Raw genomic sequence first — 72,089 nt, forward strand, 5'->3', positions numbered from 1 at the left:
CTCCTTTAGGCAATGATTTACACCTTGCATACTAATAACTTGCTTACAATTTACAGTGTTGATATACAATATGTTCTTTCCTTATCCTTGGCATAAGATGATGTGCTGAAATGTGACATGCAGGCTCTAAAAGTTAGCTGGAAGCTATTATTCCCATCAAGCAGGGAGGTTACAGGAGGAAAGCAGATGGAAATTCTGCAGGTTACAGATGTAACTGAGCTAAGACCCACAGCAACAGTGATGGTCCATTTTGCTTCTGTGCTTTTGAGAAAATAGGCAGGACAAGAGTAAGACAGCTGCTGTGCTCATGTTACAGCACTTTAATACCACTTCTATTTGGATTTATATGGCACTTATAATGGGTCGGTCATTTTTCAACCATGTAACACAGATGGGAACCCTGCCTGAAGGAGCTCAGTAATGTATTAGTATGGTTTCTCAACACAGGAGGGAGAGAGAAGAGCCCTGCGTTGCTGGTCTGTAGAGGTTGGGGCAGTTTCACTTCCTGTTGCAAACCGAACCTCAAGATCATCTCACACGAGCTCTCATGTTTCAAGCATTTAATGGGTGAGCTATACTTACCACCCTTGAGTATTACTAAACAAACCCAGTATGGTTTCATGATTTGCTCAAATTACTGTACGGTCTGATCCTGGCTTTCTACTCATGCATTTACATGTATGCCTGTGTTTGCGCTGTTCAGCAGCCTCAGTACCGCAATGCCACAGATCTAAGTTTAAAATTAAAATAGAGAAAGTATCCTTCCAGAAACTGTAATTACTGAGGTGCAAGGGTGGACTCTGACTAACATTGTAAGTGTAAATAAGACTTTAAGAAATTCAACATGCACAAGAGCGAGGAGCTGTTCTGTAAGCGCATAGTGAAAAGCAGACAATATTTCTATAGCTGCTGACTTGAAAAGAGACTGGAGAAAGAAAGAAAGAAAGAAAGCCCTTGTGGCATTCTGGCGGGCACTGTGAATCTGATGCCAATGGACATACAGGGTACACATTTGAAACTGTCCCCTGCAATTCGCTTGGGAGAACCCTGGGCTCCCTCAAAACATACATTCTTGTCCCTTTAGCAACTGTTTCTATACCTCATTCCTCTCTGGAGTCCCTTTGGCTTCAGAAACCACATTGACTTAACAGAAGGTATGAAAAGAAAGTGAGAAAATGACCCTAATGTAGTGATATCATCACTTACAAGATAAATTAGAGCACAGTCCACAGTGTTGTTTAGGTGGGCTTTCCCAAACTCTAATGCTTGTCTGAATCATTGCAGTCACATCTACAGCATTTGGGGAAGGTGATGGTTTTGGAAAGTCTCTGAGTCCTTTTTTGCTGGATTCCTGCAGGCTACAAAAGTACTTGGTACTACAGACAGGGACACATATTCAAAAATGTTCAGCACTGAATAGCTTATGGTGACTCATTTGACACAATTTTCAGGTGGCTGAATTGCCCTCTGGAGGCCTCTCTCTCTTCATTGATTACAGAGGTGACTAGGCTCCTAACTGACCTAAATGATAGAGATGAAGCTTGAAGCTCTTCTGAAAGCTGCGGAGCTGTTGCTGAGCTCTCTTAAATATTAATATGTGATTTCCATAGACAGTCAGCTCTGTCCTCTCAGTTTCTTAGATAGGTTCCTTCTGTAATATTTCCTTTGCAATATGCTTCCTTAAAAGGCTGCCAGCCCTAAGAGAAATCCACTCACCATCCTTTTACTTTGCTAATAGAGTTTGATGTTTTCTCTAGGAAGCAGAGCATATTAGCTATCAGTAAGTATTGAATTTCTTACAGATTTTTGTTGTTGTTCTACAGTGCAAGTCTGATTTAATTGATTTCTTTATGATGTTCCAGTGGGTCTCCATTTAGTTTAACTGTCACACAAGATGGATTAACAATTAGATTTGCAGTTAAGAGCTTCTGAGTGGTTTCTTTTTTAGTCATCTTTTCTTTCATAAAATAAACTTTAGAGACTTTAAAGCAATGATCTCTTGAAGGGCTTGGTAGCACAACATCCTGATTCTGATCCTGTGCAAACTAAGTAGGCATTTCACTTACTACTTGTGAAGAGTAGTCCCCAACAAGGTCCTGTTGATTTAATCTCCTCATTCGATTCCAGCCCCTGAAGAATTAAATCCCAAATAGTTGGACTGTAGGTGACAGAGTCTGTGTAGATTATGGTCATGATCAAAGGGCTGGGTTTTACACAACAGAAGTGCCATAAAATACTGATGTTCTTTAAGTCACAGAATGTCACAACTGTGTCTGTCCCAGCTCCATCACTAACTGAATAGCTCTATTACTAACTGAAATATTTTGACCAAGAAATTTTACCCCTTAAAAAAAATTGTCAAAACCAATATTTTTCATTTGGGAATGTTGCTTAGTTTTTTAAAGGAAAAATTTAAGATCACAATATATCTTTAGATTATCAAATAACTGTTTCCAGTCAGCTTAGCTTTTGGAAAGACAAAAGCAATTTTCAATTGGAAAAGAAAAAAAAAAAGAAAAAGAAATATTAATTTAATTTCAAATTTTCCATCTGGAAGTTCAAAGCATTTTAAACAATTGCATTCTGGGGTGCAGAAAAGAAGGGGGCAGCCAGTTTCTCAGATGGCTCTTTTATGTATTTTATGGGACTGCAGAGCCAAATGAGGTTGGGGAAATTTTGATCCTGTGGAGCTTCAGAGCTGAAGCAATTGGGATTGGAGGCAGTGCTAAACCACAGAGTTTGAATCAGGCTCCCTGATCCTGTAGGGCACAAAAGGAAGATCGATGTTAGGAGTATCTTCTGGGCCCTTCGTGAATCCTTCCCTTAGTGATGGCTGGAGAAGAATATTTTGAACAAAAAATTTCAACCCGTTCTTGTATTACAGTTATCTTGTCTCACAGATGGGAATTAACAGCAATGCAATAGCAAAGAAACAGATGTTTGCATCAGAAAACAGCCATTCAGATTTAATTTTGTTTGGAACAGACTTATGACCAATTTTACAAACTGAGTGTTTTTAGATGATTGCACAGTGAACATACAAATGTTTTTATCATGCAGTACTGCAAAAGGACTTAAAGAAGCAAGAGGAATACACAGTCTCAAAAGATCAGAAGGGTACTGCTGCTGCATATCCATCTTTCTGGTTTTAGTATCATGGCTCAATGCAGAAGTGAAAGAGAACCTGACAGAAATATAACAGCCCTGACCACAAAGCAGTTATTCTGTAGCAGTTGTTTAACCAAACAGGGCTCAGACTAGTGAGGTCCATGCAAGAGACCAGCAAGTCAGCTAGAACATATGCTTCAAATGGATAAAGAGCAGAAATAGAATGCTTCCAACAGGTTTAACTTAGACCAAAATCCAGGAGAAAAGCACCCCCAAACAAAAGAATAGTGGCACTGTTTTTGCTCAGTGGCACAGTGCAGTATTTTGCAGTTCAGAAATGATATATGCTTTTACTCAACTGCTTGTGCCTTAAAGGTACTGTACTGGCTAGTGAAGCTTTGCACTGATTTAGAAAAAAAATCTGTGCCTTTGCTATGTCAGGACCTGAATTTGGTGACGTGAAAGAAGAGAGAAAAACCAGCATGCTTTCCAAAACTTTCTATTGATAGGGAGTGGATAAATTTGCAGGACAAGGTCAGGGCAGCCTGCTGCTGGAGGTGGGAAGAGATGGATGGATGAATCTGATAAGTTGTATAATTTTCATATTTTTAAAGCATATTTTTAAGCACTTTATAAATATATATTAAGGAATCAAATTAAGGGCAGGGCCTGGCTCACATTTTGAACAGTGCAGACTTCAATATATAGGGATGCTACTTCTCCACACAGAGAGGATCTGCAGCAGGATACCGTGCACTCCTAAAAGCCAGTCCAGGCCCCAAAAGAAGGTAATGCCTGTTGAAAGCATAACCTGGAACTGACATCCTCAGCACTGAGAGAGCCCTTTATTTTGTCCTAACAGGTTCTTTGTACTTTCTCTGGATTTTTGTGACATCTGATTCACAGGGTCTAAGGAGCAGAGGAGAAGGTGCACATACTGCCTGGAGTCCCAGGTCAAAGGAGTTCTGGTGAGAAGCATGTTTCTAGCTGTAACTTACTACTGCTGTGCCTTCCTGTTCCCACAGCCCGGTGCCCCGGAATTCATCTTCCACTATAAGCTACAACATGGCAGTATCTCGTGTCAGAGATGGAGGTCCATGGAAGGCCTGTGATCCTGCAGAGCACTTTTGACGTATTGGCCTGAAGGAAAACCTCATGCTGTGGTATCTTCCACAGTGATGCAACAGGCTTGCTTCTCTTTTGCTCCGCCAAATAACACGCATTCACTAGCTGCATGTTTTTAGGTGAGACCCATAGTTTGATGCCACAGTATCCCCTTTGAAGGATACATGACACGGGCTGTGTATACAAGCAGCTGGGTTTGTAGAGCATGGTGTGCACATGAGAGATGTGAAAGGAATCTAGTGGATTTGGCCTGGGTTGACACCAGTCCATTTCATTAAACCACTGCAACATGAAGACATTTCCAGTGTAGGAGAGGTGGGAATCAGAAAAATGGGAGGGTTGGAGATAAGTAACATGAAGAACTGAATTGAAAAACTGAAGGCTAGTCTGTGTTATCACTAATTTTAACTGGTGCTGCCAATTTCTCACTTTCATGGGAACTCAGAAGTGCCCTGGACTTAAAAAGAAAACGGAATTGTTGCTCAGTGAGTCAGCACTCTTTTCTGCTTTTCCTGACCACCACCTATGTGGGTTAGACCACACAGCTTATGAACGACCCTGAATAGAAACAGTATATGTGCTCCCACCCATCAGTGAGCTGATAAATAACTGTAAGTCCAGGAAGAACACACTTAAGTGGTTGTTGTTTTGTTTCATTTAGTTTATATGCTGTTAGCTAAATTGTATTTTTCACAGTTTTTTAAAAAATGCTCCYTAATGAGATATTCATATGCATATGTATGTGTATATGTGTGTATTGCTATGCAGAACATGATAAGACAAAGCTATACATACAGGCAGGAAGATATATTCACAAAGAGTTCCCTTTGACTGAAAACTTAAGAACTTCAGAACTTTTTTTGTTGGATTTGACTGCTCAGTCCAATGCTTTGGTTCAGCAAAAGACAGAAGTGAGAGTCCAAATATTCATTGAACTAGTTCCCAGCAGAAACTAAAATGGTGTCGTCATCTTTGGGTTTGGTCTACATAATTTAACGTAGCACCCATGACCTCCGCCATTGCATGATGTGACTCTGTCCCTGATCCTTTCCTGGTCTGTGTAGCCTCACACAAGGTTATAACTCTCATTACATGACCAACACCCTAGAAAAACCTCTCTTATCCCTGAAAAAATTAATTTGGTCATCTCAAACATGCAGACTGTGCCATGAACATACCTCAGCCAATATATGAAGCAAAAACATTTGATAAATCATTCTCCAGGCCGTTTCAAGACTCTCAAAGATGACCCCTTGTGTCAGCTATGGTGCTGAATGATACAGATGAGATCTGCTCTACATCTGTCAAGATTATCTGAGATGCTTGGCCAAAAAACTATGGATGATAACAGCTACCACAAACCTGAGCTCGCTGTGGCTTGTGCTTCACTAAACTCCATTTCTGATTTGAGGCATCCTGTGCTGTTCTTGTCAGTTACTGCTGTTGAGTCCCGCTTGCACTACTATTCTTGCTAATCATGTACTACACTGCTTTTTCTAACCATTGCCTATTGCAGGCATCTTCTGATTCAAACTCCTAAACTCTGCATAACTAACCACTGTAGATTGCTGAATGAGTAAAAGATGGTGAATTTGCCTATATCTATGAGATAACAAATCCTCAAAATAGTGTAAAATAGCAGCTCACTGGTTGTTTATGAGATGCATAAATTACCACTCATATGGTTCATTCTGCTGATTAGTGCATTCTGTTTGTTATTCCTCTTAGTTTTTTGTAAGAAGTTCTGCAAGAATTTGGAGCTTTAAAAGCACAATGAATATTTTTACTGCATCACTAATCCAATGGTTTATGTTTTCAAACCCTCCCCACAGTGCAAGGGCCAAATTTGGAGGAAGTACTGTCTGTGCTGAAACTGAAGCAGTGAGCGCCTGACTTTCAGTACTCTAAAGTGTGATAAGTCAAAACTGTACAATCCAAAGACCAGACACCAGTAGGTACTGAGCGTTTAACATGAGTCTTTCTGGGTGAGCACTATGAATAGGTTGCCCAGGTAGGTAATCAGCTGGGGGATGAGGTTTTCTAGAGCAGCTAAGACTGAATGGCCAAGGATGATCTCTCTGGGAGCATCACAGCAAGCAGGCAGGAAGCTGATAACTGTAGACATAAGCCAGCAGTCTTGTTCATCACTTCTTGTGTAATTTGCAAGAAAGTGAAATCTGTTCTATTAAGGGATCCATCTTGTCTCCAATGTTAATGTCTGGACTGGGAATCACCTAAAAAAGCTCTAACCTGCCAGTTCCTTTCCTACAGTTTTTGCAAAATAAGATTAGCAATTAACAAAACTGAGAGCTCTCTGCAAATGGCTTGTTCCTCATCTCGCAGACAGAAAAGTTTCAGGGAGTGATGAAAGTTTTGCTTATAATGGTGAAGGCTCAATTCTGTTCCCTTAAAAGGTATCTCAGCTGACTTGAGAGGCCCCAAGGCATCCGAGACAACCGGATGGGACTTTCAGATAAGACAGAGGATCTGCAGAAAACTTGTGCCCTTCTGGAGCACAGCCTGGAGGATGGGTGAGATAACACAGTGCGTCTATGGTCCTATAGAACTATATTTAGGCAACACGGATGCCTAGTGTTGAACTTGGACCCTCTGTTACCTGAGCTATAGGGTATATCTAGCTGTCTAATGTCAAGACTGCATAGGGTACTCATTTACACATTCAAACTGGTTGTAATGACCCAAGACCTGTGTTTAACATTGAACAACCTCTGTTTCTACTGCAGGATACTGAGCATCCCTGAAAAAATGGGAATAGATGACTGAAGGTGCACCAAATTAGTGAATTCTCTAAATGCCTAGTTTTTGAAAACCTTAAATATAAAAGGGAAATTTGGACACTATTGTATTCTGAAAATCATATCCTAATTGCTAAAAGTCAATAGGCGGAATGTTAATCCTGAATCTTTGGTCCCATTTCTGTGTTCAGACTGAACTGTACTTCTTTTATACCATTAATACTTCCTCAGAACTGCTTCTCTGAAGTATGCCTAAATCACATGCTGAAACAGGAATTGTTGTACTCAGTGGTAATATATTTTTCCTATTACTACATGAGCAGTGATTTCCTTTTCTAAGTTTTCAACCACTCTGTTCTGTGAGATCTAATTGATAGGTAATAACTATTTTCTTCTCCATAGACCTGATAGCTTGTAAGTGATTTTGATATTTAGAAACATTCTTACCTGTTCCAGCCCATGAAGTCTGCAAGCCTCTAAATTCCAGCTGTTTTTGTCTACATTATGCTAACAACAAGAAGTAAAAAAAAAAAGAAAAAAGAATTTTGATGATAATGTATTGACTTGTCTCATTGCCTCTTTCATCTGGAATGAGATCAAGAAAAAAAACGCAGGGAGAAGATAGTGGGACATAAATGATGATACTTTTACAGCTTTGTTGGACTTAAGCCAGATTTTCAAAGGGCTCGTCTTACTCCAATTGGGCGATTTCACTTGCAATAGCACATGTAAGTTCCTGTCTGTGTGTGTTGAAGATTTTCAATCACTGTTGCACATAAAAGGTACAGCCATTTGAAGCTTTATCAGTAATGGGAGCTCTCTTGAAGACATGGGCCAGAAAACTGTATCAGCAGAATTTAAACAACAATGTATTAGGCTCTGCTGGGAGCTGTGGCCCCATGTTCCAGGCAAATGCAGCACAAGGAATGTCTGTAACCGGTGCATACTGTACTGTGCCCCTGCAGCCTTGCTGTGCTGTGCTCTCTGCAGCAGCCAGGGCAGGCAGGCTGCCCTGGGCTTCCCCCGGCCCCATCTCAGCCCAGCCTGGGGCCGACAGTCGCTGCCCCGTGATGCCACAGGGGTGCCGGCTCCAGCCCCACCACGGCCCTGCCTCTGCCTGGCCATGGGACCCCTGCCCCCCACCCTGGTGCCTGATGCCCAGGGCTGGAGCTGCCCTGGCTGTCCCTGGTGCCCTGCTCCCTCGCAGGTCTCTTCTGTAAGACAGATGGGCTCTTTCTACTCTACTTCCCTAAGTTTCTATATCCTAATCAAATGTTCCTAACTTATCCATGCCAAGGCTTTTTGCTTCTGTGTTTTTTGTTTTTTCTTTCCAAAAATCTGGTTTTTTTGAAGATGATCTGTGTTTTTGTACCACATTCATGGGCAATACGAAATTACATAGAGTCATGTTTGAATTCACTCTGTGCTCTGTGTAGCCAGTATGAGAAAAAAAATATTGCACTGCAATCTAGTATTGAGTGTGTTGTGCCTCTGAGCCTTCAGCTCAAGGAATGTACTTGCAATCTTCCTTTAAAAGTCATAGGAGGGCTGCTCTTCTCTTTGAAATGTGAGAAAAGCAGAATGGTATTCTCCAGTTTCCATACATGTATCAGTTTGAAAGGCAGTCATTAAAATTGTGTGAGGCCCATGAAGCACTCTCTCTTTGCTCTTTGGGACAATTCAAAACAGGAGCCTGCCCTAATCACTAGGATTTTGTCTGGGAATTGAAACTGGGAGAGTGGAAAGGCTCTACACTTCTATGTATTGTTCATGATCCTTTAGTGTTCCCTCCTCTTCGTCTCCCCTGCCAGGGGTTTGAAAGAGAGATGGGGACTCTGTAGCTTGGAGATCAGGGCATTCATCTAGGTGCAAGAATCCTGGATGCCATGGCCTTGGTTAAAGGCTGCACATGCATCTTTTTCATCACTGAGTATTATTAATAAACTGCATAACCCCTCCTTGGAGCAAACTTTGGGAAGCAAGACAGATCCTTACTGGCTAATAGGTTATGGGGCCTTGCTCTCTCTTTGATGCACATTGAAAATGGTTGAGCATTACAACCCTTTTCAGAGAGGTGAAAGATGCTTCTGCATTTCCACTATTTTGAAAAATGTAATTTTATCAGAACCTGTCTAGGATTAATGGCTTAGCTGCAGACATTTTAATTTGCAAAACAAATAACATCTCATCAATGAAAATGAGCAAAACCCAGAAAAGACCAGATAAAAAATCCCAGACAAACAGAACTCTAGAAGCTGATATTAATAGGAACAAAGAGAGAGAGAGATAATGAATAATTCATGTAATTGTTTTGGAAAACATTTTTCAAAAAGAACTTAATATGTGAGGAAAAGGTTTGTTCCTCAGACTCTCACTTTCTGGCTGCTTGGAGGCAGAAGAATAAGGAGAAGAAGTGAGGAAATGAAAAAAATCATAAATGTGTATGTATATGTATGGGGGGAATCCTTTAAAAAAAAATACCATAACATCTGTCTAGCCAAACTGTGATACAGCTTTCATCTTTGTCATGTTTGAATACCTAACATTTATTACAGTCTTTCTGAGTCAGAAAACAGTTGGGAGATGGAAATGCTAAAATTTAGGATCCAAGCTCTTTAACGCAGGCCTAACCTTTCTCACATGAGAAAAAAATACAGGAAGAAAGTACCCTTGCAAACAGCAGGCAAACTCCTAACCCCATAGACCTCCCTTGAGCAGTGCCTGGCTCAAGCTGGGGTTGTGACACTGCATGTCTCATTTTGGAAATGTGCTTTCAGTGACCAAACCTTTTTTTTTTTTTTTTTCCCCTTCAAAAATGCCATCCTGTTATACCTGATTTGTGTGATATACCTGACCAATGAGGAAAGACGAAAGACAGGGGAAGGGTACTCATCTAACAAATGTTATCTATCCAGGAGTTGTGCACTGCATCTAAGCAACCTGTATGGTTATTGTAGAGAGAAGACTTCTTCCAGAGGGATATTCATCCCATGCCTTTTAGGGCTGATTAGCAGATGGACTGATTTCTTTCCTTTTTCTCTACTAACTACACAATAAACTTAGATGACTTTCTTACACTAGATGTGTAAAGCTGAATGAGATGAATCCAGGGCTTTGTTAATACCAGACCGGAAACTTGAAACTAAAGACTGTTGCTCTTCGTGAGAATGTTACTTAGTGTCATTTAAGATCTACTTGATTTTCAGTTGAATTACAATACCTAGAGAAATTTGTTCTGTCCTTGCAGAATCCCCATTAATTAATTGTTCCAAAAAAGGAGTTTGCTGCTTTATGACTTATAATTTGGGACTGCTCARGTTCATATTTCTGAAAGGATTTCCCCACATTTTGTGGCCAGCAGGTTAGTTGTTAATGTTTTCTGCATCCTTAATGTGTGCTCAGGTTTTTTAGTCAAATACTGCAAGATCAGAAATTGTCTTTGTGTCCTAATGGAGTGTGGGGAACAGGGGTTGTTGTTAATTGCTATTCTGGAGGTGAGACAAAACCACAGGATACAAATTGCTTTAGCTCTGACATAAATATTGGTCAGCCTTTTTTAAATTTTCTAGTATTTCATTGGATATGATTTGTCTTATTAAATCATACTGTGAATCTATCAGGTCCTGTATTCTGAATCTTTCAATGGTTGGATGATCCAAAGAAAGCTTCAAGACAAAGGAAAGTACTTCCAGACAACATGGGAGTTGGAGGGAAGAGCTCAGGACGCAAGAAGAAAGAAGCAAGGAGGTGTCGGGAAGCCTGTCACACACGGCTGGGTGCTTCAAAGCTCGCTGTAATTGAGAGCCACTGAACTTCTGAAACACCGAGTTCTTTCATATTACTAGTCAGCACATAATAAACGAAGCAGTCCATAATCCATGGAACCAGGTAGGCCCAAGGGGTTGAAAGAATCCTTCATTAAAATTGGTCTTCAAAGCCATGCAGCCAATAAAGTTAACCACAGCACTAAAAGCCATGCTTTAGAGCCAACAACTAGTCTCACTTTAGAAAACATGTCTGCAAGGTAATCTGAAAGTAAGATGGCTTCAAGTTCCCAGTAGTGTGTGCAGCTATGTAAATAGTGATCTTATGTAAAATTTCTACAGGCAGCTGACATTTAGGGGAGTAACCACAACATCTGAGTTGTGAAGTCTAACTCAGCTAGATATGTCAGCTACCTAATCTCCATAGGCTTTCTACATAGTCAACAGAGAGAGATATGTTCTCCCAAGAGCAACTGAGAATACTGAAGTATTCTATGTTCAGCCACCCTCTGAAGAGTCTCCTCCTCCATTGACTAGAGAAAAGCTGGAGAAATTAGCCATAACATAGCCGACTACTTTTAGTGCTTAAAGCTTGAATCTATGCATGTGCTTTTAATATTCATTTCAGACAAAACCTTCATATTGTGATCCCTCATTCACATAATTTCTTCTGTTCCCTTTGTTTTGTTTCATTGCCTGAGCTAGAACTAAAAGCTACTTAGGCTGAGAATGTTTGATTACTCCATTATGGCTGGCTTTATGTTCCTTTTTCAGACTATCTTTATGATATCCATTTACATACCTGATTTGTTATTATTTAATAAGTTTACTGTACTTTACAGTATGCTATATAATCATTTGAACTGATGTATTAATCAGGCATGTGCTTACTTTTAATGATCCCTACATTACCATATTCTTTATAACAGCTAGCTGTGGCATTGCTTGTTAACAATTCACTACTAACGTATTTTGTAAAATATGTTCTAAAATAAGTTATTAATGAATTTAGCTGCACATAGTAATTATTTCATAAATATTAATAAAGCACATGCACACACACACTTCATATCAAATCATATTGAATAGCTAATGGTCCATATCAAGCTATCATCAGTTAAATTTATGGTTATTATGTTTTCATGTTTGGTGAGAATACGAAACAAAAACTATTTTAGAAAATTGTCATTCACTGAAAGTGGCATAGAAATCAATCCAATTTTTCACATAAACCAAGACAAATAGTCTTGATTTACAGAAAAAAATCTCTCTAATCTACTTTACAGAATGAAAAGGACAAATAACAAATAACGCGTGCTCCAGACAAATTAAAAATGGCATTAATATTGCTTTACTTATCAGGAACACTCTTTCATTGCTTGGCAATCCAGCTTGGTCTCTGCTTTTGTGCCTTCTTTGTACAAGTTATAGAATTCAAATCAGAAACGCCACTAGCTAACGAGGCTCCTATTTGTTAACTGCGCTACAGTACAAGCAGGGTCTGAGACAGCAATCCCTTGGCAGTCTAAACTGTGGGCAGAGGTGGTCTGCAGCGTGTCCCACCACCTTGGGCTGCCAGCCATCACCATGAGGCTCCACCACACCTATGGGAGCAGGCGGCAGCCTCATGCCTGCCCTTCGGCCAGTTTTCTTCCAGTGAGAACCATGGCCAAGTGGGGGCTGAGAGCAAGAGAGGGAAGGTGCAAACCCAGGTCTTACCCAGGTTTAGATGTAAACTTTGTCATGTAAATAGACTGTGCAGATAAAATTAAGAGAGGAAACAGCTGCAGAACTACCATGGTTGTACTAGTATCTACAATAGGACAAATCTTAATCCCATAAGGGTATATAGGCAAGGGCTGAATGTTAAGTGAAGCATGGGAAAAAGTATTTTCTGCCAAACTGAAAAGCAGCTAGGCTGCCAATTTCTGGAATGACCTCTGTAGCACTTTCCAGATACCCGTACCATCCAGAAAGGGAAAGAGTAGGCAACAGTAGAAGATGAAAGTATAAAGTAACAGTCCATGCATTAATTCCTCATATGGGGTGCCAATCCCCAAATCCTGCTCATCCAGAAAGCCATGCAAATTGTAGTTCCATAGGATGGGGAAGGGACAAGAGGCAGGAGCAGAAGTTGTTCTGTATTGTGTATGATGGGAAGTGAGGTCCGATCTACGTACAATAACTTTGAGCTGTTTTGTTGTTGCTGTTTTTTAATGTGATAACACTTTAACACTCTGGTCACACAGAGTCATTTTAATCATTTAATAAATTATAATTTTTGACAATCAACCATTCTACTACATTTCATACAACCCATATTGCATATATTGATAATACTGTGAAAGAGCAAAAACCAAGCAAAGAGAATTAAAAATGTCACAGAAATTATTAATGGCATTATTAATAGCCAGGTCCTTGTCACAACACATTATAACATTTCCTTTGGAGACATTACAATGTATCATGAGGAACGGACAAGATGACCTAATAGATCTTTTCTATCTCTTTTCTCACATAATCATGTCAATCAGCACTATGGAGTCATAGTAATTTATACTTCCCATCGCTTCCAGACTAAATTATTGTAATTCAGTCTTGTAACATAGATMAAAAAAACTGCAACTGCAGCATCACCGTGTTTGTTTTGCCTGGAGGCACTGTCTGCAGAGTTACAATAAAGGTGGGGACCTGTTTTACCTAACATTAATGGAAGAAATGCTTGGACCTGATCGTGCCCTTATTCAGGGTCAGACTCTCCTTGACACAGACACTTATTTTTGGCTGACTTTCCCTCATTTGCAAAGCTGTGCAGGACACAGAAGAGCTCCCCCCTCCCCCCCATGAGATGTGTTCCATGTGTAAAGGATTTTATTATTCAATTTACCTAGGCTGATCATCTTTCTTGGGTAGAAGTAAGGTACAAACACATGAAAATCAAGGGCAACATTTTATCTTAATGGTTATCATTTGAAAATATTATTTTTCTTAGCAGATATTGTATTTTCAAGTATATATTTCTGCTGCTTCTGGTATACAAATTGGTCATTGTAAGCCCTAAATTATGTTTAAATGTTGCCTATCATCAGTTTTATTATGTTTCAATTCATCTTTATTTAAAAAAACAATTCATAAAACTCTTTACTCATACAATTGAAATTAATTTGAAGGTCAGTTTTAGCAGAATCTAAATTATTTAGATTCCCCTAATCTTTCCAAGTTTCTTTAAATATGGAATCTATTCTTTCATTTCTGCATTTGAATTAAGAACAGACATAAAAATTCTGTGAGTTTAAGAAGGGGTTGAGAAAACCAGGACTAGGAAACAGAAGACTGGGACTTCTTCTAACACAAGAGATCTTAATCTTTTTCAGTGCACCCACTGGATCTTTTGGTACACACCAATTTTTATACAAATAATCTATATCCAGCTTTCTGCAAAGTTTCAATGCTTCAGTAATTCTTATGATTTCCTGAAATGCCAAATTTTGCAGAGAAAGTAGCTAAATCAGACCAGAGTAATTTTATTAGCTAAAATATGTAAATGAGCTGTGTTTTTTTACTAAGGAAGGTATTATTAAATTCTTTGTCATAATATATCATTCATTTCATACATGATGTCATAAATTTAATCTGTATCATAATTTTTTAGTCCATCAGTTACTGCATGTCTCTCCCTTATCCACATTGTCAGCAGTCTTAAGAAAAAATCACAGCTGGGCAATTTTCTCTTAATGTACCTTCTAATAACTACAAAACACAGCAAGATTTCTTAAACTGCAGGATACAGAGCTATCTTTGTGTGTACAGAGACTCCAATATTCCCACAAATCCAACACTGATGAAACAAATCTCTCTCATAATTTCAAAACTTTCTTTACAAGTGACAGTGTCTGAAAATCTATTATGCAAACTGAAAGAGTTAATGATGATTTATCTATAGAGTATTTTCCCCTAGTAAGCAGTTTTTGTCCCGAAGCATTAGCTGGAGGCAAATATTCTAATTTTCAATTAAACTGTGGACAGAATTATGCCTCCAATGTTAGCATTATCATCTGCAAATGATGATAAACTGTTAAAATTCAAACCTTTTAATTGTGGCATACATTCAAATATTCCTAATACAGCCTCATTGTGCAGGCAATGGTTTTGTCATCTTATGACTTTGTAGTAACAAAAATCTGTTGGAAAATTTTCCTATTTCCATGGTTTGAGGCATCCGTGATCACAGAGAAAACTGTGCCCTTTTTCAACAAATTACATGCTTTCTCAGTTAAAATACAAGGGAATATCTTGTTTGCAATAAACAAAGCTTTTCTTCTACAAAAACTAGATCATTTTAGTCATGGGCGAGTCCTGAAAAACATATTCAATTTCCTGTCAGAATTAAGTGATGAATATGGTGGAATATGGATTGTATTATGATACTGTTTTGTTAGTTCTAGCACAATCACCTTGTGGTTTTCCCTATTTTCACACTTTTTAGCAACAAAAAGTAAAGTTTTGTTCCTGGAAGTAACACTAGAATGATTTGGATGGCCTGCTCTGTTTGCATGCTGTTGTACAACCAGCAGTCCACCCAAAACACTATGAAATATCTTGTGTATAAACTACAGTGGCTATTATAGTAAAGACTTTCATGGTTTGTGTAGGAGTGAGCCTTGAATGATTGAAAATACAGACATCATCGGCTGAACCTTGGTTCATGGTCACTCTGTCTGTTCTGAACTGATGGGTACTGACCTGATGGAACTACAGAAGTCAAAGAATAATGGTGGCATGAGGACACACAGCCCTATGGAGATTTAAGCCAGAAATCGGGAGATTTCTAACTAACATAGCATAACTAACACTGATGCATTAGAGCCAGACCCTATACTCTGGGGCCTGAAATAGGATTTCACTGAAAATTAGGTGCCTAAGTAGACAAGTCTGATTGCAGTAGTCCACATTCCTGCAGCTGCCCCACATGGAGATATGCGGATTCACTCAGCACCACAAGGCTTCTCCATGTCTAAATCTGCATACTTATGCATGTACAGGAGAGCTCCTCTAAGGAGAGAAGCACCTAAGTCCTGCTTGTACTCTGCTGCTATTCAGGGAGAAGGCAGAAGGACATCTAAACTCTAAGTTCTGGGGAGGTCTCTTGGAGTTAAAAATGCTGTGAACATGTACAGGGCAGGGATGAGTTGAGAGCAAAGCACAGCAGCTAGAGGAAGAAGAGGAGCCTGGCAGTACTCACAGGAAGATGTGAGAAGTCAGATGCTTGAGCTTTGGGTCTTCCCCCAGTCAGGAGTGATTCAAATCTGTATCTCCTTCCCTCCTTGATCTAGTGATCCCATGACTAGCTTGCAGAGTCAGGGATTGGTCACCTTCCAGTGCTCAACGTGTAGCAAAGTGGACAATGCAGAAGGTGCACAGTTCTGTGGTGACTGGAACATGTTGCTGAAAGGAGAGAGAGATGGTTTCCAGTCCCTCTTCCCTGGACTGCTAGGATGGTTTATATTGGTTAAAAACTAAATTTCATGAAACAGAAATCAAAATCAAGTTTATAATCTCACTGTTACAGTCCCTAAACCCATAAACTGTGTCTAGCACCTAGAAGTACTCAGGACCTTTTTTGGCACCAAGGACAACTGACACAGAGAGGTTCATGTCCATGCTATTTACCTTCTACAACAGGGTGGCTGTGTGTAAAATGCCTATTGGGAATAGTCGTGGACTGTGATCAAACCAGCACCCAGAAATTGTGTGGGAAAGCAGTCCCATAGCATGCCTGGGACTGGTCTAGCAACTGAGCAGTATAGATGACTAAATTTCAGCACCCAGAGTGCTTCCCTTCCACTGTTTAACTTCCTCATATGCATATAGTCATGGAGCCAACTTCATTAGCTGCATGAATCTACCAAGTTGCACCCTTCCATGGGCAAAGCAAAAAACCAAGTGAAAAGGAGTGAGTTCCACCTGTAATCAGCAAAAAAGCTTATCTTTTTATTAAGTAACAAACCTGAATATTTCTAGGATTGTTCTAATTTCTGATTTGTTTCTTTGGAGATATGTGTGCAATATATAGATTATTATATATACAATGGCCTGTATTGATTTCTCAGTTTCTGAAGTTTTCCAAACTAGGAGCTAAGCTTCATTTAAAAAAAAAAAAAAAAAAAAAAAAAAAAAAAAATTCTTTCACTGAAAGTCAGTAGGACTCTAGCCTTGTTGGGTCAGATTTTAAAGGTCTTTAGCTGACATAAACCAGATAGGAGCCAATGAGATTTTCAGAGGGTCCTTGGTACTCAGCTCTTTTTTATTTCACAGTTGAGAAAAATCCCATGAGGCACCATTTTGATGCTTAGAGCTAAATACTTTTACAAATCTCATCCCCTGGCACTTCTGAATGTATTATTCAGCATCTATTAAAACTTACAGAGCACCAATATCTTTTGCTTTCAGGCCTTACCTAACATCATTTATTCTGCAAAAAAACAACCTCTGAAATATGATGTTAAAATGAAACCTCTGATTCATTTAATGTCATTATCTGTTTACTGAAAATATGGTCATCATTCATCAGTACTAAATTTCTCTTCAGATTCTTATTTCCTGTGTTTTTCCATAGAATGTTTCATGTAGTCTCTATTTACTTTCATCCCTGAGAAAAGTCTAATCCTTTCTGTATTAAATTAGCTATATTAATGCTTGGATAATTATAATCTTTAAAAAAACATTTAAAGATGTGTTTTAATCATCTACATGAAATTAATTTTAACTAACACTGACACTCCTAAGTCAAATTTCTGTACTGCTTTCTTGCTTTTAGGCAATTCCTCACTTGCCTGGTTTGGTATCAGGCATAGAAGGCTGTATTGAGTCACTGCTCGTTTGAGTGTTAAAATTCAATTTACAGTTGCACAGATGTTCTGGGATCCTTTGAATTTAATGAGGATGACTCACACAGATGAGTAAAGAGGATGGACTTTGAGTCCTCTAATGCTTTCTGAGATCAGTGCATCCCAGATGAAAATCATTCAGCTCAATCCATGCTATCATCCTGCACTGCCCATTATCTTGTCATCTTTGCTTGTCTTGATGCTTAAAATAGGTGTAGTTTGAAATGAGCAGGTTTTAGTGACCATTACCTGACTTGCAATAATGAGATGACAATTCCTGCCTTATTTCTACATTCTATTGTTAATGGCCTGGATCAGTCCTTGAAAAGTTTTCTTATATTAAGTTATTCTTTAAGTAGAGAAGGCAGCATATTATGCATATAATCTACTTTTTTAGTAAAATTAGATTATTTTCATGTTTTGGATTCATCATTTTATTTTTTTTAGATGAACAATTAAAAGTTGCTTTAAATATATCCTGTCTGTGCATATGAATCTGCAAACATTGCAGAATATTAGGGGGAAAAAAAAAATCTTATGCATCAGTGGCATTGTCTCATATGGAGCTGTGTGTGAAGTATCACCACATGATCAGAAATATACTACTAAGTTAGTCAGAGTTATGGAAAGGAGATGAGAAATTGCATGAAAATTGTCTATATGGACAGAGATTGAAAAACTTGGAATTATCTGGAAAGCAGAATAATAAGAGAAGACAAACTAAAGTCTATCAAATTATATGAAATGAATTTTGAAAGAAGTTGGATCAGGACTTTTTGTTTCTCCGCCTAATAATGGAGAAACAAAGTAGGAATTCAATGAAATCTGAAGAACAGTTAAAATAGAAAGGGATGCATTTAGGACACAATGTTACCATACTGCCTGGAACTCATTGTCTCAGGATTTTTTCAGAAGCAGTGAAGACTAAAAGCAGTGAAAACTAAGTATCTAACAAGAATCTTTAGAGTTGTAAAAGTTAGTGCTACAAGGTTTTGGAAGATAAAGTTATGTTTCAGGGTTTAATCCAATTTTTAGCTATGATAATTAAGAGGAGATATACACAGGATTAGAAGCTATGGAGGTGCCTGGGCAGCAAAGCCATATTGTCCTGCTGCCAGGAGAAGCAGATACGCCTAAAGAAATGTACAGCAACCCCCAAGGCAAGCTTCAACATAAAAGTAAGGAAGGGAAGAGCCAGAAGAGCAGGGCCAAGTGGATTTCTTTTCCTGTCTCTTCTCTTCTTTTAAGGGACCTCCTTATTTCAAACATAAATAAGATGGGGTGGGGCTGGTACTTTTTTACTGGATATAACTTTGGGAAACTGTTTATTACATTCAAGCTCTGAAAAAGCAGCTTATATTCCATTCTCATTTTGGCAGGGGGTGTCCTTACAAGTATTTGTTGTCTGGCATATTCAGCATAATAAATAATGAGTTGAAATCAATCCAGACTAAGACTAAACAAGGCAATACCAGTAACCAGAATGAGGATGAATCCATTCATTAGATCTTCTCAGAAAGGATCTACTAAGAAACACCTTCATAGCACATGAATTAAGTTCCCCTTTTCCTATCTACACCTTTGCATTACCAAACATTTGTTGCAGCCTCTTATTCTTGACTGTCTCATTCTGGCTGGTGTCCAAGGTAGTCTAAAAATAATTTCTAGCTGGCTGTATTTCAGCCTCAGGTTGATGAAGGATTTATTGATATTCCAGTTTGTGCCACGACTTATTGTCACTGTGATGTGATGCCTATATGTAAGTGAGAGAGAGAGAGAGTGACAGAGAAAAAGAGAGATTTTTCACCATCTTATACATGCTGAGGAACCCTCACTTCTTTTTGTTCTATCTCAGAGTCCCTTGTGACCTGGCTTTCTCATTACGGCTTCATTGAAAGAAAGTATGTTAGAGAGTCATTTCTGCCAGACAGCTTAATTTCTGCTCAGATTTTGAGAGTCTTTGTCAAAAGAGTGTGTAAGACCCCTCAAAGAGGGCAGAAATGCCCAGAATGCACAAATCCAGAGTATGGTGAGTTTCGGTCATTTTATGGCATGTTACAGTTGCACCCCAGAATCTGAACTGAGGAAGAAGGTGGCTGTTGTGAAAGATATTTATGCTGATAGGCAGCTCTTTGGGAGAGTCTGCTGGTTGTCCAGCAGCCCAGAATCCTTGTTGCTCGCGGAAGTGTGGGAACATGCACTTCACAGCAGTGCTTCTCCTGTTCCTCCCGATGCCAGGAAGTAAAGTCCTGCCATTTCAACAGGCCCTTCACTGCTCCTGTGGCAGGCAATGTCTCCTGTTACTTTCCATGAGATTTTTGCTGCTCTTGTATCAAAGTGCAGCCACATGCTTGACCAAACAAGGCTTTTTAATCAATGTAACAGGTTTATTAACTAGATGCACTATAATAGCCAAGCCTTCTTTCTTAAAATACCAGTGTTAAATATGCTAGTCCTATAATACCCATGATGCTCTAGATCACAAAGTAAAATAGCAGCCTGATTTATTGTAATGTTTGGTTTAGGATTTTCTGGACTACTGAACGGAAAAGGCATACAGAAAAGTAACAAGTTACACTATACTAAGAAGGCTGGTAAAGATGTCAACTCTAGTCCACAATCCTGTTTGTGAATTTCCTATACAGCTTGAAGAATAGAATGGCTGGTCTATTAATGATTGCATTTATATTGACCAATAAGAAAAATGCTTTATTAAACAAGAGAAAAGGCACCCACTTTGGAGACAGGTCCAATTTTGGGTTAAATGTTCTTTTGTGTCACAGAATTTTTATGGTGTAAGCAACCTTTTTTTTTTTTTCTTCCTGCTGGGACCAATTGTGATAGTGCTCTATATTCAGTTTGTTGTTGTACTTCTGTGTGTTCTCCTTTTTTCTAGGGCTTTGATAGCGTGAATCATTCTTGGCTCATACAGTCTTAGTGTTTCAAGCCTGAAAGGTACTAAATGTCTCCTAATAGTTCAAAAGAACAAATGCACTCAGTAATTTCAGAAAGCACTGAGTCCATCTCAGGGTTGGCACCAGTGGTTTTTTATTGGTTATTTTGGTACTGTATTTCACTGGGTTTTGTGGCAGTTAATGTTACCATATTTTTGTGGGTGCTTACTGTAGAAGCTAGGCAGTAACTCTTCAGATAATCTGGGAGCTTTCTGATGATTTTCATTGAAGAAATTAGCTTGAGTCAAGCAAAGCAGCACTGCAAACATGCATTTTTGTATGAGGATAGCAAATGGAAGTTAGTAGCTGTGGCGACATATTCWTGAGTTGTATATATATATATACTAGCAGCTTAAGCAATTCCAGGGCCCAGGCACTGTCTGTATACTCTTAGCATAGTTCCCAGTATGATTTTGGACCAGGCCAACTAGTGCTCTTCCAAAAAATTCTCAAGATCTAGCACAGGCTAGGGACTATTTCCAAAAGGCTGTCTGGAGACAGCTACTCTCTTTGGAAACATAGCATGGGCATGTCTGGGTCATGCCATTGATTTCAGAGCCAAAGAATCAGTCCTGGCACTGTTAAGTTTATTACTATAGATGTAGTGTCTGTGACCAAGAGCATAAAGATCACATGGCCCGTTAATCCCAGCCTAATAGCTCAGACAATCACTTGGGAGGGTTCCAGGCTCTGCTTCCTGCAATATATGCACAGTTTCCGTCAAAAAAAAACAAAACAAAAAAAAAAACATGGTATAGGAAAAAAAAATTTCACCTCCTTTTTATGTGCCTGACCACTAGGCTGTGGGGTCAGGTCGTCTCCTGGCCTCTCTCTGTCTGTCCCCAGGTCTACAGTGTTTGAACTTCAGCAGTGTGAACTTACTGCCTTGCAGAGATGCTAGCTGGGGTCCTGGAAAGAGTAAAAGCTGCGTCAGCGGGGCATGGTGCCCAGACTGATTAGTTCTGCCATGTTGATGCAGCTATGCCGCTTCCTGTTCCACAGCAAGGACATTTGGAAGCATCTAAAATATCATTGCGTTGCATAGACGTAGGGACAAACAGGCAGCTACTCAAAAATGCAAATGTGCACAGCATGGAAAACAAAGTTATAGACATCCTGGTTTTACATGTACACACACTGTGCTTATGTTTTGGAGAGCAAGGGGAGAGTCAGAAACGGCTGCTGCACACAGTTCACTCAGAACAACTTGACTAAATCACTGATATTAATTTCAAAGCAATATAGTTTTTATCTAGCAAAATCTGGCCATCTGTTTTACCCACCAGGCTTTCTCACTCTATGCAATAATAAGAAGGCTGCTAGTGCTCACCTTCCTACCTAGATTACAAAATCTAGGAAGAGGGAGGCTCAGGCCTATATTTCCAAAGAAGACATCTAATTTTGCATTCTACAGTCCCCTAAAGTACCCTTAAAGTACAGAGGCTATAATTGCAATTGAAGACACTGGGATCTCTGGCTGAAATTTGTCTCCCTGGTAACACTGGCCCCTCAAGCCAGGAACTAAAGACCAGCCTGCATGTCCTAGCAGCAGATAACACCATCATGCCAGTCGCTTTTGACTGCTTAGTGTGCCAGTTCACTGCAGCTGTGCTTGAAACGCCTGCTCTCTGGTCCTGGCTCCTGGCTGGGCCAAACCCTTCCTTGGAGTGCTCAGTCCTGGGCTTTCTGGCCTTGCCTTGGACCTTTTGGTGGGTGTCATCTGTACCTTATTTGACTTTGGGCCAGATTATTTTATTTATGGTTCTTTTAATTGCATTTTAAGAGGTTTTGTCAGTCTTACTTTGACAGCTCATTTCTGCCCTCCGTTAGCGAGAATTCAGACACAAAGCAACTGACTGAGCATTTGACACAAGAAAGAGGGCAGAAACTGTCTGCAGGGGGAAGAGGGGCAAGGAGGGGTGGAAGGAGGATATCAGATGCTGATATTTTAGAAGCTTTCTTTTCTGGCAGTAGGTCCGTGTTAGAAGAATTTCTGCTCCTCCAGACACTTATTCCCACCTTCACAGGATATTTCCTGCCAAACCAGCTGCTATTCTAATTATAGCAATTTTTTACTGTTTTTTTTTTCACCAAAAATGATTACTATATGTGTTTACTAGGAAAAAAATTAGAAACCTTATTTCAGCTGTTGCCTTCCTTAACTATGGTAATTAACTCCAACCTTCTTTCCAGCCCATTTTTAGCTAGAGGTTTTAGCCTGCCGACCTACCTCCAAATTGTGCCTGTCTCTCACGGGTGCTTCAGTTCTAATAGGCTCAGGTACCCCGAACTGGACACTCTGCTTCCATGCTTGAGGAGAATTTTGGCTTGAGTGACTTTCCCAGAGCCATATAGTATTTTAGTGGCTGACCTGGGAGCAGGATAGGATAGTACTTCTGAGTTGCTCTCCCTTTCCTTCTGAATGCCATGTGCTTTTCTCCTCTGTTATCTATCTCTTTTTATAGTAAAGTCAGGATCATAAGACCGTGTAGTGACTCAGATTTATGATACACAATGAGTTCCATTAACTCAGATAGCTGTGCACAGCGGGAACAATATAGTGGGACTAGATATGAGTGTTTGCAGAAGCAGAATTATTTAAAAAATGGAGGAAGAAATGATATGATATTGTATATGGCTTGTCAGGATTCATTTTTAAAGTATCTGTCAAAAGCCTCACATTATTTCATAGAACCCAGGGAAGCAGCAAGAGTAGGAGAGGGAGGGGAGTAAAAAGAAATCAGATTGGCTATTCTACACAGTATTGCAGATCCAGCATAAAGCTATACTGTAGTCTCATGTCCTGAGACTTCAGATAATTCCATTAACCTCCAAACTGTTTTTGTCTCTGGAATTTTCATTTGAAATAACCTGTACTGAGATTTTACAGTTCACTGATCATTAGAAGCCAGAGCTGTTGCAGTATTATGTTTGAGTGAGATAACTTGATTTGCAGCATATGTGAGGTATATTCTCAAATCATTGTCCTGATGCCAACAGCAAGATTAAGGTACCATGGGCTGGCAAAGCTTTTATTAAGGGAACAGTGTTGGAAATAGATCTATAGGTTTGCTGTACTTAGGCATAATTTAGCTATATGTATATACATAAACATATTTTATACACATACACACACACACACACACACATGCATATATATATAAATCTTTAACAACAAAGACAGTAAGATTCTGATCTTAATTAAAATGGAATAAATCCAAAGTAGCTTCAGCACACAAATAAACATACTCTGAACTTACATTTCTATTAACTGAGATGAGAATATGGCTCAGTAGATATGAATTTACTTTAACATTTTATCTAAGATTATACTTTACTATTGTATGTTTTATTTTTCAGCAGAAAAATGTGCTCTCCTGTGAATCAGTGGCCATGAGACCTCACTCCTCAGAGACATCTACCCATGGACATCTCACTTTATTCTGGCAATGACTAAGTGGGAAAGAGGCATCCCAAGGTGAGTGCGCTGAACTTATGTTTCCCCCCGAGAAATGTGTAATTATCAGAATTAAAAAATGTGTAATTATCGGAATTAAAAAATTAAAGTTAAAAATTAAAAGAATGAAAAGATGTGTAATATTCAGAATTAAAAATGTGTAGTTATCAGAATGGCTGAGATCTAAGTCTCTGAACTATTAGCTAAAATCATTTGTTCAAAAGAAAAAAAAATTCTCAAGAAACTTTTACCATCCTCTCACACTTTTTTTTTTCCTGTTGTAGTTAGAGGGCACTGTTTTCCTTCAAAACTTTTAGGCTGCTAGTAGGCTGCTTTATGTTATAAAGGTAATATTACTATGCTGCACCGTAGAATTGGATTGATTGGCATGAAACATAAACCTATCAAAAGAGAAAATCAAGCAGGCTGATAGCTCTGCTGTCAAGGCAGATTTATCTGTCATTGCAGCCTTGGCGGTCCCACTGCCTGGGATTAAAAAGCTAAAATTCTGTTGTTATCATCACAATGATCTTGAGTCAGTGTGAAAATTTTCCATTTAAATTTGTTTTGAATAAGAACTAGATTTTTGAAAATCCACAACTTTTTCTCTTTCTCCTGGAAAATGTTCTTCTTCTCCTGCCCACTAAAATCCCTCAGTGTTTGCCAAACATCTCTACTGGTGTTGCTGTGTATTTGGTATGGAATTGTCAAAGCTCCTTATTCACCTTTCACACTAGTGTAGCCGTACTGATTTTGTGCCCTCCTCTTGACTTACCCTCCATAAACGAAATAGGAACCGTACTCTAAATTTCTCCTTAAAAACACTCCCTCTGACTTCCACCTTTCACAGATAAGCTCTAGGTTTTAACTCTGTTAGTATGTCTTTAGGGTTGAGGTGTCATTTCCCCCTTCAACGTCTTTGCAGAGGTGCTTACCTACAGCCTGTGTAGGTCTTTATATACTGCTTTCCCTCAGCATGTTAAGATGCATTATGGGAGCCAGATACAAGCTCTGCATATATGGATTGCTTAGGCTGCTCTCAAGCTTCCACAAATGCTTTAAAATGATCTGTGTAAACTTTAGCTTGACTAAAATGGAAGTGGTGATATTGAGCCAGCACTCAAGACCAAAGTCCTGGCTCTCCGCATAGTACTGTATGGGTGCAAAAATTAGCCATGACCATTAATGAAAATCAACTTAGAAGTCAAACATCTGTAAGCAAATCTTCACTCTCCTGTCTAACATGACCCTGAAAGAAATAAAGCAGCTCAGCATATAGTTACTATTGTTCCATTTCTCACAAGTATTAGAGTTAAGATGTTAGAGAATAACATTTCCTTCTCCCCCATATTTCCTCAGCTTGAGCCAGCACAGGCCATGAAGTTAGAGTGCCTAAAAATAACAGAATTTCATACCAATGAAATACAAATTCCACAAAGATTTTTACTAAGTGGTTTCTAAACAGCAATTTTTTTCTAAAGTACTTATTATTTTAAAACATTCCATATATATTTAGTCTCCTCTACTGTTAAAAGACCTTCAAAAAGACATGCTGACAATCCACTGTGGAGGCAGAAAAGGAGGTGTGGTGAAATGTAAGATGTAGATTGAATGCTTGGAAGTTAACCCCATGCCAGGAAAAAAATTCAGAGCCATCACTTGAAGGCATGTCTATGTAGACCTAGCTACTAACACAGAAAATATGATGCAATTTGGTAATGAGATAGGATATGCTAAATCTTGGCTTTGTGTCATGCTTTCTAGTTCATGCTTACCAAATTTCAAAACTGACAAAACCTTGATGTTGGGTTAAGGGAAAACAATGGATTTTGGAGGGGAAATAAAAGAGGGCAAGAAAGTCATCCTTTATACTTCAACAACTCTGAGATACAGCAAGGAAAATCAAAGAGACAGAAGATGTGGTGCAGATAGAAAAGAGTGGGCTCGGGAGCTGGAGGTGGGGATCTCACTTGAATGTATCAAATCTCAGTTTACTCTATTCAGAGTCTCATCTCTGAAACCTAAAGATCACATCTGCTTCTCAACCACAGCAGGATTTCAATTGCCTTCTGAAGCTAAAAGAAAGCTTGTGTTTGAGATAAGTCCTAGAAATAAACAGTAGATAACAGTTCTGAGCAGTTTTTCTAAACTGTTCTGGCATCTGTACATTTGTTAGATGTCATTAAGAACCTAGTTAGGTGAGAGATATACTATTCCCCTGCAGCATCTGCTATCCACATTAATAAATCTGTGGTTAGATATGACCAATGTGTCAGAGCCTCAGCTGGCGTATGTACAGTGGTGTAGCTGTATGGACTCTAGTGAGGCTGTAATAATTTATACCAGCTGAGAATCTGAACAGAACATTCCACATTTTTTAAACATCTTTTCACATCTTACTTTATCTACAATGAAGTGCATGTTGCTAAAGATCCACAAAGCCCACTGCCCTCGGTATTTCTGCCTAAATGGCTGTTTGTTTTGTTTTTATTATTATACCCACAAAGCATTTTGGGAGTGAAACTTTTGTCTAAGAATTGCTCAAAACAATAGAGGAAAGTAACCTACAGCCCAAATCTGTCTATAGTCCAGTCTTCTTGGTGATAAGATAGAACAAGACAGGTGAGAAATCTCAAGAAAAAGAAAGGACAAAGGCCAAGGTCAATGCTTAAAACTCTAAGTTTTGCCACCAAGTTAGCTGTCCCTCAATTTTTATTGCTTAGGAAAGCACGTCTTCATGTAAAGACAACCTGACTGGGCTATGCCTTTCTGTGGTTAGAACAGATTCTTCCAAATTGCCCTTTTCTTTGCCCACAGCCCTAGAAGAAATTCAGAGATTTACTGACCTGGTTTCCCTCTCAACAGATTTGTTAAAACTGACCTTTCCTTTCTTTTATTCCTTAACAATTCTTTGTAGCTTTTGTCTGATCTCAGTTCTGAATGTTTGAATGGATACTGAGACCACTCAAAGGAAGGCAGTCAATCACATGTATAAATAATACACTTGCTTCTTGCAGAGAAATATCTAGGACCACTAAGACAGCCTCTGGAGCAGCTACAGCTCTAAAGCTGTGATTACTCTATGCTGAAAGTTACAACACATACTTGCACCAATTTTCGTGTACTGGGAATGGACATTATCAGGGACAGGTCCTGAATATGGCATCTGAGTTGAGTTTTTGGGAAGCACTGTTGGTAGAATATTTGCCTTCTGCAAATAGCAGTCAGATAAGCTTTTTTTWAATTTTTTATTTTAAAATCATATTTACCAAAATAGATGCTATGTGCAGCATAGTAATACAATTGCTTCTTGGCAGAAGAGATATTCTTTTATAGCAATTTCTAGACAGTATATCCATTATGTAGTTGAGTGTGATTCTGTTTAAAATTATGAGGCAATGCATTTCTTGCTGAGCATTCAAGCTTCTTCATCACTGTTGAGTCCATGTTTTCCAGGGAATCTCTCTGCTGAATAGTGCACATAGTGCATGGCAAAATGGGTCCAGATCCTTATCCTCTTGTATTCCTTAGCATTTACTTCAGGAGAAGTTTCACTGATGGATTTTGAAGGTGTTGACATACAGAACTGTTATTAATATCCTATTAGTAGTTAACATATCTTTTTACCTAATTATATCATTCATCTTAATTTTCTCGCTGTTACTGCAATAAGTTCTTATTTCAGTTTCTCACTCAAGACTTAATTCTGCAAGAAGCTGATCACTCTGATCTGATATACAGTAGTGGAGCATGTAAATGCCTGCCTAACTTAGATATACAAGGAACTCATTAAAATACACGGGACACTCTCATATTTAAAGTAAAGGGAATAATCTAGTTAACCATCTTGGGACCTGGAACATCCATGTCTGAGTTCTGCCACAGTTGAGAGAGAATGCTTAGAGGTTTAGAAAATAGGATGTCCAAAGAGATGGGTTAATGTCTACTCATAGAAGAGAGGTTGTAAGGGAGTCTTTAAAGATTAAAAGGCTGCTACAAAGAGTAAGACTGTTCTCCATTCCTACTGGTGATAGGACATGGCTTAATATTGCAACAAGAAAGATTTAGGTTAGATATTAGGAAAGCTTCTATATAGGAGACAATGATGCACTGGAATCGTCATGGCAGCCTGCGGCATTTTTGTCACAGGAAGCTTTTGGGAAACAGGCTAAAGAAATACCCAGTAGGAGTGGCTGAGGTAAGACTGATGTGGGTCAGGGACGGCAGAATAGATTAGGTAACCTTCAGGCCCTGTTTTGTATATTTTATGTGAGAATTTGAAGAAGCAGAGTTAGATGCCTACATTCCTGTCTGCCTTTGTTCCCCCTCTATAAAGGAGAATAAAAACATTTGCCCAACCACCGAGGCATGCTGTGAGGGCAAATGCAATAAAGATTGTTAGCTAGTCAGATGCAATAGCATTAAGTAGGGAACTGAAAAAGATAGATAGCATAGGCAGAAAAAGTTCAGTGGATTTGGGAGAACGCCTGGGTTGGAACTCTGTTATCAGCATCCCTTAGGCTGCCAAGCTTTCAGTGGCAGCAGAACTTAAACACTCGTTTCATTGACTGCTGACTCAGTTCTGTGTGAATTGGATAGGCAGTTCCCAGATCAAAAAGCAAAATGGAAAAGGCCCCAATCCAGCAATTACTTACACATGAAGCTTAATCTACTTGAGCAGAACCTTTAATGAGGCTATTCTGATACTTAACATAATGATGGATGCAACTGTTTGCAGTGCAAAGGCCTCTCCAGGTTGTACCCAAAGCACCTCACAATTAGGTGGTAGTTTTTGATCCACAAAGACTGGTTTATTTATCTTTTTAATAAAAAAAGCAGAATAGCATACTCTGAGGAGCAGACACACGTTGATAGACTTCTGGAGTATGTTACAGCACCTTCACAGACCCTGAAACACTAGAGTATTCAAATAACTGTTTTATATAATGATGTCTGTTAAAGCTCCACATTCAAATGTGTTTCGGTACTTGGCGTGTTAAACTGAGACACCTGTTTCTTCACTCATAATATTGAGTTGTTAAAGCTCAGAGGTTTCTCTGTTAAAATACCTGCAGCTGATAAACTGTATAGACTTCATGTTGTTTGATAATGGGCTAATTTGGTCAGCCAGGAGAAGTACCATCTGAATATATCTGCTTGCATTAAGGAGATGAACTGTGGGATTTATCTGTCCTTTGTGAGACATCTAAAAGTTAGATGGCGATGTTTGAATGAGTCACTCATAAGCAAGGGAGAAAAATGAGCCCAGTCAATGGAGTGTTCAGCTCATCGTACGACAGGTCAGATGAAATCTTCTGTCTCATTGAAAAGCTCACACTGGCTTTTCAAAGAGGTACAACCACATAGTGTATATCTGTTTTTCAAGTTACTACCAAGAGGTATATAAAAAATCTGCTTTTCTATATTCGGTTGCCAGATTTTAATTATTCAGCCTTTTAGCTTTTTGAAGAAGGGATTATGCTGTGAATGTATTTGTATAGAGGTTCTCTCTGTGTTTCCCATTGAGCTGCACTCATTTTCTGCAGTGTTCCAATATATATGTTAAAACAGGCACATCTACAAAAGCACATCAGGCATGTAAGTGTGCACATCTGGCAGAGCATATGCAAGCAAAATGAGCTTTTGTATATGTGGCTGCAAGTGAATGTTTCTGAACTTAGACCTTGATGTCTATAACTTTGTAAGAATTTTTAGACAGGTGGCCTGAAATAAAAATCAGGCCAGGTGGTTGTTACTGGCGCATTTAAAGGTAAGTCAGTTTTGGTCCCAGTGTTTCCTGGAAGTTTTAGAAGATTGAGGAGATAAAAGATGAGGAACTTAGCTTTAATGAGGGTTTTGTGTGGAATATGTCACCTACCCTTCTGCTTCCTGATTCTGAAATGCTTGAAATGTTATCTGATCTTTCCTGGCACATCCAAAGGCAATGCCTATCAGCTGCAATTTTCCACGTACTAATTTTAGGCACTGATTTTGTGTTTTATGAAAGCTGAAGAAGAAATGAATTTCTGAGTAGAAAGGTATTTGGAGTATTACTCTACTGTATTTTAGCCTATATGGGACATTGATCTTTTTCTCGCTGATGATTTTTTTCCTATGAAGTAAAACAAAGTATACTCATGGCATTTACAGAATATTGCTTGAACAGTAAAATCCAAACTGGATACTTTAAAAAATCTTGAAGAAATGAGGATACAAACTTTCAAATACAATTTCATAAATTTATAATATGGAGGATATCAACAATGTTGATCTCTGGATCTCAGTTTTATGCTTTGCTTAACATTTACAGTGCACTGACACTTAATCTATAATGTAATTTATTATTTGTTTCTTGGTACAATAAAAACCCCTTATATTTTGTAGGCCTCATTGCTAGATGAAATGAGAAAGAACAGATGATTTTTGATAATTTTGAAAAATCATGCCAATTGTTAAGTGAATAAACAGGAACTAAATGAGCGATCAAGTTTGAAAGCCCAATTTAGAAATTTAGTAGATGCCATATTTATTGCTCTTGGATTTTTTAAAATACCTGAATTAGGTATTGAAATCCAGAGTTTCTATCTGAGAAATCCAATCCTATACTTAGACTAATTATGGGAATTTGTTATAGGCACATGTTGTTACTAAGTATATAATTTTAAAGTCATTGCAGTGTATAATTATGATATAGTTAGTGCATCCAGATTCTAAAAACACAAGTTCTAGGTATGAGATTGATATTAAGTAATTACGCAGGAAATTCATGTACTGTCTATATTAATTAGCAGTATTTACTTGCATAAAATATGATGTAGTTCCACCAAATTGTAATTTCAGTATAAAAATATAATATATGTACCTGAATTATCATTATTATTGTTCATAACATTTTTTTGAACCTTGGTTCAAAACCACACTATAGTGGTGTTCACTGTGCCACTGTGCCTCTCTGTCGGTTTTCTTTCCTCTCTAGTGTAATCATTTTAGTCTCAGTGCAGTGCCTAGTCCGGTCGCAGCCTGTTAAGGCCTTGGCTATGTAAGATCTCCAGAGACTATTTATATCCCATTTATATGTTTTAATGAATCTCACTTCTTTTCTACCATGAGAAACAGTGAAGCTTCTTTTGTTCATTCGTAGGGAATGAAGTCTTAGGCAAAGTTCAAACTAAAGTGCCTTTGCTGACTGTGCAAAGGGCAGTTGCTTCATTGCAGGCATCCTGTGCCACCAGTGCTGACTTCAATGCTTCCCTAGCACTGGATATATTCGGCATTGCTCAACTATCACCATGTTAAGCATCTTGCCTTGCTTTGAATGCTGCTCTGTGTCATTTGTCGCACACTTTGCTCAGGGATCCCTGAGTCAAATGGAAATTTCAGGCAAAAATATGGGAGCAGGAATGCAACGAACCCAGATGTTCTCCAGGCATGACATGAGGATGCTGTACTGGTTGTGCTGGAAAGGTCTGCAGAAAAGGCATCATTTCAGCAAACCTACTGCGTTATTCCAAGCCCCGGAACATCATTTAGGTCTAACGTGGGACAAATCCACAGAGCTTTGTCCAAATACTGAGTGGTTCTTTGCCTGAACGTTTCAGATGCCCAGAAATCTCAGAAAAATGTGCTGCACCAACTGTTACAAATGGAAGGAGGAGAAGGGGGTGAAGTTTCTTTACCTGACTCCTGCCTTTTCCTTCCCTTGTGAGAGTCTGGCAGATGCTTACCCTACAAATAACAGTATTTGGTAAGCGAACTGCTGTTTCTACTTTATTCAATTATAATCTATGCTTCTGTGTAACCATGCTCCAGAATCTCATCTGTCATCTGAAAAATACTAAGCTTCATGATTTTGTGGTTAAATACAAGGTTCAAAATGTGAGGTGAATGTAACCCAGCTCATGACAGCTGTCAACATCCTTAGGCAATCTCTAGAAGTAGTACAGGGGAAGGAGGAATGATTTCATATGGTATTAACTACTAAGATCAGTGATGGTGTCTGAAATGGTAGCATGGATAATGGCCAATTTGCTCCTCATTTTAAGCAAAATATCAATATAATGGTCTTTGAAATATGCAGGGGCAGGTTTTGGCGTGGGGAGGGGACTGCTGGTTGCTGCAATGGATGGTGGGATTGAAGATGAATGACTGCAGTCTGCCTTTCTCCCCTGATTTTTAAAACCACGTCTGTTCCTGTGTAGTACACAGGGCTGGTGTAGTACAAATCGAGTGAATGAAATCATTTCTGCTGGTTTCAATGGGTGTTGGACTGATGCCTGAAAGAGAGAGGGAGTACATATCCTCTCCAGGAACAATAGTCTTATCTGCTTTCAGAGCGCCAGAATTCCTAACCAGCTCCCCCTTTCTGAGGGGGGGGGGGGAAAAAGACTCCCTTTTCTCTTTCACATTCTCTCCATAGCTTAGGGTGTTTTTGTTCAACAATCTGCAGTTTCATAAAAATTTGGGGGCAAAAAAGCAACACACTAACATAAAAATCAGTGACATAAGGATACCATGCTGACTGTTGTGGGCAAGCCCATGGAAAGGGCAGGATTCCAGCTTCCTGCTGCATCAGCTCAAGCTCTGGCTCTTCATTTAGACCTCATGTGTGACAAATGCCATGGAGCTTACAGTAAAATACATGTTGAATTATATACACTGCTAAACAGGAAGACACCTAACTATTGTAACTTGATGGCTGGCCTGTGGCTTAGTTTGTTTTCTCATAAGAACAGCGTTAGTATTTATAGACAATACACTATATTATCAGATATTATAATATTATCTGCAAATAATAAGCAGTGACTTACTTATGGACAGAGGCTAAGAAATCTTTCCTTCTGAATTAGGAGTCACTCTCTACCTAGATGACTTGTGTAACTACAATTCCATCTATATCAATCTTCTCCATCTTTCCTCTTATTCCTGCCATTGTCTAGAAAGCTAACTCATAGTGGCTTGTCCTGTTTAAAGTCTAAACCCCACAGTACAGTTTTTAATTCAGTTAACACTGTTGCACTCTGACTTTCACGATCAGGTAATGAATACAAAATGCTTTGAGATATTGATAAGCAAGGTCCTATATAGATATAAATAATGTGTTTCATGCACTGTGCCTTTGAAGTTCTCTTTTGTTTGCATTTAAGAAATTCTTTACAGTAGCAAGTAAAAATTAGGACCCTGCTTTCAGCCTTTCCTTATCAGAGTTTCTCTCTAAGCATGTAATTAGCTGCAGATGAAACTACAGCTATTTAAGTGTTTAAGCACCTGATTGTTCCTGGAAAACAGATACTCATATGTCTAAATTACTGTAATTGTACCTACTCTCTGCAGGTTTAGACCTCTGGCCCCAAAGTCATTTGGGCCACTCTGGTGTCAGCAAAAGCAGTAGGAGATGCCTATGAAAAATGCAGTGAATAACAGGACAGGGCTGGTATGGCACTTTCTTGTAACTATGAGAGTTCTCACTTTTATGGCATAGCATTACTTAATATTTGTTTATTTTTAAAGCACAGAGGAGACAAAAAATTTTCCAAGCATGTCTGTGGACTTACTGTAAAAGCAAGGAGTCCTAGATAGAGGAGGGAATCTGTGCTAAGGCTGCAGCCATTCTTTCTTTCAAAGGGCACCAATGGAAAAAAAAAACAAAAAAACCCAGGTCTTTCCCAAGAGCATTAGGAAAGGTGGGCAGTGAGGAAATGGCAAGCTAGTAGCTGCTGCTCAGGGATTCTCAGATGTAGAGATCCAGGCGTTATTAAAATAAAATGAACTGCTGGCAGAGCTGCAAAATCACTAGTTAATAAGAATGGATTCAGCATTGCCTGGGGGGCTGACAGAAGCTCAAAGGAGAACCTCTCCAACACACCACATTTATCTTACATAAAGGCTGGATTTTTGATTCACTGTTGTTGAATCCTGATGCTCTCACTTTCCATTATCACTTACCCTACTAACACAGCCCATTGATTTTACTGCCACCTCTATTCTCTCTCATCCTCCTGCATTTGTTTTCCAGGAAACTGCCGGCATTGTCGCCCCCAATACCTCAGAGCTGCTGGGCAGCCTTAGCCTGTGCTTCCCCRGAGCAGCACTTCTCGCCTGCCCCAGCAAGGTGGTCCTGGCACTGCTACAGCCAAAAGCCTTTTCAGCCTCTCTGGGCACTGCACCTTTTATGCTGTCCAGCTGCCACTCGGCTCTGGCTGGCTGACGTACCACAACCAGTTGTTACTGTGCTGTACATTGCTATTTCCAACATGCATGCTACCAAAAATTGTTCTGTGTCACAGCCTGCCCAAGAGCTAAGTGAAATTTTATTCCTTTGTTTGGTCTCTCCCTAATACAAACTATACACTTTCTATACTATATATACATTGCATATATTCATAGCATAGATGTACACTATACATACATCTCTCCAATACTTATTCACAAAAGCAAATCCAGGCAAAGTCAGCAGTGCCCAAGTGATCGCTTCCATGTTTGTTCTTTAACAGGAATAATCTCTAAATTACATGCATATATACAGACCTTTCTCTGCCTGGTGTGTTTTTACACACTTACAATATCTTTATATTACATACATATTACACATATATATTGCATATGTACATATATGTAAATTAATAGTATTTTCACATGTATGAATAAACCAGTGGAATTGCATAGTATTAAATACAACTGAATTATTAAAAAGGCATCTGTTGGATGATGATAACTCACAGTATCTTGAATCTGTAAGAGAATAAATAAAAAAGGCTCTTTCTCAAGTAGAAAATAGCAACCTGACTCCATAACAGGAATGCCCTCACAGTGCAACCTGTATACCTCAGTGAAACTGCCAATTCAGGTTACCATTGACCACCCGCTTCCATCCCCAGACGGAGAACAGAAATGTTGCATTGCAGCACTAGGCAAAGCCCGCACTGACTTTTCCCAGTTCCACTGATTAAAACAAAATAAAATTCTCTCTTGTTACAGTCCAGACAGGTTGCTTGTAAGTTTGCACAGAGGAAAGGCCATATTTGAAGTTATGGCCACTGTGCATAAGTCAGCAATCCTACACAAGAAGCAGCTTCATACTAAACATCTTTATCTTTCCCCCCCTCCTTTGACTTTAGGCTTTTTCTGAATGGTCCTGAGCTCCTGGTTAAACTCTAACTTTGCTTAAAAATCTGGAATATCTTAAGGTCCTTAAAGATTGTGCAGAGAAGCCTCAATACCAAGAATTAAGTGAACCTAGAGAAAGCCAGTGGTCTACCAGACTCTGTTGACTGGTCTTCATTATTTTTCCACAAACTCTAAATTAGCCCAAGTGGTTTAGTTTGCATTTCCAGATTGATTTAGTCCCAGCTGAAAGCAATGAGGATTTTTTCATTCACTTTAGAGGTTGCTGGATCAGACTTTACTCAGTTTGTTGCTAAACCAAACCTTAATGAAGTCAATAAAGTGCTTTTTTATGCACTTTAATGGGCTTGTAGTCATTCCAGTAGTTCCCTATTAAAGAAAATAATTACTTATTTCCTTAATCTTTTTCCAACCAACGTGGTTTTGGCCTCTTTTTCTAAACTGCTGCCCCTCCCAGTGTGTTCAAATTAGCCTGCTCATAGAAGATGTCAGCACTGAGACAAAGACTCAAATACACACAGAGAATCAGCTGTTCTCCAAACCAGAGAGCTGGTCCTCTCAGGGTATATATGAAGGAAGACAGTAGAGAAAGCTTGTTCTTGTTCATAGCTACATAAAAGACATCAGCCCCTAAGGTTTTTCCTGCACCGCGTTCAGGCAGCATGAGTGCAGGCTGTCCCTTCAGTGTGGCGAGCACGAGTATTGTTGTCAGTGAAGCTGCAGTGTCACTGGCCTTGGCATAGGCTGAACGAGGCCATCTGAGATGCTGGATATTTGATTAGGAAGCTCGTCTATGTAGACACCATAAATTCATTGTTAATAATACTGAGCTAGCTAAATTACACCTAGTCTGATATGCTTACGTGAGCTGCTGCAATACTCCTGTTACAGGCTAGGCACAGACTTCAGCTCTGAATCTGTGTGCTTTGGGGCTTTGATTCACAGGGCATTGAAGTCAATCAAGAGATTCTCATTGTAGGCACCTTCCTGTGCTTAGCTTACAGATCATCAGCCTGCTTAAACGTTTATGTCCCATAAATCACCTGACTGTTATCAGTAAAGTTAAAGGGGTTACTTATTCACTCTAAGGTTGGCTTTGGCAAAACAGCCTTAACAATCTCTAAATTTACATAAAATAGTGATGCTGTTGCTATGTGAAGCAAAGAACTAGTACCTGTTCCAAACTAATATCTAAACACCTGGTAAATTTTGTGAGTTGTGATAATTTTGCTATTATAGCCATAATGATGTCTCCTCTTCTATATTAAATAGATTTCAAGAATGTTGTACAACAAAAGGTCTTATAAACATTTAACAGATGATGCTGGATACTCAGAGGAAAAAGTATGTTTTTTTTCCTTTTTTTTTTAAAGCAACAAACTGAATTTGGCTCTCATATTACAGCCAGAGGCTGCACTGCTCTCTCTTGTCTTCTCTGGGTGAGACAGAAAGCTCAGTATGTCCCCTAGCAGCAGCAATTTGTTCCCTTGATAAAAAATTATGCACCAAAATTGGTGTATATTATATCACTAGAGTGTTATATATATAAAAAAAAGCATTCCTTAGAAATACGAGGTTTTCTGATGCTCAACATTCCTTAAATTATTTCAGGGCAAAATCCCCATTATGCATTTCCTGCTCAGGTTGGTTTGTTTGTTTGCTTTTTGTATGTGCTGTTGGCTATGTTTTAAAACAAAGCATTAATAAATGTGACCACTGGTTTCAAATAGAAAGGTTTTCATCCAAGGGGCACGTTATCGATGGTTATTCTCATTTGCAGCACTTGCACTCTCCATGGCTCTCTGCAGCTGACTGCACTGACGTCATCTCTAGCACTATCGACACATTCTTTTGTGTGGTGTGAATGAAAAAGTAAATTGATCCCAGTGGGGACAGTGCTCACAATGAACGGGAAAAAGCTGCCACTCTGCCAGCTATAGATGGCATTAGATGTCTGTTAATACAGTGATTGCCTTAACACTCAAATTAGACAGGGAAATAGTTAGGGGGCTGTTTTTAAGCCCCTCTCAGACTATGCTGCTTTGGGGGGGGGGGGAGCAGCTAAACTTAACACATGCAAATTAATAATGATTTAGGTGGTTAAAGATGTAAACAAGAGCACCTTGTATCTAGGAGCTAAATGTGATTTTTAGAAAAGACAAATATTATTATCTCAAATTTATGGGTAAGGGAAACGAGCTCTTTAGGGTCATGGAACAAAGGCAGGGAATAAAAAACAGTGATCATATCTTTGACTTGTGAAGAATATCAGTGTTGGACTGTAGAAGTCATTTATGATAAATAAATTATGCCCGTCAAGCATCTGGTCTTAGGTCTCCTGAATTCTCGTTCCGAAATCTAAGTATTTGTTACAGGAGCATTTTTATTGTGTGGAAAAGCAGATGTTAGAATTTGACACTGATTGAAGTTTTGTTTTAGTTTTTATTTTATTTATTTTTAGACGGGTGTTTGCATCAAAGAGAAAAAAACAGGGTTTATTTTGTAAGCTTTTTCCATATTTTATACATTTATATACAGCATGTATTTGTCTCCCCCTCCACCATTATCAGCTGTTATACTTATAATCTCTAACATTTTTATCCTTTTGAAATCCCTGTGAGATAAGGCAGTGCCTTCTTCCATTTAATAGTGGTGTCTATATGTGGGTGTGGGTGTGCTGGTATGTGTGGGGGAAGCATCAGAGGAGCACACAGTGGCTTAACTCAAGTTCCCTACAAAACCTGTGGGAAAGCAGGGGATGAAACGTAAACCTGAGCTAGCATCCCAGAAGTGAACTGTTCTGCCTCCTCTCCCATCACACTGATGCAATTTACTGATTCTCTCTGTATCCTGTGTGTGCCAAAGGAGACTTTATTTGTGCTGTCATACAATGTTATTAACAGTTACATAAAATCAGGCGCATATCTGATAAGGTTTGACTGCTTGTTTCTCAGGCCATTTCCTGCTTCTCACTAGTTTTCTTGATTCTTTCTGCAGCCTCCAGTAGCGTGTGAATGCTGTGAATGACTTCTCCTGGAAGACCTCAAGCATCTTGCCATAGGGTAAGTCCAACAACACCTTCTCTTTTCTCTACAATACTGACAAAATATGAAAGCTGTTGACCTATACAAAGTTTCTGGAGTACTAACATTGCATTTTCAGCCATGGCATCTGTGTTCTTGGATCAGAGGAGTAGCATACCACCATACTCAGTTGCAATTATAGCCAGATTTATTCTAGCAGAAAGCTAACTCATTGAGCAGAAAGGCATCACAGATTTTGCCACAACGTAACCGCTAGTAGAAGTACATAATTTGTTCAGGTCCCAGCCATCAGGGAGGATTGCTGGGAAAAGACTTTGTACCCATTTTCCGGACAGATTATCCTACACAGAAAAGCATGCTGTAGATAATGCCAGCTAAATTTACATATCCTGACTTAACTATGGATGAAACCCCTCATTCCCTTTCTATAAAGGAAGGATAATTAGCTGAATAACTCAAACAGGCTTTGGCTAACTTGATTTTCTTCAGGTGGGCATTCAATTCCATCATGGGTCAGTTGCCCATGTGGTTACACTGTGTGCATCTGATTCTGTACATAACAATTTCCTCAATCCAAAAAGAGAAAAAAAATTCAATTTCAATATTAGTTGAGAGGAAGTGGAGGCTGTATCTCAAAAGTAAAAGACAGCTATAGGGTAGCACCTGTGAGCTGCAAAGTTACCAGTTCAAGATGATAATGCTCTTTCCAACTATGGAACTTGACTCAGTGGAGCTTGTGAAACACTTTGATTTCAGTGTAATGTTCTTGAGAGTATGTTCCTCTTCTAGATCACAGACTCCAGACTTCCAGCAGGGAAGGGTGATTTTTCTAATTCTATTTTAGTATTTGAAAGTGTCTAAAAAGAAGTTGATGGCATGGGCAGATTATCATCACCATCATTTTGCTACTGATTTTTTTTTTAAATACATATTGCAGGTATGGGATTGTTCCTTTGCTCTGTATAGGTTCTACCACAAAAAGACCTAGTCAAAATAGGGACTTCTGAGTGCTATGGTCATAAAAATCATAGATAAATAATACAATCCTAACATCCCAATAAGAAATTTTTTTTAATTATACAAGTCAATATAAATCTTTCTTAGTGCAAAGTTAAAAATAATTTACTCCCTGAAATTTCTTCTCAACTGTTTTTTTCTGAACCCAAATGAGATGTCTAAATTTTTTTGAATCAAAATAGTTAAAGTGACATAAAAATGTCTTAGTTTTTAATTTCACATTTTTTCTTTGTTTTTTTTTTGCATTCATTCCTTTTGATGAAAAAAAAAGGGGGGGGACTCATTCTGTTTCCCATGAAATAGAAAATCTGGTGTCTGCCCTGTTTTACTCCCATGGGAATAGCATAACAGATGTACAAAAAGGACTAATGTTATATAACAGATAAGCTTAACCAGCACTAGACTATTAAACTGTTCAGTAACTACTCCCATCTTCACCATTTTTTGTCATATACCAGATATATGAGCCTGAAATGTGTGCTATCAATCTAAGTAGCTTTGAATAGGGCGTTTCAGAATGCTGAAGCACAATATGGCAGTGATATGTATCTGTGTCAAAAGTTTGATATTAGGAAACTGGACAGTATTTGAGTTATTATGTGTTGATGCATAAAGGTATTATTTTGTACTGGAAACTAGATATTTGGGAAGATTGCCAGGATGTCCTTATTGATTAATGCCAAAGAACACAGAAAAAAGACTAAGGCCATGCAGACTCAACCAATTTAATTTTGCCATAGAAATAAAGAGGTAAATTCTGTAAGTGCGGTGCACTCTGACTAACTCCACTGGATAAATAATGCATAACTCATAAGCAGCCTGTTAAGTAGCTATAGTGCAGCTAAATATGTGTATGTGCTTATTCTCAATTTTGTGAGCAGAAAAAAAAAAAGAAACATAGATTTAGGCCTGTTTTTTCCCTCTCTCATCACTTAAATTAATGTTGCCTTGGCAGGGGGAGGGGAGAAGGCAGATTAGGATTTCAGAGACTAGGATTTCAGAAATATGGAAAGGTGCTTGATACTTTTGGAGCAGGGGGATTTATCTGCACAAGCAGAGCTCCTTTCCTCCGCCTTGTTGCAGCTCTGCAGTTTGTACCTGCAGAAGGTGGTTTGCCCCCTCTGTTCTGATGGGCTAGTTGTTCCTCAGCACTGGCCAGGCCAGAGCAGAAATGGTTCCTGGGGGTCTAGAGAACTTCACACGAGCAGAAGGGAGGTCTTTCCRGGTGAGGGGGAAGAAGTTGTTAAATCCACTGCTAGTCACAGGTGAATTATTGACTGATCTGAAAAATGTGATTCACCCTTTATCTAGCGAACAGCCATGGCGTGAACATTGTAGAAGTCCCTCCTTTGACCTTGACATTAAATTGTGGAAGATTTTTTTACCTCTCCACCTAGCTAACTTTCCAGTCTCCTGATGAGTTGAGAAGGCTGCCAATGTGCACCAATTGTTTTTTTTTTTTTGTGAAAAAGAAATAACTTGGGAACATTAAATCAGTAAGTAAAATCTAGGGCAGTGCACCAACAAGCCACCATTTGGTAAAAGCCCCATTTTCCCCTCTGATCTGAGGACTATTCAAAATAGCTATAACATAAAAAGCCTTGTTACATATTGTCAGCGACATGAGCTAGCCTCTTTTGCTGACTTTGACTGTAAGAGGCCCTTGGAAGAAATAACTGCAGTAAAACTCTGTAGCTTCCACATCAGCTCTGTCTCCCTCCTTAGAAGTTGACTTCTAGTCCACAAAGCAAAATTCCCTCTCTTAAGGATGCACATGCTTCCACCTTGGCTCGTAGATAGATAGTGCTCATAAAGCTGAAAGACAGATGAACAGATATTTTTTCTTAAATATCTCTGGTCACTTGATGTCTCAGCTCCTGTAGATGAAGCTAGTTTGAGTCTGCAAGTTATTTCCTGTAAAGCAAGAGGTAGGTTAGGTCACTGCCTGAAGTCTGTCATGAAAATTGAAGCTGAGCCAACAAGCAACCTTCACAGTGTTCCCGTCCTGGGAAAGTAAAACATGTCAGCGGAGGAGTTTAACAGATTTGTTGTCACGAATATCATTTTGAAACAGAAGGCAAGCTTGTCTCAGTGCAATTCTGGAGTCCCACAATTAGTGCTACTACTCAGCCAGCACGGATGCTTTACCCTTGCTTTACCGCAGCATCTGAATGCAAGGCTGGTACAATGGGCACTTGGCTAAAAGAACAGCTTGCCTGGCTTTGGGTAGGGCTGTTTACGTGGTGCCGGCAGCACACAGACTATTTACACTGATGTAGCTATGACCCATGGAAAAGGTCATAGACTTATATCAGGAATCTGCTCTCTCCAGGTACCACTCCACAGCTCCTGTCTGCCTTCTTCATATGCTTACGTTGTGTCTCCTTCTATAACAGCATCAGGCTTCACTCTCTTTGCAGTAATTTTACTCCCTGCTCTCACCACTTTTGCTCTGCTTGCTCTGCTCCCAGAGGTCTATGTTGCTTTCTTTTTCCTGCTACCTAGGGCTTTGCTACATGGTTAGAGTTTTCAGTGGAAAGTGTTGGCTGTGGTCATGTTGGCTGCTAATTATTTCTTTTTTTCAAAATAAAATATTAATATGATGGGTTTATAAAACTAATAATTACCGGTGAGAAGTGAACCCAAAAGGCAATTATTTACTGCATAAAGAACTTTTTAATTTAATTGAGTTGGTACATTACATATCTAGGTCATATAATTCCAGTACCACAGAAAGCAGTGAGGGATGTTAGAAAAGCTTAAGCAGGAATTTGAGGGGAAGTCAGAAGGGTGGGAGCCAAACTCAAGAGAGTAGCAGAAGTCAGGGAAGCCTGGGGGCCTGTGGTGGGGGCAAAAGACTGAGAAGGGAATTAAATGGTACAGCAGTATAAAGGAATAAACAAAATGTGCTTACCTAGAGGCTGGAAAAAAGAAAGTACAGCAAGTGAAAGAGGAAATGTGGGGAGGGAGGAAACCTGCTGTATCTTACATTTCCCATTTGGTGATGTTCCTAGCTATGGGCATAGGTCTGGAAGAGACGTTCAGGTCACTGGTTTCCTACCCAGCATATGGCAGTTGTTTCATGAAACTGTCTTCTTGTTGCTCTTCCAAAATTTGCTTTGTTCTTTAATTCCACCAGAGCGATTGCTTCAAATCAGAAACTAGCAGATTAGTTCTCAACAAGTTAATGACGTATATAGTGAAAAGTACATGTAAATGGCCTCATCCCTGTGAAACAGGTCCTAGTGATCCATCTTCCCGGAATCCTTTTCATCATGTGGTCAATTATATTCCATTCAGTAGGCCAGTAGCGATACTCATTCTCACTGTTCTTGCAAGAGATGCACTATACAGCGAAAATAATTATGACTGTGCCATAAAAAAGACAGCATGGGGGAAGCATATAAAAGTAATGCTCAAAGATTCACAGTTAGTAACAGCAATAAATATATGTAAAATGACAGAATTATTTGAAAGCTCTTATTCCTGTTAAAAGGAATCAATCAAGCCTAAAGCATTAATAATCTATATATTAGAAGAATGCCATTTTTGTTTTTCATATGAAAATGTGATATGTATATACATGTTCTTTTCCTAATACCTCTTGATTATTAAGAAGCCAGATTCTGAAATCCTTAACTCAGTTTTTATTCGCTCCTCACTCAGACAAAACTCAATCAAGATCTTCAGTCCAGGCCTGCCCCCAGCATGCTAAATGAACTGTGTCATGTTTTACTGCCATCAGATTATAATAAAAAGTTATCACTGTAAAATGTAATGAGGTAAAGGGCAGTTTATGCCAAATGATTTAATAATACTTTGTGCTTATATTGTGCCTCTCAAGGAAGGATCCCAAAATGCTTTAAAGATAGTGAATGCATTTTAAGAACTAGTCTGTAATGAAGTAAATTAATGTTTATTGCAGCTTTCCTGATAAAAAGGCACTGCCAGATTAGATGGACAAAAGAGGAATCTGTTAAGCCAAGGGAACTAAGGCTCTCAGGCATTTCTTCATGTCCTGCAGATCTGTTTCAGCATGGGCACGTGCTTAAGGGCTCAGATCTCCTGACTCCCAGTTTTTCCCAGCCTTGATTGGGAAGCTATTTTGTCTTAGATGCAGAATTTTCTCTGTCCCTCATATGCTTTCAAAGTTCACATTCAACTGGGAGTATTGCTAATTTTGTTTTTTAATGTTCAAATAGGAAGTGGCCTCGATTTTCAGATTCCTTATTCAGTGCACAGAACCTCATAGGATCTTCAGGCTTCAACAGTAGGGCCTCCAGGATTATTACCAAGCTGAATGAATTCTTGACACTGTTATACAGAGAACAAAAATCATTTCTAGCAATGGAAGCTAACCAGCCACTTAGGTTGGAGTCACGTCTGCCTCTTTTTCAGAACTATCAAGCTGCTTTTACTGTATTTCAGCAACTTAATATCAAATAAAAATAATACAAAAGGAATCGTGACAGAGGTAGTGAGTTATTTCTGCCATGACTTGTTGATTCCTTATTATTTTTTATTGTTCTTTAAGCAGAAGACAAAAATATCTGAGTCAGGAGCCTTGTGCTTGCGGTGGAAATGTTCAAAATGTAATCATAAAATTCTATTATGCTGTCATTGCCTTTTCAGACCTTCTAGTCACAGGAGCTTTCTTACCTTCAGAGATCAGAGATCACAGCCTGCTGCAGCCACAGACTCACAATGAATGAAAGAAGCGTTAGTATTTGTTGAAGGCTAAAGCCAGAGCTTTGGTTTATTATACATTACAGCAAGGTGCTTTAGGTGCACAGTTGTACTAGTAATAAGAAACCATCAGAGATGTGGTATCAGTTCTGAGTAATACAGAGATAGCAGGCCCTACACAGTGTGTTTGAGATGGAAAAGATCTACTATTTCAGAGAATCTGTATCCCTGCTACGGTGAGATAATATATCTTTCTGCCTAATCTTTTGTGGTGTCAACTTTCATTAAGGTGATTGTTAGTCTCTTCGACTCCCACTCAGTCATTCTCATGGCTTCATCTGACCTCTGGTCTCCGCGAGGCCTCCCATCCCACACTGATAGATTCCTTATGTACCGGAGCCTTTCCTGAGAGCGGCCTCTTCGCAGATGTCTCACAAACAATGCTAGCTTTTGTCTGACCATCAAAGCACAACATCTCATCTGGTGTCGCCCACCCATCCATCTCTTCCATGGCCTCCAGTCACTACTCGGCTGTGACTTCTTTGCGCTCTTTTCCTTTTGGTCCTAACTTTCTTCACCTCCAGGTATTCCGCGGTTAATTTCTCACATCTCTTCCTCTCCCTCCCTCCTGCCCTTTACTGAATTTCTTGCAGCAGTCTGTCTTTCCTACTCACCCCAGGCTATGACACGCTCACAACTTTGTTTCCTCTGTTATCTGCTCCTGAACATCTCCAGGGAAAATATATTTAGCCTGTCTTCCTTCTGTGTCACCATCTTTTGCGCAAAACAGTTTAACTTCTAGCTTGCTGACTACCACGTCCACAACCAATGGCATCTGTTTGTCTCTACATGTTTCTTAGATCAGCTACAGTGAAAATCATGTCAATGTGTGAATATATTATATAAATTGCTGTGCAGAAGACCAAAGGTGATTTGCTGACTGGTAAAGACAATATTTTGTTGAGTAATAAGATGTAAACGATACAATTCGTGATAAATCTACCTTCATGTTAAGTAAAGATTGTCCCTTGTCAAATGCAAAGATCTTTAGAAGCAAAATCTAAAATCATAGCCCTCATTTTCCTGATGCTGTTGTTACAGTTTGGTTAAAAAATTGCCATCATGTTTTTCATGCACTGTGGTTATTTTATGACAATAGCAGCCATTTAACGTAAAAATAATATTTTAAATTCCCTGCAACAGTTGAAAGCATTTTACTGTCAGGCAGGAACTGATATGAATTTCTATTCTGTCTGTTTCCTGAAAGGAACCTTCCAGTCCCAGAGTGACCCCTTTGGTAGCTATTCTCAGTACTGGTGAGTCATTCATTAGAGCTTTTGAGTCATAGATGGTATCAGTTTCATATAGGCATCAGAATCACAACTGTACTTGCTATGTAAGAAATGAAAGTAGCAGTGGGAGATAAATTACTTCAGCAAAACTTCCCTATTTTCTTGCTTTTCCACATCCTAATTTCATATCTTATGGAGCCTGTGGACATTCATTATTGAAATGTATCGTGGCACCTGCAAACTTTATTTTGATCAACTTGATAGGAAAAAAATCAAATTTATTGGRCTTTGTTATGCTGTAGCTGGAACAGATGTCTCTAGGCAAAGGATATTTTAGAATGACATTGAATGAGACTTTATTCCTCTGAGAGATTATAATGAATAGTCAAAGGGATAAGTGCAGTGCACTTTTTGGTACAACTAGTCATAGGACAGAGTTCATCTCTCTTGTGCCAGAGTCATGAAAGAGATTAAGGTAAATCTACTTAATAGAAAATTTTAATGAATGGGTGGATGGCATTTTTATTCATTTCAGTATTCATTTATTGATTTACCTGCAAGTTTTGTCACATTCTACTTTTGTTTACAGTGAAATGAATAGAAAATTTTCAGTATAAGAGGAATAAAATGTAAAAATTCTCTTCTGGAGATGAATTTTGCTGTTCATTAATGTCAACCTCATTTCACATCCAGTGTCTGCCACCTTTAATAATGTCGTCATTTGCTTTTTTAGGATGAAAAATTCTTTTTCCCCTCTCTCCCCTCCTTGTTCATCTAAGTAACAGAGAAATACCTACACTGAATGATGAATCTTCTACAAGTCTTAGAGACATCAGCTTCAGTATATGCAAATAAAGATTCTGTTTTTAAAAGGTATAATTTTAATTTTAAAAAGATAAGCTATTGGGGGTATAAAAAAAGATCAAAGTACGTGATTACTGCAGATCTGCATTAATTGAACACAACACCGGCTGATGGACAGGTGCTGCTATGGTTTCTGGTGCACGGTCATTCTTGGCCGCTCCCTCTTTGCTGGGGTTGCAGGTGGTTGTGGTTTGAAAGGGGCTGTGGGAACAGGACCGAAATAAAGTGTTATTTTAGCGGGTAGTGCTCTCTGTAGCCTGCTTGCAGTAACATACTTGTTATTGTATCTAGGTTTCAGCTATGCTTGGAATTTTCCAAAGAACATTTTCTCCAGGAAAGTGAAGTTTCTATAAAATCAAAATAGTCTAGAAAATGTTGGGTTTATATCAATTTTTTTATTTTTCCACTGGGGAAAATTGACATGAAATATTCTGTCCATGCTGGTTTGTTCAAGGTGAATCAGAATTCTTGAACTGTCCAAATTAGTTTAACAAAATACTAAACTAGATATTTGTGTTGTAGCACATTCCCAGTGGAAGTAAACGTTCTGACCCACATTCTTCATGATGAGCAGGGAATTATGTTTTCCAGAAGCTTTTGCAACAGCTTTCACTCCAGCTAAGATAAATAGTATATAGGAATTGCATGTCTCCTGCTGCATTGGCTTCCAGAACTACAGGGAAATACAGTTTAATGTCGAAATTCTGAAAGATTTTTGGATTATTTCAACAGAACAAAACTTGGGGGAAAGTTTAATAATTTCTTTTCATCAGAAATGTCAAAATGAAATGTTCCTGTAAATTCAAATGTGATTATTCTCTCTCTCTCTATATATATACATATATATGTGTGTGTGTTTGTGTGTGTGTACACACATATATATATGTATATATACATATATAATTTTCTTTCTACAGAAGTGCTGAAATATAAACAACTTAGCACCATTTGCAGGGGGGAAAAATGCTGAAATGTTAGGATTACTGGTGGGATGGAAATTCTATATTTTTTCAGCCATATCAAAATGTTTCTGGAGTTCTGAATAATAACTTCTTGACTTGTTATTTCAGACACTTCTTCTGTAAGAATATCAATATTGGCACAAGGAGGTGATGCAGTAAAAATGGTTAAAATGCTTAATAAGACATTTATTTAGGTGACAAGATTTTGGGGGCACTGATTTATGTCTTCCTTTTGGTACCTTCTTGACATTGTTTATAAACTCAAAGCAAATTCCATATAGTTGGGAACTTGAGAACCTTATTTTCTCTCAGGGTCTCCTTACCTCACTGAACACCTCTACAGTAGTTTATGAAACTTGAGTGATTTTAAAAACATTTACAAGCCTATTACAATTCTAACAATGATGTTCCTATTTTTCAGAGTAAAAAAAAAAAAAGATCCTAGGACTGTGAAAAATGTATTGAGAAGACAAGTTACTACTGAATATTTATTTTTACAGTTTTCACCTCCAAATACTGTTTTTAGTTATAAAGAAGCAGCACTGCTTAGTAAATAAAGCAGCTATTCTAAAATATGTCCATCTTTCACTTCTGCATTGCTTTCAGGAGTAGCTGCTTCACTGAAGTTTGAACAAAGATAAATCATTAATTTAAAGACTGGACCTCTAGACTGTGAAATGATCTTTCTTACTAGATCCTCAGAATAAATTTTCCCCAGCCTAAAGTATGTTTTCAGAAAACATAAGCAACCTCTCCTAGTTAAATCAGAACTGTGACATTGCACTGACTGGATCAAGGCTGGTTTGAAGAGAAACAAAGGTTTAAATGGACACCTGATACACACTACACTATGAAAAAGCAGTACGTCCTTGAAAATAAGGAGCAGTAGCTTGTTTGTATGCCAGGTTTAGTCTCTTTATGGACTTCAGTACGAGCTGCACTCAACCATGTGCAAGCAAAGTTGAATGGAGCTGTTCAGAGGAGATTTAACCCAGCTAATTGAAAACTGGAAACTGAAGAAGAAGCTGGGTTTGCACAAGAGGGGACAAATTCTACCTTGACCAGCTCACATACAACCCTTTTGAGGTTAAACAGCTACTGATTCAAACCATGTCTCATTGAAATTGATGCAGAACTTCTCTGTCCCATAAGGAACTATTGACTTTTATTCCAAAAATGCATATTTTAGCGCTGATCCAAAAAAACACTGTAGTGAATGAGAGCTTTTCCACTGATTACAAAGGGCTTGAATCAGAATTCAAATGAAAATTTCTGCATGACAAACGTTGGCTCCAGTTTTCTGTCCCATGCACAGAAAGGATCAAGAAGGTTGATCTTGTTTCCTCTCTGAGAAAGAATTTTAATTAATTAACTAGAGTTTTAAAATATGATACTGCTGTATAAATGAGTTGTTCAGACTTATCATGATGCAAAAAGCAACAACCAGTGTCACTAACAGGTGCTGGGGGTAGGCGAGATGAAGCAAAGAAAATGTAACATTGGTGCTAAGCAAAACTTTACCTTTCTCAGTTGTGGTGAAAACCGCCAGATTAGGCATTATTTGATGAATATTCCTAAGCAAGTGGAGGTGTGGAGGTATTTTTAGTGAGATGAAAGAGGCAGGAAGAAGATCTTAGTTCTAGCTTTTCTAAAACACACGCGCACGCGCCCACACACACACACACACACACACTAATGGATAGTGAATCCACCTATTCAGTAACAGAAAAGATATCCCCAAACCATTCTGCAAACATGCCTGCTTTTCTGCCAATTTGTTATTACTAAGTAATCTTGTAACCCACCCATCTGGCTTAACTTGATGACAGAGAATCAAATAATCTAGAAGTTTAGAACTATTAACTAAGCTTTAATCACTCAGCCTTTTGAAACTCTATCAGGATTTAAAAGAATATACAATTACACTGAACAAACAATAGAACTTACTTGATGAGACGATGAGCACAGATTTCATGTAAAGAAACAAATTTTGTAACCTATTAGATATTCATTATTATCAACATATTCAGAAAACCATTAAAATCTTAGCCTGTATTTGCCTTCATTCTACATAATTTAAAGTCCAATCTTCACTCACTCTATAGGAGGTCACAAGATGCTCTGAAGAAAAGAGAAAGGTCTGCTTTTAAAATTCCTGTAATTCCTAAACTAATTAAGGAAAAAAAAAAGTAAAAAGAAGAGGGTAAATAGTTGAAAACATTTTTTATTTGTTAACACATAAAAATATTGAAATCAAAGTGAGCCGGTCTTAAAGCATATCATCTCAATCATCTCTGCCTCTGCTGGAAGTGATCCTGGCTATAGAGTGTAAGATATTCCCTTCTTTGTTGGTAAATTTATCTTAGACTAAAAGTCACATTTATTATGACAGAGATACCTGAGATACCACAGGTAAAGTTATGGCAGAAGTTTTCAGTTAAACAGGTGTTTCAAATCTATGTCTTGTTTAAAAAGAAAGTGGGAGGGAGGAAAAGAAAAAAAAATCCTCTACAACATTGCACTTGAGTATTCTTTGCTTTTTCTCCCAGTTTGGAAAAGGACAAGTTAATATAGGCCTTCACCCGCTCTTTAAGATGGTATCACTTTTATCTAGGTAAGGCTTATCTGTATTACAGTTTGTTACTTCTTTTGATGGAACTGAAGAGAAATTGGTAGGTCTGCCCCATGTCAAGGCCAAACTGGGGGTCATGCTTGCCCTGTGCAGGGGGTAGGGAGTCCCTGCCTATCATCTGAACTTGCTATGAGATGAGGGAGGGCTGAGCCCCACCAGCAAGCCAGGACACACATGTGAGTGACAGATACCTCCTGAGAGGAGACACGGCACTGCTTTCACATGGCCGTCTTGCTTGGGTGATTCGGGTTACACTTCTATATAGCATTGTGCTGCACTGCGTGAGCATATTAAGATTTCGGGCTCTCACCTGAGCAATCCAGTATTTTTGTTAGGGAAACCTCACTCATGCCAACAGGAAAGAAAAAGAACATTTCTATCATCAACTCCCTCTCACTCAAAAGGAAAACTTCTTGAATTCCAGAAAGGAGACCAGGTACTTATGTTAGGCAGATCTACTGACTCTGGCTTTTATTTTCATGCACTTAGCCACTTATACTAAATAAATCCATGCTTGCCTTCTAAGCCAGAGACATTCAAGTATGAACTGCTGTCGTATTTTATAAATAAGCTAAAAAAAAAGGTCAGGGATTGCCTCAGGAACAGAACCTAGGACCTCATGCAATAAGTTTTAATCTTAACAAATTATCCACATGGCCTCTCAGATTGAATATGTTTTTCAAAGTGAATCTCTCACTACTAACACACACTTTTATTCTGCAGTCAAGAGTAACATCCAAGACTCCTAATCTTTAGCATATACATGACTGACAATTAATAAGAATTTATGTGATCCAGGGTGATCATGTGTGTCAAGAACTCTTCTCACAACTGAGTTTGTTAGAATAGAAGGCCTCCAGTATTCAGATACACTTAATCTGTGAATAAGAATGTCATAATTGCATGGATACAGGATTTCTTCTTTTTAATTTAATTTTATTCTACTTTATGTTATTTGATATTGGTGATGTTATGATAAATTATCCCAGAACACATAGTTCAGATGCAAGAACCATTATAGTCCAAAAGTTACCAAAATGTCAGACTTAAATTCCATCTCCTTTCCTTGGCCTGGGAACTTGCTGACTGATGTTGACTAAATATGTGAAAAAAGAGGGAGAAAAAAAAGAAAATGTTTAGTGACATTAAAGGGTGCACCGAGGACATCCTGTAAACTCAAAATCTGAGAAATGAGACGTTAAGGGAGGTTTCCTGCATTCCTTATCACTTTCTCATTGCCTGAAACGTTGTCAGTAGCCTTCCCCAAAACCACATGAGCTTTCCACTTTCATCTCCAACAAGCAGCAACATGAAGCATGTATTCCAGCTCACAGCCTGGTTTATACACTTTGCCAGGGTCTCAGGCTTGCTAAGGCATAACACTTCCCAAGTGCATAGAATAAGTGTGAGTCAGAGAGACCCATCTGTTGATATAAAGAGCATCTGAGGTCAACCTTAAGGCTGTGGAGTGTGAGTTTGAAGAAGTTCTTGTTTATACTACTAGGAGGTTTCCAGTAAAATATATAAATCCCATATCCAGTCCATTTGCTGGTACACATTTACTAACTGCAATATAGCTTCTGGAGCAATGTTCATTTTTAAATAACCTGAATCTGTTCTTTTTTCTTTTCCGAATTCACTAATTCACTTTTAAATATTACTGGCACCACATGAAGCGGTAGAGGCAAATGAGACAATGGGTATGCCTGACAAAACCAGCTATAGATAGGACGCAGGGAGAATAACTGCAGAAGTGACGATTTGGCTAAAACAAAAAATAGATCAGAGGCGGTCTGAGCAATTCAAACAAGTAAAAGTGTCAAAAGGCATTGAAAGTTAAATATCAGTATAACATCTGTTGCTATTTTGGTATATCTATATATCTCAGCATATACATATATATGTATATGGTATATATAGCTGGGTATATACATATCTGGGAAAATCAATATTCTTTTAGCAGGTATTGAAATACTTACTACTAGGATGAACAGCATGCCAGGCTACCTCAAGCTTTAAAACTATTAGACAATTATTGCAATACATAACAAACTTGAGAGCTGTAGTTAAAACCCTCAGTAAAACACATCTGTATCCACATGATATAGGAAGGAACAGATTTTCTATTCCTTTTTGTCATACATAGTTGCTGAAGGTTCAGTCCTGGAGGCGGTGAATACTTCGGTTGAAGAGAAACATTCTTATAAAGCTTTTGATGAGTACTAGTGTAAAAATAGGACAAACATTGAGAGTATTAACTGTTTTGTAAAACAAACAAACAAAACAAAACTACCAAATTATAGTACTGTAGTAGTAATACAAAAGGACTGAAAAGCAATAAGGTTGACCAGAGATGGAGAATGGCTTCTATGTGGAGGGAGACTGAACTGAGTATACTGCTTCAACTTGCAAAAGTCAACTTAGAAGAATATGAAAGTTGCACAGACTTATGAATAGTGTGGGGAACAGGGAAGACTCATTGGATTTCTTGCAGTACAGGAACTCAGGGGGACACACAATGAAGTTATCAGGTAGCGAGTTCAAAATAAACAGAAGGAAATACTTTTCCATATTGTTGCATAACTGAACTGTGAGATCATTTCCATGAGATGCTGTGGATGCCAAAAGTATAAATGGATTGAAACAGGGTTTAGAGAAATTCATGGGAATACAGACTCCCAGATGCAACTTCTGTCTCAGGAAATGTTTAAACTGATCACTGCTGGAGCTGAGGATAGACGAAGGGTATGATGCCTTATACATGCCTTGTTTCTTTCACTTTTTCCTACATTTTCACTAATGGCCAGAGCGTCTCTCAGATTCTTCCCATTGTGGAAGGAGGAAGTGTTGTAACTAGGAAGAATGAAAGATACTGTCTTGTAATTGGAGATATTTTGAAATGAACTCTGAATGTTCATATTCACAGAATGTAGAGAAGATGCAGTTTGCACATAGAAAAGAACTCTGAAATTAAGCGATTTTTTTTTCTTTTCAGCAGTTGAATAAAAAAGCTGAATTTTGCCCAGGTTGGCTGCAGGATTTTCCCTTAGCAGTGTCATGGGAGCACTCTTGCTCCCCTCCATAGCCTGATGAGCAAAATGTTCATGGCCACTCAATGTAGGGACACAGTGGGGCCGAATGTCCTTCGGTGGGTACAGTTGCAAGAAAATTCCTTTATCCTATGACAGGGAATGTGAGAAAAATAAAAAAAAAATTTGAAGAAGAATGGCCATTTCATGATAAGAAGAATTACTCCTAACATTAGCCATTAAAAATTAAGTGCCTAGTCCAAGTGCTTAGTCACTGCCTAGAGGGAATTGTCATTTGGGCTGCTTCTTGTAGTTGATAAAGAAACAGAAGTGTCAAGGATAGACAGGGTGATTCAATTCTCTCTCTTTTTTTTCTCCATTTATTATAGAAAGTTCATAAATAACTAGTTTAGAACAATTACAATATTTTATATAGATAAAGTTAGACGAGGTAAATGCTACCTGTAGGGTACAAACTCCCTAGTGAAATCCCTTGTCAATGCAAGGGGAATTTTGTCACTGAATTTCTGTGACAAATCCCAGAGCCGGCTCATTCCCTACTCATTTTGAAAAGTCTCATTTTGTTTTCTTAAAAATGTTATTTTCTTTCTGAGGTAAATTATGTTGTAGTCAAAAATAGTGGATTTCCAGCCCTATAAAGTCTTTTATTAATTCATGAACTAGATGCAAAATAAACAGCAGCAATTTACTTCTTTTCCTGTTATTGCTTTTTCAGGGTCTCTTTGTGTACACACCATCATCATCCTAATAGCTCCTCGGTCAGTGTGCTGCATCTCTGCATTTGCATAAAAGCTGAGGCTGACAATAAAGTTTCCAGTTAGTGCCAAATGAGTCGGTGTTTTTTGTAATGTTAAACACTTCTCCAGTGCGCTGAGACCACGCATCTCATTTCATGTGGGATAGTGAACAATTAACATCTTTCAGCCACTTAGCCACCAGAACTGAATAGGAAGTGACAACTTAGAGTCTCACCATGAGCGAGCCATGATCTACTCAGCCCCCTGTATATGCATTTTTAACATGACTGAATGTAATTATAACAGAGCATTTTCCATGAGAAGAAAATATTTAGTGTTCCACAGCATGCCTCAATTACAAATCTGGTACTGAGTGGGGTATTTCTTTCTTGAAGTAATATCTTATACCCAGTATAGTTATAATATTAGACAACATTTTAACAACATTTAACATTTCAAATAGACAATAACTCAAAAAAGCTACTGAAAATTATTATTTAGTATAAAAACCGATGATAGGTGAAATCTCAGCTTACATGCTATTTAATATAGGAAGTTATCACATAAATCCATTCAGTATAGGAAGGAGAGTGTATTCTTTGTGTTTTTAACCTCTGTCATACAGTTTCTATATAATGGTGCTAGGATAAAGTTTCCCTGAAAGGCTTTCCAGAAATCTGGAGAGAGTGTTACAAAGCTATAATCTTGAATAATACCTATTGACATTTTATGAACTCCAGAAGGTAAACAAAATTATGTGCTTGTGAAAAAGCCAGTAAGACTAATTTCTACATTTGCCTGTGAAATGTCCACGTCCCTTTGCTACATTGTCCCCTCATCAGATGGCAAGATATTGCTAGAGCACAGACCGGTGGCATTTTTAACTCTCTCTTGTTTGTGGCCTCGCAGCAGGAGAGGAGGCAGAAAGGAGAATGTCCTTCTGTGGAGAATATGAATCTCACAGGCACAAATACAACATATCTTGAAGAGATCTTACTGTCTTCCCCTGTTTCTATACTTAATAGCTGGTTCTCTTATAAAATAATATATATACATGTTGTATAATTGTTTTATGTAACGTTGCTGTCATTAGCTTTCAAAGTTCTCTGTAGTGGAGGCATTAGGCAGTTGATGGGCTTGACTTTCCTGAGGTCAGGCAGGAGACCTTTGCACAAACCAGAGCAGGAATTCAAACAGTGCTTCCTTCAGCTTTTGAAGAAAAATTAAAAGAAGCCCTTGCCCTGCAGTTATTGGCTGCCTTTGCAGTGGTTAATTACYCATATTTCAGGCTCAGATTTACTGTACAGCTTAATCAGCATTTCTCCAGCCTTGCGTAATCTAGGAATTGTTTTATGAAGCATGGCAAAAGTATACATACAGGATCAAACAAAACCACTGTGTGGATGAATACACCATTTTAATGTCATGGTCACCATGTTCTAAGTGGAAACAGAAATCTCCATTGTCTGCTGCTGCAAAGGCGGGGACTCTTTAAAACTTGTCACTTCAGTTCAGCACGGAGCAGCACTGTGAGTGAGCTGTGCTGAGGTGAGTCTCTGCTGGCAAGAAAATTACCTCTCCTGTTTGTTCCTGCTTGAGGGTCTGGGATCTGACGACATCCAGACTACGTGTATGTCCATTCACTCAGGTTCTCTTTGGGGGGTGAACAAAATATTAGTTCTGTGATGAAACTTGCTAGCGATTCTGGCAATAGTTTAGTCCAGGGACCAGGTTTCTGATGGGTAGTCCATGCCACCTATACACAAGGTTTACGCTCCTCTGGCCTGTCAGTGCACCTCCAGTACCGCAGTGTACCTGGTGACCACCTTCTATCCATGTCCCAGGACGTGCATGACTATTGCACTATAAGAAAACCACTCTGGTTAGTTGTGACACAGCCCTCACATTATTACAGGCATCTTGAAATTAAATATAAGAAAACGAATCAGTAATTCTGTCTCAGAGCCAGAGATTTACTTCTGTGCTAGTAAACTAAACAGTGCAGGGATGAGTCCAGGAACTGCACCTTGATCATCCATAGTGTTATACTGGTAGAGTGGTCTCCAGCACACTTTTTGTCCAGGCCAGCCAGTACTACGCTAAACTACTATTAAGCAAAGTTCAGAAACACAGCCAGGGTTTGTTTCCAATACCTAGCCTGGATGCTGCCACTCTCTTTTATAGGAGAAAAGATTCAAAAATTCAGGTTGTGGCCAGACCTCGGGGCCAAGGAGTGGGCTTTGGAGCCATTTACTTTACTGGGCCACACGGAGAGGTGCACAGAAGACCCTGGTTGAACAGCCACTCTGATCCAAAGAGGCTGCATGGACACAAGCCACTCTGAGCCTCAGGCACTGGGGACAGGCATCACCGGGTAGAGCAAATGGCTTTAGCAACGTAAGTATAACCTAAGTTGTCCAGGGTGCTTAGGCCTAGTTTCAGAGTACTCTCTAGATGAGATTTTTTAAAGGGTTATCTTGACATGCTCTATGCATTATAGTTAATGAAGTGTTCTGTATGCTTGCCCTATGGACAGGTTTGGCGTTTTGTGCAGCCTCTATTTATTCATCTATGCTTTAACAGACAGTACGATTCCAAAGGGAGACCCTAATGTTGTCTGTCGCAAGAGAAGGTGACATCAGTAGACAGTCTGAAAGGAGGGCTGTGGTGATGCCTACTGCACCACCGAGGTGCATTTAGCAACTACAGCTGTGGGATTCGGGCAGTTCTTTGAATGCTGCAGAAAGAAGCCCTCTCCCGAGCTCTTTGGGGGGTGTTAATAGGTCTATATCCACAGACCAAATGGCATGGGTTAGCATTCTGTGGAGGTAAACCACTCAGTAAACATACTCATGCAAGCAAGAAGGCCTTGCTTGTGTGAGGACTGCAGTCTGAGGGCGCTGTCTCAAAGCATTTTATTTGTATGTGAAATTCCAAACTTTTGATGTTTTCCAGAGAAGAATTAATTCCTGTTAAATCGCTAGTATAGTTTGCTTTCATTATGTCAAAATAATGAATATTTTAAAAAATAATTTCAATAAATCTCATTTTGGCGTATTAAATATGATATACTGTGCATTATTTTAATTACAATGACTGATTTCAATAGTTTACTGTGATATGCAATTCACAGTGAAAATGAACAAAATAATAGTTGAAATTAAATATAAAAAAGTTGCAATCCACTTTTATCAAAAGCAGCACATTGCTATTCAGCTTTCTAGTTCTGATAAAGCTGCAGTTTGATAGTGAACTATTCTCTTGAATATTTTCCCCATTCTCCTTACAAATGTAATGAATTTCAAATGAACTGGTAGGAATATAAAACATTCCAATCTAAAATGTCTCAATTGTATTGTCCTTTGTAGATTTGTGGAGAATGAGAATTTGATCCAGAATTCTGAAGAATTATCTGGAGGTGAAATGACTTATTATAAAGGAGTGTATAACCATAGGACTGGAAGAATACAGGAGAGATGCCTGTTACTTTCCTCCCTGCTTGTTTAGCTCAGAGCTCAACAGCAGGTACAGAATGTTCTGAGGTATGGCAAAAACTCATTAGTTCTTTATAAGGAAAGTTTGCCCTGGAGTTCACAGTTATTATCCTCGAAGCTAATGATGTGAGTTGAAATTCCACGCAGCTTCAGTGCAGCATGTTTCTGCATTTACTGTGTCACCTCAGCTGAACCCTTCTGGCTTGAGAGCCTTACTGTAGCCCGTCAGCAAAATTACAGGTTATGGTGAACAAATGCTTCAAGTTCTTGGGTAATTTCTGGATTAATCAAAGGAAATATTTACAGCTCTAGTATTTTGTTTTGCTGAAAGGATAATTGATTTTTCCTGTTTTGCCTGAAATGAACAAATGGACAACATGTACTCCAGGACCTTAGTGTAAATACACTTAWATGTCTATAGCTTCATGCACTCAAAATTTTATTCAGTCACAAGAATGTTGTCCATTGAATTCCCTGATCTCTTACTAAACCTGTAATTAATACTGGCACTGTGTAGCAGGTAATATGCTCTTTGCTTGCAGGTGAAATGTGCTGATGTGCATTCATAACACTTCTTCCCACAAGAATCATTTATTTGGATGGTAACGCTCTCATTTTGTTCTGGTTACACATTTGTGCTAGAAATCCATGGGTGTATATGATACGATTATGGATGCAAGATGCAGATGTGCGTGCAGCAGACCAGATTTTCAGCTCATGCTGGGCTGTGAAAGAGCTGAGGGATGTTAAGTGTCTGATGTTGCTGGCCAGTGCTAAGCTCTTTATTCACTGTAAAGTGCAAGAGGCACAAACCAGAGTGGATTTAGACTCACCTGTTCTTTGACTAGCCCTGTTAGGTAGAGCCCTGTCAGGCAGAGTGAAATTCAAACTCAGATCCTTTGTCATATTATCAACATATGCCCTCTCAACAGCTTGGCATCTTCATATTTAGGTTACTTGCTAATCCCACTTTGCTACATGGATAACTCAAAACAAGAGATACTTAGGTGCTACTGTGTACTGGGGTAAAACCCAAATATTACAGGATACATTTGATCTAGATCTAATATTTCTAAACCTCTTTATAAACTGAATGAACTTCAACCACCTATATGCAATCTGAAAAACTCAATTTACAATTTAATTCATAGCCTGAACAGGAGTTATCATTTTACATTAGAAAGTAGGCTGATTATGTTGTTTTGTATGTAATGGAAAAGCCAAAATTTATGGCTTGAGATATGAATACAGTCAACAGAGCCTTGTGAGGGTAACGTCAAGGGGAGCATTCTGGGCTTATTGGCAATTTCTGAGCTGCGAATTCTAAGGTGATCTGCCGTCCAGACCGTGGGCTGCTCTCTCAGAGGACAGTTGCTGCTAGAATATGATTTTCTTACTTCTAAGTCATACAAAGTAAAGTGAAACTTTAGACATAGCAACGGCATATAGACAGTTAAATAGGCTCATTTAGAACACAGTGGACCTTAGTTTAGTATTCCCATTCCTGCAATTAGTTTGGAGGCATGAATACTAAAATCTTAAATTTTGTTGTTACCTTCAAATTCTCCCTGAAATGCAGGAATAGGTTTGAGGGCTCTGGAAGCCCAGTGCCTTTGGATGAATGTAGGAAATTAAGGGCAACACTATTGTCTGTCTTGTGCCTAAGATTTGTGTCTGTCCTGTTCACGGGGCTGAGCAGCTGGTCCCGACTCCTATGTAAGCAGTGCTGGAGTTGCCGGACCAGTTGTTTCATTAGTTATGGAAAGAGGGAAAGAAAGATGGAAGAGGAGGACAGTATTAATCAGGGTTCCCAGAATATCCACTGCAGCAGGTTCTTCCTCCTCTTCTGTGCTTATCATCCTCAGGGGGTTTAGCGTCCTCAATCTCGAATGAAAGGAGATGCCCACCAAATCACGTGCCTTTTCTGGCACACCCTTGTACTTGTTGTTTCCTATCAATTGGATCTACGTGGTTCCTCGTTCATAGGACAGAAATACTGACTAACTTTATAGAGAAACATGGATTCCTTGTGCGATCAGGCCGCCCGCCTAACTTACATGCTCTGCATTGCTCTTCAGAGCCTTGCTCTCCGCACTGACTGCACAGGGAGCTCTGACAGCTAGCTTCAGCTTCTTGTTTCATTAAAGTTATATCCCTAAAGCAGGCAGTCTGCTAATGGCCTTGGTGTCGGCACTGTTTTTGATCAACTCTGCTATTTTTCCTCATAAATGGTATTTTAATATTTGGAAATACAAATTTTCCCTGGGCTGGAGTTCCTTGAAGCAACATTGCCCTTATCTTAGAGGAAAAACACACTTTTTATGTTTTGAAGAAGAACCTGTATCAGATATGGGATAGAAAAGGTATTCATGAACAACAATAACAATACTAACAATAACACCATTCCAGGAAGTAAAGCTAAGCTCTAAGGTACAGAGCACCCCCTTGTAGGGTTCCCCCATAGCAACTTTGTGAGCCCCAGAAGAACATACAAGAACACACAAATGAGTTACGCAATTCCCAAGTTACAAAAGAAAAGCATACAAATTGTAATCCTAACAAGCACGACAGGCAGGACATACATATTTACACAGACTCCTGCAAATGAGAGAATGACGGATTCTTTTCAACCATGGACAGGTAAGGAGCAGTTTCAGCTGCCACACTAATTCTGGATACTTGTGGACCTTTCTAGCTGAGACACTCTGCATTTTATGTTTGTGTAGAGGCTTTGTAATCAAACACAAAACAATGTCTCCTTCTCCCTTGCTTCTCCCCCTGCCATTTAGAAAATAAAAAAAATAAAATACTGCTTGTGGATGATCCAGGTAGTCTATTTTGTGCTAAGGCAGTATATAATGACAGTACTGGAGGGACATGTTCAGGAGGGGACTGGGCTCCTGTGGATTTCTCTTCCACCAGATGTTTCCTCATCACACCACCAGACCAGGGTAGCTCAAGCACCTACAGCTTTACATGATGATGTCTCTTTGCCTGTCATTTCTCCTACCTGATCCACTAATGCACTGAGAACACAGCATTACAAAGGCTTAGATCTGCTCTCTGTTTATTCTATTTTTTCTTTTATTGTTTATTCATGACAGTGGCTCAGAAATTATGCTGTATTCTAATTATCTCAATTGTGTCCAAAAGAAGCATTTCTATTACCAGTACCTTGATTTCAGCATTTGGACCACAGGACACCATTTAGCTGCAGCTGATGAAATTGGCTGAATTTTTATAATACCAACTGCTGAAGCTATAGTATGGCTATGTTAATCCTACCGTTTATATTAGCACAAAAGTAATTGAATACTAAAGCTGCTCTATTTGCATTGCAAAATCATTTCAGTAAAATAATAACAATGAATAATGAATCTTTATTCTTATGGCATCAAATAAAACTAGCCTTTTGTGTGTAAGATTTATTTCAAAATAGAATTAACCATGAACAATTCTACAGGGAACTCCTGCCCTTCTTTCACATGAGTTTTAAGCAGCATTTTCTAAGACAGGAATCAACATGGATAGCATTACAATTCAGATGGGCAAAATAAACAAATACAATTTCCTTTAATCACCTATGAATATGCATAAACGAAATATCTCCTTTGAGGTTTAGATATCACAGGCTTTTTGTTATTGTAGAATAGCTTTAAAAAAACAGATTGAGGAAAAGTTGATCAGCTGAGAATAGTCAATCAAAAAATACATCCTTCATCTCAAGCAGATGATTTACGTACCATGTAAGTATTCCATAAAACCCACAAGATTTGTTGATTTTTTTTTTTTTTTGACATCAGTCAAAACAACATCCTGGCTAACTGTTGCGATAGTCCAGAACAAACAATGAAACCCAGAAAACAGCATGTTTATTTTCAAATATTTATAGAGTGACTTGGATAACTTTGCCAAAGGAAGAAAAAATCCATCTCAATAGGTGTTACACAGCAAATAAAACTACACAAGAGACTCTTTGGTGTAAAGCACTTACAGACTAATTGCAGGCAATGTACAATGAGCAAAAGGAAACAAGGCACCTCAAAAGCAGTGGGGTAAGAAAGGCCAATAATTATGCTAACAAGGTCACATAGTTAGCAAGTGTTAACAGCTGCACGATGCCATTACATCTATTATTAAGAAGAAGAGCCTGATTCTCAATTAGACATAGGTTTACTTACTGCTTCCACTTGCCAAAGTGGCAAAATAACCTTTATTTGAAATAAGATTTAACTCCTGAATAGGCTAAGGATCCATTTGCTAGTATGAGCAAATTACTGTGTCAAGCATCTGTAAGTCAGCTGAGCTGCCGTAACTGTCCATGTGCGCTCAGCAGATATAGGTTCAACTTAACTGAGGGCAGACTCAAAGGCTGAGACAGAACTCTGCTGCCTCCCATTTGCTAAGAATATGCCCAAATCCTGATACTGCTACTCAGCTGTCAAGAGGTAACTTGTGAAGGAACAGTAATAGCCTTGTGTTTGAACCTTAAGATGATCTTGTCCCTACAATGTACAGGAGGAGAAGTGAGGTTAATGGTTTTGTGAAAAAGAATTAGGAAAATGTTCTGTGTGTCAGGGACAATATAAAGGGAGAAATGACCCTATATGCAGATGATGGTTCCTGGATCCAAGAAAATTAGTATTATTTCTGGAGCAGAGATTGCACACAGTAAAAGGTGTTTAGGGAACTGAATATAATCATGATAAATTTGAATATAATCATAATAATTTTGAATATAATCATGGTAAACTTGAACCTTTTACTTACAGCAGGGAAAGGCAATAAAAGACTTTAAAGAGCTTAATACTGATTATCTAGTACTGGTCTCCATTGACTTGTTTCTTATGAAGTAACTAACAGTTACACAAAACCAATATCAATTATTGTAGAATGTGTCCAAAGAATCACAGTAATATCTGTTTTCATCTGGACTTCACATATGAGCTGAAGAATAATAATTTTGTTTGGCATACTGTCCAGCTATTTTTACAAGAACGCTGAACACAGCTGTATGTTTCAGCCTCCTAATACACTTCTCATTTGGTTACACGATACAGTTATTTCATACACAGTGCTGTTAAAAGCAGCTAGGGTCATTTGCTTCCCATCTAACATTTTTGGTCATGGAATTTTTCAAACTGACAAATAGGTTCAGCGTGGGTTCAACACAGGTTTTGAGTTTGTTTTTTGCTGATACTTCTTAAAATTCCAGTTACTTCTCCCCAGTCATTGCTGATTAGACATAAATAGGCAGCATTTTCATTCATGTCACTTGTGGTTATGATTGTCTTATGACTCCTGAACTTCTGGGAACGTATATGTTTTCTATAAACCTTTGCCTTCAGTTATTTACCTGCCTGTTAATTTAGCATTCAATCTTCTGATACCAATATATATATTTTGTATAATTCTATCTAGTTTCCAACTTGCTTAGAAAATGTAAGTAAATGGAAGATTAACAAAACAGAAATATACATATATTTTATTTTCTGCTCCAGTTCCATTTCTGTGAACATTGATCTCTTTTTTTCCTTTTTTCTCACCAATATTAGTATATGTTTCACCAGGTGAAACCTTAATCTGATACAAATGAGTACAATCCTGTTTATCTGAATAAAAATGCTAATTTACAGTAGCTAAGGGTATGGACCCAACGTTAGGTTACAAAATTTCTTTAAAATGTGTTTTTCTCTAATTCGGTCTTGACTGCTTTGTTACTCTGTCAGTTTCTATTGCAAAGAAGAATATATGTCTTTCCTTTACTCTAGGGCAGAGGATGAATCATCTGATTATGTATTTTTTATCTTAGTCTGGCATAGCGTATCTGACTGGGTAAAGAATGACCCCGTGGTAATAACCCCTGGCCTGGTAAGCAACAGGTGCAGAATGCAAATAGCTGAAATACTTTAATCAAAATTAATAATTCAGGAAAACCAGTCTTCCAACTTGCAGTCATATTATAATGAAGTTTTTCAGTGAGAAATATGTTCTACTAATTTATACTGGCTCCACAGAATTTATAGCATCCTGTTTTAGCCAGCATTCTGTACCTCATGTGCTATTTTCTTCTCAAGAGCAATAGCATAGATCACCTTTTTGTCTGAACATTGTTATGTAGAGCATTCATTATTTCCATGTGATGTTCTGCCTTATTTTGGATTTAGTCTCTTCGAGTTGTGTTTCAGAAGATATTCTCCCAGCTCTAATGGCAAAGTCAGATCAGTCACATTGTTCTTAAATTGTTTTTTTCCTGATTATTTTTATGGAGATGCTGCACATATCTTGATTTGATCTTGCATATCTCAATGGCTCTGCTAAAATGTGCAATCTGAACTCATCCCACTGAAGAGAATGGACTGCTGTGCATTGTGCTCACATTTGGCTTTGATTTAAGATGTATTGGTGCCTATTAACTGTGCTAGTAGTTAATATTGTCCAAAATTTTCCACTATGAGAAGTAGTTCTGTGATGTTTAAAACTCTGAAAAATAGTCATTATGTGGCAGAAACTTCATATTCAGGTTGAATATCTTTAGCATTCCCTACTAAAACAGCTCTACTCTTTCTGAGAATAGCTTGTGTTGCCCACATAAAGGTATCCTCACAGCTGTTTCATTGTGAATTTCTACCACCTTAATGTGCAATTAAAGAGCAATTTGGCTGGGGGGAGGGAGAACATGGATAACCTAGTTTCAGAGTTTTTCAGAGTCAGTTTGCCATGTCTTGAAAATTGCTTAAATATGACCAACTGGTCAGACTTTGAAAAATGGCAGTTCACACATGTTCAGGAGTGAAGGCTTAAAATGTCTTAGTCTATTTCCTTGAGGATATCGTTGCTACCAAAGATAGGAGCAGTAGTGAAGACTAGGAGTCATGTTTTGAGGGAGAAGAGAGGCTGGGGGAAAAAATTAGATGAGTGTTAGAACAGGCACAGAAATGGAGGAAGGGGATATCGGCAAGGGAATGCATGTAAAGGAGGAGGAAGTGGAGCAAACAAGCCTATCACTGCTAGAATAAATGTCTTCCACAACCCAGGATGCTTCACACTCTTTTATTGTCTAGCAAGTGTCTGTAATATGAACAGGGAATGGAGGGTTATTTCCCCTATGGAGACCAGGGCACATATAAAGAACAAGTGTCTGCATCATCCTATGTGATTTTTTTTTTTTCCATTGGACCCCTGCTCTATTCAATCCATGGGTAAAAGAGAGGTACTGACCAGGTACCTACTGCAAATTCCTTTTTATCCTTATCATTAAGTTCATATGGCTTCACACATAATTAATACAAATATTGCCAGGATTCAAAAAAATAATGATGATTTCTTTCCCTATTACACTGAAATATCCCAAAACTTTCAAGGTGGTGGAAAAGAAAACAATTCCTTCCCATTGCCATCACCTCCCCCAGCCTGAAATTGAGAGTCACTCCAGAATAGCCCAGAAACTATAATTTAGGGCAATTGCTTACAATGTCATCTATCATGTTTCAAGTTCCTGCTCTAAACCAAGCTGAACAGGACTTGAACTCGTCTTCCGTATTGCTGATGAGTGCCTATGCTCTAGACTGTTAAAAATAAAATTCCTCACTAACTTTGACCAGTAAAGTTTCACTGAAACCGGTAAGCTTCTATGGAAATGTTTCAATGACACTGAACACAAAAAAAGAAATTTCACTGAGAAACAGTTCTACTTTGGAAATGCTGTAGAAGTGACAATGGGAAGTCAACTTTTTCATAGTTTGGGGATCACAGAACTTAAAAAGGAAACAAAACATATGATGCTTCTAACAATTTTAAGAAATCAGTAAAACAAAGAAGTTCAATTAAGGCTGTTTTTCTCTCATTCTAATCATCTAATTTTCTCTTCATTTTTACTTTTTGTTTTTATTTCAGAACTGCAGTGAAACCTCATTGTGCAAGCCCTCTATGAACAATGACCTAAAGAAAGGACTTTCTATGTTAAGACAAGACACAAATACAGATTGTAATCGAGGGAACAAAGCTGAAGTTGTAAGGATAGCGCTGTCATGTCACACAGGCAAGAACATATGGTTCCATAGGCAAGTGATGGGCTCAGTTAATAGCCTTCAAGTCAAACTAATGACATCAATCTTCTTTACTGGACTTCTGGGGCTCGATATTGCAGAATTTGCTCTATAAAGCCCCAATAGTTTAAATACCATGAAACAACAGGTAAACTTCTGTGCATGCTTATTTCTATCTGCAATTAATGATAGGTGTGTCCTACTACATATTCATATTCACTCAGCAGAATAGGGAAATGCTTTATTTTGTTTTCTCGATTTTACTTGAGTGATTTTAACTGGAAAACAAATGTGGTTGTTATGAGGCACTGACTTTGACAAGACAGATGAACTATAATTCTCAGGAAAGAGAAAAGTTTATGAAGTAATGAGCAGTAGGGTAGGAAATAGGAAAGCAGTGCATTCCTGCAAACAAAACAAAACAAAACAAAACAAAACAAAGCAAGATAGCTATTTTTTTTTTTCCTATTTAGATCCCTTGGAGTTTATTCAAAGTAATTTAGTGTTACAGAACTTTTTCTGTGTTATTTTATTCATTTTTCAGTTATGAACTAGATCTTCAACTATTGTTAAGTAGAATCATTCTTTCCCAAACCATGCAGATTTACAATATCTAAAGGTCTTGTTTATTAACCTTATATTTCTCCATAGGTCAAATTCATCTGCAAGTGATTTAGGATGTAGGATTCTTGGATCCTGAATCCACCAAATTTAATGGAAATACGCCGGTCAGCCTTGGACTTTTAGTCTGGTTCACAGGGCACAGCAGACCTGACAGACTTTCTATGGAAAACAGGCAAATGTATGGAGAAAGAACTAAGGTACTTTATACTATACATTTCCCTGACATAAATTTGGAGTGTTTTCTTCATGGAAGGAGGGTGGACTAGGTTTTGCCCTCTCTTTATAGCTTGTAAATGAGTAAGCTAGATCAGAATGTACTCTAAGGTTCCTTCAGATGCTTACAAAATATAGATGGGTTATGTATTCCCACAATAGGCTGAAAAAGAAGAGACTTTTCTATATGTGTTTGTAAGTGGAAAAAAAAAATGAAGAAATAAAACTAAACACCTGATATTCCTTCATGTGGTAAAACATATTTTACACAACTCACCATGCAATCTACCTGCTGCTGGCATGATTCTAAAACAAGCAGCAGAGGTGTACCTGTAGGAAAACTGTGTTAGAATGAGCAGAGCCTACCACTCACACTTCAGGGGGAAAAGATGTGCAGTATTTCAGCTGCACAGTGCCATTTTCCTGCTCTCTTGAGTTTTCAGGTTACTCTGAGTTAGACTATCTCAGCCAGGTATGCTTCTAATCTGAAAACAGAGTCATTTCTGCTTTGCAGCAAAGAGGAAATCATTGAATACACTTATATTTCTAAAAAGTAGAATTAATTCTTATTGATATCTCTGGATTTCTGGCAGGCTAGTGAACAATTTCATCCAAAATCAACACCTGTTTTTCAAACTTGGATTTATAAATTGCATTGCTATGATTGTTCTTATCTACAGTCAGAAGTTAACTCACATCAAGGTAGGGTGTGATCTTGAAAGTATTGTTGTTCACCCTTCTTCCCACTGTGAGAAATAGATGAAACTGAACAGAGTAAGAGGCTCTTCCTCTGCTTAAAGAGTTGTAGAGCTATTACAGAATAACTATCCTTGAATGACACCATGTGTAGATAAGTCCTTGTCACATACCAGCAGCTACCACAGAAAACCTTAAGAACCATACTTCTTTCATACTGTAAATATGAGAAGAAACTTTGTATCTCAGATACCACTTAATGAAATTTTGGCAAGAACTAGTTATTTGAAGATGACAAACAAGAACGATCTCAAAATGATGCTGTTATTAACCTTGGATTTTCACTCCATTCCAGTAGCTATTTTAAAATAAAATTGACTTTTTGGAATGCACAATAGACAACAAATCAAATTTACATAAATTTGAAGAAGTTTTTGAGTATTCCTCATCATGTAAACACCTTTCATTTCATAGTTTTCTCCCGGCTTGGAGATGTGCCTTATCTTTGAATTACCAATAGACTTTCCAAATTGCAGCTTGTAGGAGAAAAAACAGGAAAACATTCTGCAACCAGTTTTCAACTGTGACTTTACACCACTAGAGACCTACTCTAAATATTACTGTTGGTTATACAGTAGCAAATGTTTTTGTCATTATTTCATTAAATTTCATAGTAAAGCAAAAGGAAAGGAACAGTGCATCAATGCTTTATGTATTCTTTAAGGGAAAAGCTAACCTGGGTCATAGAGGGCCAATGGGAATATATACTATAGGCATCATATTTATTCTGCTTGGAAATGCCAAGTGATTGAACAACTGCGAAGCCCTATTTAAAGAAAAACTTTCCCAGACCATTTGATAGCTTTTCCATCTGTAGCACTGTACTGTGGGTCATATTAATAACTCTGCCCAAGTCAGACAAAAAGCTTTTCTGTTAGTATTTCTTTCCAAGGCCAGCCTCTATGAGAAATCTATGAGATTCTGAATTTACAAAATAACAATAATAATAAGTCCAAGCTTAAGATCTCTTTTCTTTTTGTCCTTCTGGAAAACACCACATCCAGATTTACACACAAAATATTGTTTCAGAGTATCAGCTAGTTCAGAAGGCATTTAAAATGAAGAGCTGGAAAAACACATCTTTGTTTGACTTACATTTTTATAGAAGAACATATTTCTTAATTTCGTAATATCTGTGCAGCATGTACTAAAGCCGGAAGAGGTAATGTGGATTTTCTGGGGTGGAATCTTTGGTACTGTAAATGAAGAGTAAATCTCAATAAGTTCTTAATCATTTGGGGAGAAACTACTGAACTTTCTTTGGGTATGTTCCACATTTTGCATCATCTTTATTACATCCTTTTTGCATTGCAGCTTTGTGGAGAAACTTGTGGGAGTTTAAAGTACATTGGGTGCTTCTGTAAGATATGAAAATGATTTAAACACTTTTTTCTAATATCGGGGTAATGTTTCCACTGAGGTCAAAACAAAAGTTACTGTTTTAGCTTTAATAGTTAAAATGTTTTGTTTAATGGACATAGCTGTTTTCTGTAATATAAGAATCTATGTACTTTTCACTGGGGAGAAGTTTCTATTGTAAATATATTATAGCATATTCCTTTTTGTCTTCGCTCTCATTTCTAATTTTCAGACTAATTAGGCAAAAAAAAGAAGGGAATAAAAATGTAAGGAATGGATCCCTCTGAATAGTTCCATCCTCTAGAGCTGGGGGCAATCCTAAAGAAAACATTACTCCTCAAGGCTTTGTCAGCATAAAGGACTACTTGAGTCACCCCAAGCACTAACTTTGGCTGGATGGGACAAGAAAGCTCTTTTGTTTTGTTTTTAAGCTCTGCACATCTGTTTATCCTTGACATGCACGAGAACTTCTACAGTGTCTGGCCTGCTTATTCTACAGGTCATAAAGCTTTATGCAGGGATATGGTCATCAAACCCAATGATCCGTGAAGGAGCTCAAGCTTACCGAGTCATCCAGGCTTGATTTCAAGACTCATACAATTGCTGCTGCCTTTCATTATCTTTTCCCTTCATTTTCACTATACTCTTCAAAAGGAAAATTACTAGTGATGATTATAATTAAAAAAAAAAGATATATTAACTTCAGTTAAAGAAAGAAAAGTGTTTTGACTAGTTAATCTCTGATAGGTTGACAAAGGTCTTTTTCTTGGAGACAGAAGACCAACTGAATATAGCAGAGTGCATTTGCCTCACAGAGCTCTCTTATGCTTATAGACGCCCCTTGGAACCACCATGTCTTTTGTCAAAGGTAGAATTTGGAGAGCATGCTTTATCTCCTCTGTCAAATATGTTTGGGCTAAAATGCACAATTTGCATTGCATTGCCATGCATTTGCACTGATGACTTAAATAGTTTCTTACATATTTTTCCTATATAATACTGACCATGAAATCTAATTTTTAGATTAAATTTATTATTATAATTTTCACATGCAGCTCAGTCTTTCTTGTCTCCCTATGTAAGCAACACATTTAAGATATAGAATGTCCCCAAGCCACCAATCTGTTTCCATTGCTCATAGTCTCTGTAAGTTTTGGTCAACTTGGCTTCCACCTGAGCCACTTAGATTAAATGTATAAAATAAAGTGGGATGAACCCTTTCCATAATGACAAAAACGTCATTCCACATGTGATGATTTTATTCCAGTTGAATGAAAAATAACTATGTTGACGGACTGCCTTGAAGGCCCACTACATTTTCCATATATTAGTGGTTGCAAAAGCTTTTCTGCCTGAATTTTATGAAAGTAGAATGCATACACTTTTTTTCTATTGCTTTGATGTAGAAATTGAAGGGAAAGTTAAGGATGATGTAATTGTAAATTGAAATGAGCAATTACAGTAAAGCCTCCTGAAGTCAAAATGATATTTTACTAGAATTAATTTATAATTCAGTTGTTAGAAATGTGTCTTTTAGGAATTAACTTTTCAAATATTACCAAAATATAATGCAAAGAACTAGTTGTTCGAAACTAAGTATTAGTCAGTTGATATCATCCAAAGAGTGTTACTAGCTTCCTGAACACATTTCTAGCAAAAATATCCAAGGTTTTTTCCCTATCAAAAAAAAAAAAATAATAATAATAGTGCTGCTTTTTCTTTCATATATAGTTTCTACTGCATTCATGATTGATATTTCCTTTAATATAGGTAAGAATAAGATGCTGTGTTAGATAAAGCCGATAAAAAGCACTTTTGGTATTATGTGAGGATCAAACAGAGCTTACATTCTACTGCTTTGAAAATGATGCTATTTTAATATATGGCACAATGAACAACATTTGTTTTCCTTGTGCCCAGTAATTTTAAAGTCAAATTAAAAAGTGTCGCAATCACTTGTCCTTCTTTATTAATTTTAGATAACTAAGGAACTTGATCCAAAGACCCCTCATCTATAGTTTAGGCCACAGAGAACAAAGCCTGTTGGTTTTTATTTGTAATGTTTAGTGGAAAAGAATCTCTCTTCACGTCATAAAACAAACATAATAAATTAATACAAATCGGCAGGCTTCTTTCAGGCAATGCTAGGCCAGTAGAGCAAAGTAATAAGCATACATTTCACATTTATTTCAGGCTCTGAGAAATAATAGAAATTGTGTTAGTTGTGTCCTCTGGAGATTGCCTGAAACAATTTAAGGAACTTTCGAGACTTTAGACCATCATTCTGCCAGTGGGCCAGGTGTTTTACATATCCTTCCTAAAGCACAACATGTCATTGCCATTGTCATCAGTGATATTGCATCTCTTGTGTGGCACCCACAGTATTTTTGGTTGAATCTAGAGTCACTGACTTCACTAAGTATTTACCACAAAGTAAGTGCTAACATTGCCAAAACTGCTCTTAGAAAATTTTCCAAACATCTCTCATAGTTAGAAAACAGCTACCAGAACAACCTACCTCAGTCAGAACAAGGAGACCTAGAGGCTCTTAAAATCATTAATGTTATTTTGTTTATTTATAAAGCAATCAGTTCCCTCCATGATTGATAAGGTCATAGCATACATCTCTCCTGAGCCTTAAGTGGTTATCAGTTCCTATAGTCAGCATTACACAAACGAATTGTGTAGCACTTACACTGTTGGAATACCCAGAACAAGTGACTTTTATAACTGGGCTCAGTGGACACGACCTTCTGCACATGTCTGAAACAAAGCTGAAATTTATATCTCACAGCCTGCCTCAAAAAAGATTTAATTACCACACCATTCTAGGTGTAAATGCAAATATGATTCAATGAACTCTACTGGAAATAAAATGAGGCCTTTCACAGCATATTATCTGAAATCCTGGCCCACCAGCTGCTATACACTGAAATGATAATGCAAGTCATACAAATTATTATAATCACATTTTCCCTGCAGTCTTCACATCTAAGAGTTATCTACTGCTGTCCTAATATATGGCTTCAGTGAAACTATGGTGGATACCAATGTTCATGATGCATTCAGTAATAATATTTTCCTCCTAGTTTGGGAGAAAGAGAGCTTTTACTGTCTCTACTTACGTAAAAGAGGTGAAAAGATAAATATATGTAGCTATTTTTTCTTAAGTAAACTGATTATTTTTCTCAGATAAAAAATAATGTCTAATAATGAATGTGATACTAAATATATGACTTGTTTTAACACTGCTGCATTGAAACTTCCTTCAACAGAAGAAATAGTTCTTCCTCTTAGACTAGCCTGTAGTTTGGTGTTAAGGGATGCTCGTAGAGATCTGAACAGTCTCAGACTAAGCAGTGTATTGACCTTGGGTGGTATTCTTCCCTCCTTTACTGCTAATCACAAACTCCAGACATGTCTTTGAGTGAAATTCATCATGTCTGATGGATTTTGTGATGCATTCAATATGACCCATGGACAAAAACATGCTTAGATGTGAAACTGGGATTGACATTGTCAACTGTGCTAATATAGTGACTGTTCTGGAAAGAACCAGAATCAAGAAATATTTCTGAGTGAAAACTCAGCCACTTACTGTTTTCAAATGCCTAGCCGGACAGTTGTGTGTTTTGAGAGCTGCAAATACGCACTTAGACCTCTAAATATCCACTAACGCTTGGCTTTAGTTTTTTGAATCCTTCTATCAGCTTGATTATAGGTGCCTTGAATATTTATGGTGTTATATCAAAATCAGTAGAGCATATCAAACAATCTGGCCAGTGCTATCTACATCTAATCTTCACTTGCTTCTGCAGAAAGCTATTTCCAGTATTATTAGTCTATATTACCAGTGATGGAATATTATTTACAACTGATCATTCACTTCACTTTGGATTGTCAAATATAGCAAAGTCTGGGAAAACTTGCTACAAAGAAAATGAACTATCAGCATCAATTTATATTAAAGGACTCGAGATTTTCATCAGAAAATAGAAAATGAGGTCCTAGATTTCTGCTTGACTGATACATATTAATGAGATTTATGCATAGAGAGAATACTGATAAAAATCCAGGACAGTTGCATGAAGGCACTCTTTTGAATCTTTGTTTTTTCTCATTTGAATTTGGTGTAGGGT

At 38.2% G+C, this 72,089-nt stretch overlaps 1 long non-coding RNA gene across 1 annotated transcript; it reads left to right on the forward strand.

Moving 5' to 3' along the window:
* Positions 1-38,163: 38,163 nt before the first annotated feature.
* LOC112972551 lies at positions 38,164-53,529 on the forward strand. The gene is made up of 4 exons (XR_003255712.1): positions 38,164-38,234; positions 45,187-45,235; positions 45,945-46,084; positions 53,435-53,529. It is a non-coding gene; the product is annotated as an uncharacterized LOC112972551 (long non-coding RNA).
* The last annotated feature ends 18,560 nt before the right edge of the window (positions 53,530-72,089 follow it).

The sequence above is a fragment of the Apteryx rowi genome, unplaced genomic scaffold (assembly GCF_003343035.1).
Source record: "Apteryx rowi isolate R43461 unplaced genomic scaffold, aptRow1 scaffold_114, whole genome shotgun sequence".
NCBI classification, from domain to species: Eukaryota; Metazoa; Chordata; class Aves; order Apterygiformes; family Apterygidae; genus Apteryx; species Apteryx rowi.